The sequence below is a fragment of the Nothoprocta perdicaria genome, unplaced genomic scaffold (assembly GCF_003342845.1).
Source record: "Nothoprocta perdicaria isolate Ctin4 unplaced genomic scaffold, notPer1 scaffold_0, whole genome shotgun sequence".
NCBI classification, from domain to species: Eukaryota; Metazoa; Chordata; class Aves; order Tinamiformes; family Tinamidae; genus Nothoprocta; species Nothoprocta perdicaria.
Window position 1 is genome coordinate 3,042,612 of NW_020454092.1, and position 72,089 is coordinate 3,114,700.

Sequence of the window (72,089 nt, forward strand, 5' to 3'; positions counted from 1 at the left end):
GTAGTGGATTTGTGCCGTTACTGTTTTGTCCTTTCTGCCAATTGGGTCACGTTTGACCACTTTGCCCCTCGGGATGTCCCATTCTGTCCCGGTTTCAGGACTGGACAGGTCTGGACCATAGAGGCACCTTAGCGGGTACCGAGGTGCTGCTTGCTCGGCCGCTCTCGCGGCGGGCTCTGAAACGCTGCTTCGTAGCAGTCGGACACTTCTGAATTATAAACCACTTGCTCCTCGCCGGTGTAATCAGCGCCGCGCTTCCGAGGATGGGCTCCTGCTCTGCCCAAAGGGCTGCCGGGCTTTGGGAGGCGACAGAGCCGATAGCTTTAGCAGGTCTGAAAAATAACAAAAGGAAAAATGCTCTGGCAGCAAAAGAAAAGCCCCTAAGACAAGGTATGAAAATACACAATTCCTTTGCCCTTACACCTGCACTTTCAATATCCACTGCCAGCTCTCTGCTTGAAAGTGAAATAAGAAATCCCATGAATTCTTTTATAATTGTGTGTATGTCATATTCTGTTTGTATTACCCATTTAAATTGCCAATTAAAGGGGTTGTTCACATGAACAACAGTATGATGTGGCCTACTCTGCAAGGCTGGTCCACAGTTTGTGTTTGGGAAGGGGGGGAAAAATAGTAGTAACCTGTATTTTTCTTCTCATTCTTTTGACTTGAGATACGTTATCACAGCTACACGTGGGGCAGAATACGCCTTGGTGTCCTCAAGCATATTTAATATCTTTAATTTTTTAAATGAAAATGTAGCTGTCAATTTTAAACTAATTTGGATGGACAGCAATAAAATGCAAACCTCACTTCAAATTAGAATTTTCAGTGAGGATTTCTAATGGAAAGTAATTGCTGACAATAGGAAATGACAAATTACTAATTACTTAGTTCAATTAGACTTTTGTGCCTTTGGTCCTAAGTGGCAAGCATACAGCAAATCTTGCACTTTTATAACAATTAATGACACTAAAACTATTTAAACTGCCAACAGATGTGAGTAAGAAGACATGAATTGAAACTTACTTAATTTACATACTATCCCAATTTATATTAAGTAAATGGTGTTTAATTTTTATGTTACAATTAAATATCACTGGCATAGTGTAATTTCTGCAGAACTTTTCAGGATAGAATAGTTTTGCTGAAATGCTAGTGCTAATGCTTTCTTTTCCTCTTATCACAGCACTATTTATCTTAAAGTGATTCTGTAAAATATATAGGCGTGAGTGGAAGATTTTTTTTCTCTTTTTGAGCTTATGCTAACAGTTTCCCTCAAACAGAGGGCGAGAATTGCATCAACTGCAGTCCTGCAATGTAAGGTCCTGTAATGTTCAAATTCTCCACCAATTCATGCAGAATTGGTCCTCTACACTGCTTGCGGAAGCAGTCCCTGCTTTGATGTGTTTGCTTCTCAGTCTTTATCAAAGTACTTCCAGAATTCATGTGTTAGATATCGGGCAATAGCCCTATATTGCTTTAAGTCTTCTACGTCTTTTTTTTTTGTTTTTTTTTGAGACTGAATTCTTCATACTTCCTCACATTTCACAGTATATAGATCTTCTGAAGTCCTTTCAAGTATGTTTCTACTGGATATGAAAAGTGGCAGGTCTTCAATCGAGTATAGTGATTTCTGTGTGGTGGTTAATAAATTAATGCACAGGCATGTTTTCACTGTAAACTTTGCATATAAATTTTGCAGGTCAAAATTTCTAAAATCGAATACCTAAACTACCTAACCAAATTGTTCATAGCATAGTACTTACCGCCCTCTTTTCTGGACGCCTAAGGTAGTGGTTGGGATTTGTTTAGGTGTTTAAAAGTTGTGAAAAATGGCTACTTCCATTGGGATGCATTACCTTGCTTTGGGCATGTTTCCCGGCAATATAATTTTAGTCACAACAAAAAAAGGAAATGATACTAAATTGTGAGGCTATAATGCCAAAAAAACTGTTTTCCTTTGCAGATTGTTTAGCAAAGGCCCAATTCAGTCATCTTCTCAGCTAAATCACAAGTAAATGTAAAGGCAACCTGTGAAAGAATCCATTAATCCAGCAGTGTTTTATGGGTATTTAATTTTCCCGAGGAATCTCTGTAACTGTTTGTTTTGTAGCAAGATATAAGGCAATACAGGTATAATACAAATGGATCTTCTCCTTGAGAGGCTGTATAGACAGGAGATAATATTCTCAATATGGGAGTAGAAATAGGAATGACTTCATAAAATATACATGAGGCTGCAAGAAAATTAAAATGTAGGACCCAGATCTGGAAAGATTTATATAATTGCCAATGTCTAATTTCAAGAATTGTCTTGAAAAAGAGTATTTTGTTAGGAGTATCATTCAGATGTGTAGTTTTGGTTTACAGAGCAATAGAAGTATTGATAAAGCATGCTGAGGAAGATTTTTTTTATAGTATTAAAACACACCAAGTATCAGACTAAATATCCCAGCACTGTGTTTTCTCTTGGGTGCTCTTATGTCAAGGATTTGTGTACATGGCTGCCAGCTGATTGGCACCGTCCTCCCTTGCCTTGCACTTCCTTTGTGCCACAGACAAAGTAAGGTAATAAAATCCTCCTTGATGGTGAAATCCGAGGCGGCCCCAGCCGCTGAGCCGCGTGCGCGGGCCGGCTGCGGCGTGGCACGGGCGTCTCGCTCGGCGAGGGCTCCGGCCCTGGCGCGCGTGGCGGAGGCCGCGTGAGGCGGCCCCGCGCCGGAGCCTTCGCTCCACGGCTCTCCGGAATCAGGCAATTCCCCTCCAGCTTCACTATTGTTACAGCCCTCTAAAAAGCAGCCACAGAACGCAGGCAGTTTGTGAAATTTCCTGCAAAAGGATTTCTTTAAGTGATTTGCCCTCTTGTGCGCAGGATTTTTTTTTTTTTTTCCTCCTAACATTTCCTGTAATTAGGACAATTATACCCTTCCTTGAGAACAAAGCTGGTAAGGGAAATGAATTACCAGCAGTAGTTTTGGACAAACCTATGTTGTTTCACCACAGCTGTAGTTTTCTCTTCCCAAAAGCTTAGTGAACTTTAAGAGCAAGAAATAGAAGAGAGACCATGCCTCATAATAGAGGAGAAAGGAAAAGCTTAGGCAGGGGGTAGGAAGCCTGGGCAGGGACAGAGGAAAGAAAGACTCACAAATCAGAAAGGGGAAAAATGTGGCACTGGTATTGTGCTTAGAGAGAGATAATGTGGAGAAGAGGTGAGAGCAGGGACAGAAGTACACCTGGAGCAAGAGGGACAGAGAGAAAGAAGTGGCCTAATTAGAAGAAAAAAGAGAGAGACAGATGATGGGGGGGAAAGCAAAAGAGGGGTCAAAGATACGAGGCAAAAAAATAATGAAGCGAAGGAAATTAGCAGGACAGATATAAGGCTAAGAACATGGTGTCTTCATTCATGCCACAATGAATCATGAGAGGCGAATGTTTAGGCTGATTTAATCATGCCGGGAGGGGAGCGGCTCCTTGCGAGCCCCGTTGCAATTACTGAGGCCCGGGGAGGAGATGGGCAGTTCTGGGGTGCTCATATTGGACTGCGGGCACATACGAGCAGGACAAAAGGCCAAAATGTCTCCATATTTACCTTCCATTATTTTGGAATGAGATGTATGGATATAAGTGTGTGAGTATGTATAGCTTATACGAGCAGATTCCTGTATTTCTAGTGATACGTACATGTGGAAGATACTACCTAGGTTTATAATATTAGTGTAGCTTCACCCCAAAAGGAGTGAGAATAATAATTTACTGTCAGTATATGCTAGTAATAAAACACATGCTGAGTAAAGTTAGTATTTTCTAAAATATGCTAATGTCATTGACACTGTAAGCATGTTCTCTAGCAAAATATTAATTGCTTTTCCATAATAAAAAGGTATCTTTATATAATTTAGAAATAAAAATGCTAGCAGTACTTTAGGATCTAATACAAAAATAAAGACAGTTTAATATTGTCACATTTTCTAGGTTCCTACGTCCCAGAATATTTCAAAATGACATTTTTCATTATAGTAACTCTTAGTTGTCCGATGTGATGACAACGCTGACGTACTTTTTCAGATGATATGAACAATGATATAAATAAATTTGTACCATGTCCTTCTCAGATGATTAGCTATTATCATGGTAGTGAAAATCAACAATGCAAGATAATACAGTAAATATTTTCTAGCATATGGAAGTAACTGGACTGCTAATCTAATGGTATGTTATTCTTCATTATGGAAATTACACATTTTCATTTTATTTTTCTAAGGTACTGAGTGAGCTAAAGATGACTCAGAGATGAAATTTAACCAAAATACACTCTGGAAATCCCTTTAAAAGTTCATTTCATCCCCCTCCTTTCTTTTTTAAATACTGACAAAGACTGTGTCAGTGTTTCTGAGCAGGTAAATAGACTTTGCTCTTTTATTTTTTCACTTTGTAAAGAGACAAGAACTGAGGAGTGAAAAGCAAACCCGGGTATCACTTGGAAGTGAGGCCCTGATTGAGCAGAGAGCAGCCCGGGCCGTGTGCGGTGCCAGGGCCGCCGTGTCCCCAGCAACTGGTTATTGTAGCTGCATGCGCCATGGAAGACAGATGGCAGTTGTGCTAAATGAGGTCTTAAATATGCTTAAATAAAGTGCTTATTTAGACTTGTTCAGATGCATAATAGCATTAAATGGCACTTCATTATTAGCAACAGATTTTCTTGCAGATTGACAGTTGTCTATACCTATATGTGCTGTATCTGTCATGTGTTGGTTTGATGAGTTAAAACTTCTTTTAAATTTCATGCATTTGCTAAACAATTGCTATGCAAGATGAAACTTTTCAGAAGAAGGAGCAGATACACAACGAAATGTGAAGGTAAGCATGCTTGTAGTTTGTTCTAAAGATGTATTAAGTTTATAGTGCTATCGTAAGGAAAAGGCAGAAATCCATATGAAATTAAGATGAAAGCCACTGCTGCTTTTAAAGTGCTCCTTTAAAGGAGAGGAATAGAAGAAAAAGGAAGAACAGTGTATTGGAACAAATATGATGCCGTTAGAATCAATAGATAGGTTTTACAGAAAAAGAGCTCTTTTGCTTTTTTTATTTAGCTAAAGATAATGAAACCAGTAACCTCAGTTATCACTAATGTCTAACAGTAAGTATACACCTAGTAGAAGGTATACAAACAATCAAACAAAACCCACATTATGGATCTGGATTGTGTTGTTGCTTTGTAATGGATTTGCTGCTGATATATACAAAACGTTTAAGGCCAAATGCTTGCTTTTTTTTTTTTAAAGTATAAAGCATATAGAGCATACAAGTGCATGCTCAAGATTCTAAACACTTTCAGTTCCTTGTACAAGTATTCTGAGTGGCTGAATTACAGGCTAAAACAGGGATATTTAATTTTTGGATGAACTAAGATTTGGAGCAGAGGTAGCTACGTGCCAGCTATTTTGGCAGCCCTCTAGAGTGGTTGCGATTAAGGGAATGGAACATCTCTCGTATGAAGAGAGGCTGAGTGAGCTGGGCCTGTTTTCTCTGGAGAAGAGAAGGCTCAGAGGGGATATGATTAATATGTATAAGTTCAGGAAGGGAGAATGCAGGGAGGAAGGGGACAGGCTGTTTTCACTGGTGGCCAGCGATAGGACGAGGGGTAATGGCCACAAGCTGAAGCACAAGAAGTTCTGTCTCCAGGTGAGGAGCAACTTCTTTACTGTTAGGGTGACAGAGCAGTGGAACAGGCTGCCCAGGGAGGTTGTGGAGTCTCCTTCTCTGGAGGTCTTCAAAACCCACCTGGATGCCACCCTGTGCTGCATGCTGTAGGTGTGCCCGCTTGAGTGGGAAGGTTGGACTAGATGATCTCTAGAGATCCCTTCCAACCTTGAATATTCTGTGATTCTGTGACTAAAATGTTACCTCATTATTATACTACTGGAGAATAAACCAATGAATTTTGTAAAGCAGACTAGGGAAATACATTCTGAAGTCAGCTACCAGAAGAAATAAGGTCAAGCTCTTGCCTTGACAATACTTTTAATTAAAAAAAGAGAAAAAGGAAAAAAGAGGAAGGAAAAAAAGAAGCTAGTATGTACTTCTCTCTCCTAACGTTTGGCGAAGATACAGATACGAATAGGAATTGCTTTGTGTTGCTTACCCTGCCTATTGCTGTAGCTGGCAACATGTTATCAAATTATCATCAAACTTGAAGCAGTCAAAAATCAGTCTCCCCAAAATCATGAATTTGTGAAACTTCATGTGTTGTGAAACTTCAATGTTGTGATGACCGTTTCTGGGTGTGCGGTGTCTTTATTTAACTGGAGATATTTTGCTATTTTGCTAGACTTGTAGTCTTTTTTTAATTATTTTTTCTTCAGTAAAATGGAGGTGCTGGGTTTCTGAGCAGGGTTTTCAGGAGGCCTGTCTCTTTCCAAGGCTTAGCGCTAGCAGCCGTGGCCAAGTTGGGGGTCCTCGTCCCTTGATGTGGCAGGTGCTGCTGCTCTTTTGGAGGAAAGAGCCTCTGTGCAGGCCTCTCGGGTCACGGCTCGGCTTTTCCAAAGAGCGTTGCCTGCCACCATCCCGGAGAGCTGGAATCAGCTGCCTTGCAGCCTTGCGGCCGGACCAGGAAAATGGATTTGTGTGGCATTAAGTTGTTCTCGCCCCCATTAGGTTGCAGCCAACAACTGCTTTTAAACATCTTCTGTGTTTGATCCCCTGACTTAGGTCCTCTCGCTGCAGTAAATCGCTCCTTGCAGGGAAGAAGAGGGGCTGGCCATAGCTGTACTGTAGCTCCCAGTAAAAGGTATCTTTTATTTCTGCAGTGAATTAAAGAAAAAGTCTCATAGTGATTTTTTTCTTATTTTTTCCTTGTTCTTTTTTCTTGTTTTTGCTATGGAGAAATACCAATTAGCAGGTTTAGTAAAGGCTCATCACTTAAACTGCAGAGATGGGAGAGCTTCTCCTGCTTCTCATTTGTCAAAGCCCTCTCCCAGCCAGGTGGGTGATGGGTTTCCGTGCACTAGCTCATCTGCTGGCAGTGCCGTGGCTTGGAGCGAGGCTCCCCTCTTGGCCGCTGTGGGCAACGCGGGTGCACCCGCCGTGGGGCAGCGGCCACCCGCGTGCTCGGGGCCTGTGATTTCCGGGGAGAAATGGTGAAAATGGCAAACCAGCGCCATGGCTTTTCCGGCCTGCTAGCACCTCAGTTCTGTTGGAAGCGCTGTGTGTTTTATAAAATACCATGTTTTTAGCGGCTGTCTTATTTGCTGCCAAGTATTGGGTTGTGGTAAGAAAAAAAAAAAAAACACTATTGAATCCTCAGTTTCCCTATTTTTCTTGTTCCTTCTTCCTCCTTCATAAAAGCCCTCATTCTCTCAATATTGAATACACATAATTTAGAGGCTAGTTCTTCATGGTTGCCTATCAAATGCTACATTTCCTGGATGGTGCCAATAGTTCAGTCTTGCTGGTAAGAATTTGCTCGTGAAGAGCAGAGAAAATAAGGCCTTACTAGACCGTAAAGCAAAGGATCTTCTGAGCTCACGTTCTGGAAGTATTGGTTTGTCAAATATTGTTTTTCCTCCCTGGCTGGGTTTGGGACCCCAGCTCACCGAGGACATCTACTTTTGGTGCTGGAGATGTGTGAGCGGCTCCACGAGCAGCTGTGTACAGGTCAGCCTTGCGGGTTGCCCCCTGCTCAGGCCTGCTAGCTGAGTTCTCCGTGTTTGGTGCTAGGCCAGGCCTTTGGCAGTAGTCTGTTGGTTTTTGTGTTTTCTGTTTGCCTCTGAATTCGGCACGGCTTTCCATCTAGCCATGCTGCAAGGGGACAAAGAAAAATCCTGCCCTAGTATTCCAAACTAGGGCTCGGTGAGAGACCAAGGCCGCTTTTATCTGGACTTGTTGCCTGCTGCCACCGCTTCGGCAGGGGCGGTTGTGCTCAGAAACCCTTGGCTCGTGTCCGCGCGCTGAGCTAAACACAGCTGAGAGACAAGGACAGTCCCTGCTCCGGTGCCTTCCCGCCTTCCTGTTTGCCTCCTGTGGTCAGCGAGTCCCTTAACCTTTATTTATCAATTCACTCATTCCTGCGTTTTGTTAATTTGAATATTGAAAAGATGATTTTTCTTCCCAAACAGGCTGATTGGCTTTCAGAACTTGTTGTCCTCTTTCTGTTACTGAAACAAGCTCTTGGTTTCCAGGCTAGCTAGCTGAAAACCTGTTTGTTGGCTATAAAAGAGCCAAACCAGGGCTCAGTACATGGATCTGAGAAGGATTACTAAGGATTCTAGGGCATTTTGCTTCTGTCCAAAATTACTTTAAGGCATAGGTGTCAGATAGCTTGGCTGTGTCTGATGGATCAAGGGGACAGAGTGAGAGTGAGAAAGAGAGGTGAAAGGGATAAGGAACGGATTGAGGACAAAAGGAAGATCAGAAAGCAGGCTGGGTAGTGAAGGGAGAGACAGGAACAATATCTTACTTGTGAGCTGCTATTTCTAACTCTTTGAATACCAAAGGCAACTGAGAGTATCTCTCTCTTCAGGCATATTGACACAACTGGAGACAGGTGGCTGATTTTACAATTTGTGACCGAATGTAAATAATCTATTGTATAATAATACAATAAATTACTTGAATTTACTTAAATTACAAAATAATTACTTTATTTGACAGACTTAAAAACCAGGAGGTATCTATTAGGCTGTAAAAATGAATCAAGGTTTTGAGGAAAGTGTCTTGTGTGTCGGTTTTCTTTAAAACTCATTAATTTAGAGAATTCTGGCAGTAGATGCTCAAGAAACGTTCAAAGCTGCAATAAACGTTGTTGGAGGTCAAGACTGAGGAGCATTTGCTGAGTTGTGCACAAAAAGAAACTTTCTGTCTGTGCTGGATATGGCTCTGGGTGCTGAGCAGGAGGATTCCCATGCCCCTGGGTACCTAGCTCCTCTTCAGATGCTGTGACACAAAGAAAGGGCATAATGTGCCAGGCTCTCTGCAGAGCTAGTACTTGAGTACTATTTTATATATAAATATGTATGTGTGTGTTTGTATATGTGTAAAATAGGACTTGAGTAGTTTTGCAAAAGCACAAGCATAAGTTGTCAAACTGTGAAGTCTTCTCCCCCACCTGCTCGTGTTTTTGTTAAAATAGGGCATTTGTAATCCAATATAAGTGCTTAGGAACTGGCTTTTATCAGAATAATGTTTAAATTACAATTGATTTCCTTATCTTATGCCCATCTGTGACTATAGCCCAAAGTAAAGGTAAATTTTTATTTAGGTTCTTGTTATCTGGGTGCAAGCATGATCTGTGATGCATCTACAGATGTTCCTAAATAATCTCTTGGTTCAGCTGAGGCAGAGAATGATGGCTCTCATCGGGATGTCAGTGAAACAGCCCTGCCTCCAGCTAACTGTGTGCACTGCCTTGATGCTGAGGAGACAGAAGCACCCAAGAGCTGTAGATGGAGTGAGTTAACAAGAGCCAGGCTCCTTGATACGGGTGTATACAAAACACTGGCTCAAGGAATGTCAGCTTTGATACAGTTGGCCAGATTTTGTCCTCATTTCTTTTAAAAACAGTTTCTATGTTGACTCTTCTCCATGTATTTAGAAGCTTTTCCGAGCTTCTAAATTACAAAGCATGACAGAAGTTGTTGTGGTTGAAGCTTTACTGCATCCTGAACCTTCCAATGTTTTGCCAGTGCAATCCACACTTTGTACCTGTAGAGCAGAGTAGCAAAATGGAAGTTTGAAGTTGTAAGAGCAGCTTTCTTATTAGCAGAGAAAGTGATACTGGAAGACACGAGGACCCACAGAAAGCAGCCTACTGGAATAATAGCATCTGCATTTCTAAGAATGTACAGACTAATAAAGAAATCCTGGAAGGAAAATAATGAATATGCCAGTAAAGCACGCTCTGAGCTCTAAATGACCTTTTTCAGTAAGGGTCTGGATGGTCCAGATTTATGACCGCAGAAGCGCTCCTGCCTGGTGGCTGCGCTGGAAAGGCAGCGAAGGAGCAGGGAGCCGCTGCCCGCCCGTCCCACGGGTGGGAACTGCGGCTGCTGCCAGCACAGGGCCAACTCGGGCATTTGTGGGCTGAAATTCTTGCAGATATCTCATTCCTTGTCAGAATTTCCGTTCTGGCACTCTGTAAGGATAACATTAGCTATTTGCAGACTGATTTTATATGTTTCTTAGAAATAAGGACTTGGTCCTTTCACAATTTTTCCTTTTGCTAATTGCCGTCATAATCACTGCTTGCTCATAGCTACAGAAAACGCACAGTCACTCACATCAGAAATAGATTCTGGGAGAGGAGAAATAATAAGAGTATCTGGTCTCTGAAACCTGGTAAAACTCTTTATATGTATAGACAGTGAATAGAATATATATACAGCTATAATTATATGTTCTTGTGTTTAGTTGACTTAATAGCAAAGAATTGAGATAAATGTGGAAAAAAAAAGAAGAAAGCTTTACATGCGCGCGTGCGCACACACACATATATATATTTGGGTTTTTTTAATTCCTTATATTAAGCCAACCTGCAGTTTTGTTGCTGTATAGTATGATAAAAAGATTCATTGTAAGGGTTACCTAACAACACTGGTGGTGTTGATGAATAGTTGCAATTAATACATTCCCTTAATTAGTCTGATACCCAGAAGATGCACCTGGCAGGTCATTTTAATACTACAATTGATTTATTGCTGCTGGAAATGATTTTACCAGCTATCTTCAGAGATCACAATTAGAGAGGATTTCATTTTTTTATGCATTTTCACTGTGGAATAAACATAAAAGGTCTATGTAATTCAGAACAAAGAAGCCATAATGTACTAATGGTTTATGGATTTTATTAATATTCAGCAAACATTAGAGGCAATTTTAGAGAATAGCAACCTATTTTCTATATGAAGTATTCCATTTTTAATATCCAAATGCTTTATTTAAAAAACAAAATCAAACCATGTTATTGTAAACGAGTTGCTATTATCATGTATGGGAGATTTTTAAAATGCTGTAGCATTAAAAATATATTGGCAGATATGTACTTGTGTGTGCCTTGTGTGCTGTATGTGATTATGTGTGTTTATTGGATGAACTGAGATTGGGAAGAAGTATATAAATTATATACTATTTTTGACTCATGAAGAGGTCCCTCTAAACAAAGAGATCTTTTCTAGGGTTTCTGTACTAGCATAGCTATAAATTAATGTTAGCTTAGTCACTTATAAAAGTGACAAATGCTATTTTAATATTTTAACTGTACTTTTTAAATTGATCTTGAAATTGCCTTTTCCCCCTCACTTTTTGCTCCTTTCCTAGTGCTGCAGCAGGCAGCATGGCTGCCTTTTGTCAGCCGCTCCTCGCCAGCATTGCTGATGCTATCGTGGAAACATCCAGCAGGCTCCCGTCCTTTCCACATCTTAGAACAAAAGGTTGCTTCTTGGAGAGCAACTCATTTCCTAGGTGCTTAAAAACATTTTTTTTCTTTCTTTTAAAGAACAAGAGGGAAAGAAAAAAGTTGATGTATTTTCCAAGGGACAAAGTGTTTTCACTTTGACTGGGCAAAAGCTGCTTAGGGTTTGAGCAAGAAACCTAGCTGTATATTGGTGGCATATGCAAAGTTTTAAATAAGATCATGGAGGATTTGTTCATGTAACAAATGCTGTATGTTTTAGGCTGGTATGGGTTCCCATAAGCTTTGCCTGTGCTCAGACCGCCCCTGCCTCTTCCTGGGAAGAGGGCAAAATGTGCCATGTGGAGCGGTGCTCCATGATCCTCAGCACAGGCAGGCCGTGAGTAGGTGCAAGCAGCTCCCTCCAGACTTGGTGTCTGGAATTGAGCTGTCTGGATTTGGATTTGAAGCTCTGCTGTTCTCTCTCACTGCTCCAAACCTATTTTGTGTGAGGCAAAAAATGGGCTAATGCTGAAGCAGTCGAGTGCAGAGTGGCTGTAGGGGAGGACACGATTCATTGCACAGCCCCAGGTAGGTGCTGCCTCAAATCAAGGACCATGTCCAGGATCTTGGCTCAGACGAGAGTCTCCTAATGTGCTGAGCCTTCCCCTCCGCGGTCATTAACATGTTTTGTGCACATGTGTGTTTTTCATATAAGTTGAAGTGTGCTTGAAGGACAATATCCAAGTAGCTTTGCAAGCAAGTTCTTTGTGATCCCAGTCAGTACCGTGGGTGAAACTGGAGTAACGGGAGAGCTGTGGGCAGGGAAGCTGGTTTGAACAACTCATCAGCAAGTATAAAGCATCTTTGGGGATGACTGAAGAAACGTGTAGTAGCCAGAGTTCTCAGTGTGATATGAGCCATGTCAAGAATCTTAGGCATTGTGTCCTGTGGTGGGGGACGTCATGGAAACATTGGGCGTTGCGCCCGTGTCGCAGCCGCAGGAGCAGCGCCGCAGCGAGCGAGAACCAGGGGCCTCCCCGGCCCGCAGCTGATGGGGGCAGACAGGCCTGCACTGACCAGGGCCTTGCAACGGCTGCACGGTATCGCTGCTAAACAGAAATCATTTCCCTTTTGGTTAGATGGTGAGGATGCTGATGGATATTAGAAATTTTGTGGAATAGAAAAGGGCATGATATGGCCACTGCACATAAGAGGCATAGGTTAAAGTTGAGAAAGAATTAAATAGTGAGTTAGGTTATAAGGTAAAGCAGCAGGGGGAAGAAAAAAAAAAAAAAAAAAAAAAAAAAAAAAAAAAAAAAAAAAAAAAAAAAAAAAAAAAAAAAAAAAAGAAAAGAAAATTTGTTGGGCTTTTTTTTGGTGTTTTTTCTTCTTTTTCCTGCACAAATTCTCATTAGAACTGGTACCTAAGGTGTACTACAAAACCTGTGAATGCCACAAAGGCATTCATTCTGGAGGCTGTTGAAAACTGTCTTAACAAATATTTCTGATGTTAAAATACTGTCCAATCTGTTAACCTTTGTGGAGGACCCAGGGGCTTTCCTGTAATTAGGACTTAAACCAATTGATTAGATATGTTGTATAACAGAGTGTAAATATAATTTACCTTCAGTACTTTGCTGCCTAAAATTAATTAAAGAATGCAATGAGTATGAAAGAGTATAAAACGATAACTGATTCACATCAAAATTGTCCCAAGTATTCAATTTAAAGCTGAATGAACACAAATATTTCTAGTTGCAAAGTTAATGTCAACAAATACTTTTTTTCTTTCCAGGGATTTTAGTGCAGATTTACAATTATCATAGGACTCGGTGCAGTTTGTTTGCTCCCTACAAAAGCAGAGATGATTTTTATTGACCAATCTTTGATCCGAGAGATTAAAGAAAGTACTGCAAGAGCAGTGAAAAGGATAACACCGTGGGGGTCAATAGGCTTACTGCTACTTGGAAATGAAAGCGAAGCATTCCATTGGGAGTGGGGTAATTTAACATTCTTACTGGGAACAGGAGAGTTTTCCCCCCCTTTTTTTTTCCTCCTTAAAAAAAAATTATTCATCTTACTTACAGGTTTCTCCATGACTTAATACTATGGCCATAATATGAGGTCACTTAGAGGGCACCAGATTCGCCAACGTAATACTGCACAGGCTTTTTAGCCCAAATGGCCTGGCTGTCACATACTCACACTTGTGATTGAAATGGTTCTGGTAGACTTTTGGAATGCAGTCGGAGGGCTTAGCAACTCAATATTTTCAACATGAATACATTTCCTATCTCATAGAAAGTTTCCATGAACTACTGTGGAGTTAATGTGCCTTTCTGTTGTTTCTTGAAGCACTGTGAACTTCACACAAATCCAGGAAAATTGTGTGAGTGAAAAGGAAATGGTACAGCTTGATACTTTTTTTTTTATGGCACCATCATCATCTTGGTCCTTCTTTATGAGGATATCAAAATGCCTACTGAAAGGCAAACTTTTCTTTCTTGAAATAACCATTAATAACCCTTTTCCCTAGAGCATGTTGTATTTTCCTTTTCTATTTTTATTTTTTCCTTGACCAGGCAGCATGATTTTGTCTTCCTTTTCACAGCAGAGAATAAGTGCTGAAGAACAACAGCTGGTAGGACTTTGATTGGGGAGGCGCTGAAGTGCTTTTGTTTGCAGAATATTCACAGAGAGGCCTGGCAGAGTCCTCGTGTCACGCTTCTTCCCATCTTTGAAATATTGCCAAGGAAATCTGATTGAAATTGGCCACTGGCAGCTATTTCACTGTTTGTCAAGGTTTGGAGGCTTAAAGCATAAAAAAAAATTTGCTCAGTTTCCTGCAGGTAAATAATAACTTGGCTATTAATTAAGTTTTAGAGGGCTCTACAGGTATTCAGGATGCTTCCTGAGCCCTATGGAAAGGTGCAGGAGCTGCTTGCAGAGCACTGGGGACGTTTCACCCAGGAGCTCCATTTGTTTTAGCACAAGGAATATTCATGGTTGATTTAGCCTGGTCACAGCTCGTGAAACTGGCTCTTCTGCTAGTACTATGTGGGTAGATATTTCTCTGTACCCAAAATTAGAAAATGCCTGTTTGCTTCTGAGGCTGTCTCCAAATCATAGTAGAATAGTAATTCCATTAAGAACAGTGAAAAAAGCTCATGGATTTAATAGGGATTACATCAGTGTTTTACTTGAAGAATTCCCTTAAGACTGGTGACTCTGGATAGTTTGATTTTTCATATGAGAATTAAAGACTTCTATTGTGAAATTTCCTGAAGCATCTTTATAAATTTTCTCTTCTGTTTACAATCAAGTAATGTGTGTTTTGCAATTAATTTACATCTACCACTGACTGTTGGCAATATTCTTCAGGTTCTAGAAACTGTGTTGATTTTATATACTGGATCATGAGTTTTTCTTAAAAAAAAAAAAAAAAAAAAAAAAAAAAAAAACTATCCTATTTTTATCACTACTGGGTCATTGCCATCCTTGCTGCTGCTGTTTGGTTGGTTGTTTTTTCGGAGGGCTTATTTTGGTTTTGTCCCTGCCTTCCCAGGACAGAGTAATTCTCAGTCTTGCTGCAGCAAAGAGCCTCTTCCAGTTTGACCAAGTGTTTGTAAGACACGCTTGCTCCCTTCTCCTTTACCCCTTTCAGATTCAATGTTCTAAATTTACTCCCTTCTCCCAAGCCTTTTCCTTTAGGATAGTTTGTGTGTCTTCATCTTTTAGCTGAAGAAATGAACTGCTATACTTTTGTTCCTGGGAGATGTGTTTGACTTCCATCCTTTCTTCTGATCTTCTCTTTCACAGATCTCTCAATATTTGTTTTGGGGGGAGGATTTTTGTTCTTTCTAAAAGCCTCAGCTTCTATAAGCATGTGATTATATGCGAAGCATCAGCTTTTTTTCTTTCCTTTTTTTATTCTTAATGGGAGGAGAGTAAAACCTAAAAATGTAGACTCACTGAACTCTAAAGCATCAGAAACTAGAAGACAAATCGAATGAATCCCAAATGTACTATGGAAAAAACAAAGTCCTTTTGATATGGAAGGCCCTACCTTTTTAATGCTTCCCTCTTGGGGTGCTGTGCAGCAAATCTAGCCCCATTGCACGGTGGTACATTCAGGAGTAGGATATAAGAAAAGGCCCCCAGTGTAGCAACAAAGATTAAGGGTTTTACTGGTAATGACTTAAAAATGAAAGAGCTTCTGTACACAGTGCTGCTTTTGGGCATAGTGGACAAGAAGCATCATTAACTTCTGTGTGCCCTGAAATAACAATATTTTCTCTAGGAACTAAGCTTTTTAACATTTTCTTGATTAAAGACAAATGGAATATGGAAATTCATAAAGCACCTGTGTAAAATCTGTACTCTGTCCACAGTTAAGTGACATGTTTTTTTATGGATCATTTGATACTCACACTGGCTCTTGTCAACATTGTCCAGATTTCTGAGGCTTTAGTGGGATCTGTGAGCATAGTAATAAAATATTGCAGATTTTCCAAATAATGCTACTGGTGCTGAATTTTGCAGTTCATTTTTTTTCCCCATTACAGACATTTGTCTCTCTTTCACTTTAGAGTTGAGAGATATGGACAGCGCAGTGTAGGATTTGGGGGTGAGAGAAATGGAGAGGTATACTCAGGATTAGCAAATACTTTTATCTTTTTCCCAGTTCAAAACTGGATGCCTTATGTTAGCAGGACACAGAAGGGAGGGAGAGAAAAAAAAAANAAAAAAAAAAAAAAAAGTAAAGCTAATTGAGCCCTGCCATGCTTTGTGAAAAGAAGCAGAGATGTTTTAGAGCATCACTGGTAACAGGTCAAAAAAGATGGCAGAATTACACAAGAGATTCTCTTTTTCTGTGTTGTTATAAGTAAAACATTTGGGTATCAAGGGATTACTGGTTATAAGTATTGAGATCAGCTGACTGAAAGGCCGCCCTGGGAATTTGTAGTCTAGTCAGTTCTGTTCCGTGTCTTTAAATTTGTATCTTTCCACTCAGGGATTAAGAGCTTGGTAGCCATAATTTATTTCATTTTAGTTTTTTTATATTTAATTGTTAAGTTGTCACCAAAAGTAAATCCTAAAGGGAGCGAGGAATACTGTGAAAAGGTCAAACCAAAGTGTTTAGAGGTCACCTTAGAAATGGATGCTGATTTTCAGTTGATGTGAAATTTCATAGTCTTAACAGTTTCTCCCCAGTACCCAGTAAAAGAGGAGAGGAGGTCTGGGTCTTTTACATTGACAGGTATTTCTCAAAAAGTTCTCTTAATAGTAGGGTCTGCTTTGAAGTTTTCCTAAACTGATCTGCAACTGTGGAGATGGAGGTGTTTGGCATTTCAGTGTTGGATTTACTGCAGTATACAAAGTGCACTTGTGGATGGTGAAGAATGAAAGAAACATCCTTGAGTGACCCGTAAGCTTATGATCCATTAAATCCTGTCAAATTAAACATATATAATATATAAACCACGATTATAGCAAATGCATCTCGGAGCTCCCTTAGTGGCGTAGGCCTTGGTGGGAGCGGGGAGAGCGTCGCTGCACAGACCACAGTGAGTCCCTGAGGTGTCGACTTCAACCAAATTAAAAAATGTGTGCCAGCCCCACGTTGGCATGTTTGAGTTCCCTGCACTGCAGTCAATGAGGCACCTTCGGCAGTAAGCACAATAGAGACAAAGAGGCGCCTTGCAACTGCCAGAGAGAGAAAAGAGCCCTTTGAGATGAAATGTTAACGTAAGAAGTGAAAATGGTTTGTGGTAGTCTCAAGCTGGCTCTTTTGGGTTCACTCTCCTATAGTTACTGAACTATAGTGCTGTACCTTAACAGAGAAGTCTCAATAAAATTAGAAAGATACCCTAAAAAGGACAGAAGACGAGAGATAGTAAAAGAGAAAGAGGGAGAGAGAGGGAGAGGGAGAGCTCTTTTGATGAGAAGCTTAACAAAAGTGGAAAAAATGGTTTATGTGAATGCTAGTTTTCCTGGCAGTCTCAAGCTGACACTTGGGCTCCCTTTATTGCAGTCCGTAAGCTACTTTAGCAAACAAAGGGGAACGGAGAGAGGGATGCGGGAAGCACCAGAAACAGGAGCGAGGAAGGGATCTCTTTGACAGCAGCGAGCACAACATGAAACCTCCTTGTCTCTGTTTGCATTTTTGAAACATTTTCTTTTCTGTATGGCAGAGAAGCACCAATGTTCTAACCTTTGGGAAGATCATTTGGTAGAAAGTTAAAGAAGTGCCCAAGGTTTTTTACTAGCTTAAGCGTCATTGCATCTTGGTTGTGCCCAATTAAAAGATAGGGCACGGGCTCTGAAATAACTCTCCAAAACTATTTTTCAGCATTTTTTTTAATATGAAGAAATGGTTCCAAAGCAGGAAATGCTGTTGCAGTTTGGAACCTATTTTAAATGTTCATTTAGGGCAATGCATTAGAATAGAATTGTATATATTAGAATTTTATACATCTGTACATATATATTATTTTTTAAACATTTTTAAAGCTCTCTTACAGAAGCTGTAGTGTTGAAAGCTGAATGGATACAAGCTTGTACCCCCAGCACGTGACCGATGAACACACATGCCTTCCCAAACAGGTCCAAGACAAATTGCGAACTTAGCTTTTCAACCAGATCCTTTGAGCTTTAGATATTTAATTCAATCTGGTACTTCAAACTTTAAGTATTCAAGTTTTGCCTCTGATATCTAGTTTTTGGAGTACTTGAGGAATTAAATATGTTTGAATAGCTTCTACACATTGAAGCTTTGTAAGGTGAACATGAGACCAAGTGGGTTTCAAGGCTTTTGATAAGGTAAATATATGAGATAAACCAAACCATAGCTTTCAAAGCTGTAACTAAAACATCTGTGAAAAATGGTGGATTTTGATCATCCATTCACTGCAAAATGGGCCATTAGATTTCTGGCTGACAAATGTTTTCATTCTGAACCTAATGAGCACTGGTCATACGTCACCTGCACATGCTGTAGAGGCTCCCTTTGGAAAGGAAGGGAAGTCACGGCTGCAAATTATTCGTGCGCATTAGGCACATTGACAAGTTCATAAAATCAATAGAAAGTTTTTTATATTATGCAAATCGGTACCCTTCCATGAGCAGAAGCAACTGGACAACCATGCATGAAGTTTAATGAGAGCAGAACTTGCTTTTAATGGTATCTGATGTAATGAAGGTGAACTTCTAAAGAAACAACGTGAAAAAAACTTTTGACTTTTCCAGCATTTTATGTGGAATGTGCTGTATGCCAACTTTACTCTCCTTATGATAAAATTTGGCCATGGGGAAAAACTGTTTTACATAGAAAGCTGAATTTTAATTTATTAACCAAGTAATTAAGTTGCTAAAAGCATAATACTAGTATTCTAAAATGAGACAATAAATTAACAAACAATATTTGGGGTAGAATATGAGAAAAGGGATATATGTGAATCAATTTCCCTTGTGGTGTTTGCCAATTGTTTGCTTGGGCCTTGTGCTGTTGCATTGTCCATTCTTCTAATCTGGGGCAGGTTACTGTGAGGCTTTGAGAACAAGTAGGTACCAAGCAGTGTGCTCTGCATGTGCAGCCTGGCCAGCCCGAGTCAGGAGACCGTGGCGAGCAGATGGGCAAATGCAGGTGAGGAAGGCAGCATTCCTGGCAAGAGTGGAAAATGTGCTCAAGTTAGACTGATGGTGATCCCTTCAGATTTACAGGTGATGATGATGCTGACAAGGGGCTACGATGGCCTGTATGCACAGGGCTCTGGCAGCAGGAACCCTCATGACCAGTCGTCTTGTTTTTGTGTTTTTACCAAGCCCTGAAATTATGACAGCCCCCTTTGTATTACTCTTTCTATGCTGAAAAAATGTTACTGCTTAACTTGTGCTTAGTGGATAAACAGGTGTGGAGCTGCAGAGAGTGAACAGACCCCTTCAAAGGTAGGAAAGCAGGCACTCAACTTGGGGGAATTGGAGAGCAGGGGAATGAAAGAACAGGAGCAAAAAAGAGGGAGAACCAGGACCTAGCAAGAGTGAGGCAAAGAGGTATTTCCATTGTGCCTCAAAGCACCTGTCCTGCATTATGGAGTCCTGATTTTTTGCCTTGCATTTTATTGATATTCGTTTTGACTTGATGAATAGCTTGCTCCCAAAGTTTATATGGTTTGAGGCAGTAGTTCCAAAATAACCAGGTAATTAACTACCACTGATATAAAAACAATCGATTTTAATTGGTAAGGGTAAAAACAGGTGGCAAGAGTAAACACTAAATCAAAATACACTTTTTCTGTCTTACTAATGTGGGGGTGTGAGAGAGAGACAGACTGACATCCATCTGCTTGGACTACAGAGACTGGTGTGAGCAACCAGGCAGCATACTAAATGCTCGGCCCCCCCAGCCCCTCAAGAGCAGGCACTTCTCTCCAGCATATTGCCTGCTCTCCAGCCTGGTGAGCTGCAGAACTTCTGACCTACCCCCAGACAGTTCATGTAAATTATGTTAATAATTACTGTCCACTATCTGCCAAGAGCAGAACTGGTGCTGCTGCCCATGCTCCATGTGAGCAGTTCATCCCTTTTGCTGCTGCTTTATCATGAGCCTTGAGGCAACACTGCCTCACAAAGCTATATCCTCGCTCCCCTCTCTAAACTGGGTGATGACTTTTGCTGAAATCAAGGGAGGTTTAGGATATTTAAGCTAGGTATGCTGTTAATGTGTCCTTTTCGCAAGAAGACTGCCTGTGTCTAAGAAACAGTATAGGTATCTAGACAAAGTGAAGAAAGCTTAAGAGCGTTTACAGTATGTCCTGGTTTAGCTTTAATTTACTTTTTATAATCAACTGTCTGCCTCACCAGAAACTTTCATTGTTGTTGTATTGATGTGATGTCTAGAAAACAGCTTGTTTCCTACTTGTAAGGAAATAAAGGTAGAGAATTATGGATAACATTCAGGAGCATTAGGATCCAAGGACACATTTTTGTTCCATCTAATACTGGCAGAAGGAAGGGGAATGTCTTTCTGTTAACCCAGGTTTCCTGCATGATAGTTCATTTCAGAGTAGGACATAATCAAGCTGTCTCGTGTATGAGGTTGCCTGGCTGTGTATGGGGCTATGTCTCTGCTACTGTGTAATGTCCGACCTAAATTAATACAACTGGAGCAGATGCTAAATGACTGTATCCAAGTCACTTGTGTCCTCTTTTACACTTCACTTCATGATCTGTGTGAGACTGTGTGAGCGTTTGATATCTATCTTGTAGTCTCACCATATGCCCTCGCATTTATAGGATATAAATCCATAATCAGCTACTTGGTTGATACTGGTACAGTTTCTTGCAAAAGTATACATCCAAGAATGTATTTGGAAAAAACCTTTGCAACTAAATGTACTTACCTGAATTGACTATGGAAGAATCTGAAATATTTTTTCATGTAATGCCCTATCAGTGGGGGAAAAAAAGAAAGGAAGGGGCTGACTAAAGGTACTGCATGTCTATGCAAACTTATGAAGGAGTTCTTAGATCTAAAACAAAACCTACAAGAGTGCTTGCAAACTCAGTTATTCCTGCATAGTCTTCTCGAATGAAAATACTATTTAAGAAAACCCTTTAAATTTTGATGTTACTGAAATGTTACTTATTTTCCACCATCCTCTCTCTGTAGGACACGAGAGACTTTTTCCCCACACTTTTTCCTTCTTTCCTTGCAGTTCTGATTTTTTGAATCAATTATTCTTCCCTTGTTCTTTGGTTTTCAAAGCAAAAGATTTACTAAAAGTTTGCATTTTGTTCTAGTCATACCACTCCCTATTAAACGGGAAATGCCATTTCAGATGACTGGCAATTTGTCATAAACTGTTTTTCTTTTCTTTCCCTCTCCCTTATTAGTAGTCATTGCGGTGAAGTGGTGCAGCTTATACTTCTCTGAGCAGACATTTGTCCATAATACTTCCAGCAGCAGTCATGGATACCCTAATTTTCAGTGGGCTTGAAGCTATAGATTCTGTTTTTTTTTTTTTTTTTTTTACTAATGTAGTAGTCATTGCGGTGAAGTGGTGCAGCTTATACTTCTCTGAGCAGACATTTGTCCATAATACTTCCAGCAGCAGTCATGGATACCCTAATTTTCAGTGGGCTTGAAGCTATAGATTCTGTTTTTTTTTTTTTTTTTTTTATTCTAATGGCATGTGCTTGTATAGTGGTCAAAGCATAGCCTGAGTACGCAAAGTGAGTTTTGCATTGTAAGAGAACTGTAAGGCACAGTATAAAAATGAAGAAAATGCTTAGCCTTTTTGTTCCTCAGAATGTTCCAGAAAATGGGTTTTAGTGCTGCAGAGGCCTCTGAAGTACTGTCAAGAGTGCTGAAAAATGCTATTTATGTAAATACTGGGAATCATGTTATGCATTGGAGGGAAGGCCTTATATGATTAGTCTTCACTTATGTGGGCAGCTGTGCTGATTCGACTAGGTTATAGTATTGTTGCAGGAGAATACCTAGCGAGGTATAAATAGGTTATTCGCCCCTGATATTCATGGGGATGCTTTCTTCCTTTCTGCCCCTTTAAGGAATTGAATCTGCGTTGGCTTACGATGACTGTACCGGATTCATAAAATAGTCTTTCATTCCTCTCTGGGCATATGCTGTATCATGAATTGTCTCCTTAGAGACAGCAAGCCACCTCATTATGGTTACAATAGACAAATTCCTAAGCATGTTGTCTGCTTTTATGGCCTTAGCTTGTACATTTTTTACCTCAGAGACTTGCCACTCATATTGACACAGATTTGTTGTGTGTGATGAAGTGATAAAATCAATGAGGAGGACACACGTGCTCCTCTAGTTTTCAGTAAGACTTTATTATTTATTGCTTATTGTTGTAACTTAAATCCACTCAACAATTTTCTGCAAAGGTACATTTACTTTTTGGATTTGCTTTATTCAGCCTGCAGCTTAGAAGTTGCTCTTAGTGCATGCTGTACGTGTTAGCTTTCTAAAAGTTACACTGGAAAAAAAGAGTGAATATAAATCTATGGGCCTTGGCAACAACTATACCCAAGAGTGGGGAAAAAAGCATTAAGTAAACAATTTTAGAAAAACAAGCAACCTGAATGCCAAGTATTCCTGTATTATTCCTATTATCTTGCTGTCCAACAAAATGCATTGCTATTTAAAGGGCTAAAGAGAGCGAAAAAACATCTCTTATCCCTCTATTTTAAGACATACCAATAACCAGAGCTATAAAATGAATTTTTTATCATCATTTTTGGCAGTCTACTGGAAAAAATGTAAGGTCATCTATTTACAGTAAAAAGCAAATCCAGAAGATTGCAGAAACAGGAACTGAAGAGTGCCAGTGTAATTTGAGGGAGCTGAAATTCTTTAATTCATTTCTGAATTCTTTGATTATTTTTTGATAGAGGGCTCTTGTTTACAACACCCATGGTTCCAGGTACCTGGGAATAGCACATAGTAGTCAGGTTTGGGAGCCTAAACCTTCATGTGCCTCCAAAGTAGTAAAAAACCTTTAACTTGAAGGCTTCTGTTCTGCTTCTCTCTCTATTTGCTCCATCTTTTTTTAAAGATGACAGAGGCAGATAGGGAGGACCTGATGGGCATCTAGATAAGCAGAGAACATGTTCTTGAGCTAGGCAATGCAGAAAGTTGTTGAAACAGTACTGGAGTAGGTTGGTGACTGCAGTGTCACTGCTGAAGAGGGTTTGGCCATGGAGAATTTTGCTAATGAACCTTTAAAGGAAGCAAACTTTAGTAACATGTAAGAAAAGATTTAAAGGGTACTACTGTAGAAAGTAGTTTTTAATTTTACTTATGTATTTGTACCATAACAAATATTGAATAAAATGTTTTAGTCTATTAGTGTTTTGTGTTAAGTGTTGCCCAGGTCTTCTCCCCTAGGTACAGGCTCAGCCCTAGGAATCAAGGGGACAAGCTGAAGTTGGGATGCATTCATTATCAGCTTGGGTTTATGAGAATCCATTTGATGATGAAGTTGATATAAGAGTAAATATTCAACTGTGAGTGGTTATTTGCAAACATTTTGAAAGCTTTCTATGGAATTTAAATTGATGAACCGTTTTTAAATGTACCTCTTTATCTGGAAAAGTGACGTTAGACAGATCATCCATCTGGCTCCTTGGACAGGGAACAACTTAGACCATGAGACAGGCAAGTGCATTTAAATGTAATTTGTTTTAAACACCAAAGAAAAATGGAAGTATCCAATTAAAGAAATATTTGAGATTGGAAGAACGCAGTCTGGATTACTGGCTAGAGTACTATTTGGTTGCTTTTATTTGTTAAGCATATAACTGTTATAACCGAGTAAGTTGACTCAGGAAATTAGTATCTTGTCAAACCCTAGATTGTCTGGTGGAAATAAGTAAAAGCATGAAAAAGAACTGGATCAAACTTTATTTCAGGAAGACAAAAGAAATGAAAAAATTGAGAGAAAAGATGAAAGAAGTCGCACTTGCTGAAAGACTGACCTCTGCCTTGATTGAGGCCATCTGACCACTGGTTTTTAAGGTAGTGTGAAACTTCAGTGTCCTGCTCGACTTCTCTCTCTAATCCAGGGCACAAGTTACATCTTGTTTTTATTATCTTTGATTAACCAGAATTTTTATAGTTTTAGTGAGGACCACTATTTTCTCTGAGATACAAATACAGACCGCTGCAATGCATCATTTTGTCTCGGGCTGGATATGGCGGTCTCAGAAGCTAACGACTGCAGCACGCAGGAGCGTGACTGCTAAACATGAAGATTTGAGGCAACAGTGCATGTTTGTGCTCAGTGATCTATGCTGGTCATCTGTTTGAGGTTTTTTGATGTTTAATCTTACTCTAACAGCTTTTCTTTCCTGCCTACCTATCTGGTATTATCTATCAGGAATTCTACAGTGGAAAGGTCAAGAATAATGTATCTGTTCACAAGGATAGATTAGAAATAAGACCTAGGATCTAAAATGCGTGTAGCAGAAAGCAACCTACCAGCAGTGAACAAACCCATGTTCTTCTCTCTCCCTGGTGATTCTCTGCTATCAAAAGCTCCTCCTCCACTGCTACAAATCCCCTTCCAATATTTGTAAACTTAACTTTTTAAAAACATGTCTAAAGATTTGAATGAGGTATGATAAATAGAAAGATTATGTAGAGTTTTTGAATCCACTGTGTAAATTTTGGAGCAGATATGTATCTCTTGGTGAAGAAAGGGTAAAAAAGGGTTTAGGCCTAAATTAAGATTCTAATGAATGGATGAACACTCTTGGCTGTGTTTGTTTCTTCATTTGCATCTCCTTAGAGAACATGTAGTTCTTTACATGATCAAGCTTTAAAAACTTGCTTTTAACTTAGTGTAGGTGGCCTTATTGAATCCAGTGAGACTGTTTCCAACATGTAAAAATAAGCATGTGAATACACAATTTGCAAAGTCATGATAAATTTTTAAATTAGTGACCAGAATGCATAAGCAATGGTTCTCAATGGTGACCCCATGTACTATGCAACCGTAAAAGAAGCTGGGCTATGAATTTCTTATCCATTTGGAAAATGGAAACCCTCAGGTGTTCAAGCCCAGCTCTGCGTGCTTTTCAGGATTGCATTTCAATCATGCAAATTTTTTCTTAAACAAAACAGCCCTCTAACTATATGAAACATTTGAAAAAAATATATGCATGTTTTTCAATACGCTCTCAGTTCTTAAAAGGATATGTTTTTTTCAATTGATGTACTCAAGTACCTACAGAATTATAAAATATTATAATACAAACATCTTGTTTTATGTTTGTCAAATACAATGACCATATGAAAAAAAAAAAAAGCAAACCTCAGTACTAAAAATCACGCTAACCCTATTATCAACTTAGAGTGATCTGGCCCTTATGTTCCACAGTGTTATCCAATGCTTTTAGAATGATTTACTTATCAATGTATTTTGAAACAGGTTTTTTTTTCCATTGTCTCTAGCAACAGTTTTATTGCCTACTCGTGTTTACTTACTGAAGTGCATTTCCTGGGGAATGGAAATGTGGAAAGTACTTGAGATAAGGACATCATTTCAATAGTAGGGGGGGGGAGGGAAAACATACGCTCTTCAAATAAATGTAGACTGTTTATTTGTCAGCGTTGTCTGTATTTAACATGCTCACTGATTCACTATACATTTTGTCAGTGATTAGTTCTAGAGATTCCTTCAAACATTATTATTATTTTTTTCTTAGTTGTTCTCAAGTCTTTTTTTTTCCCCCGCTGTTTGTCGGTAAGCAGAATGATGAGCTCTAATATTTCAAGGGACCTAAGCTATGAACTGGTCTTGATTGGAACAGATGCAAAACTTTGGCTAAAAAAAATTTGAAAAAAAGAATTCCTGGCTAAATCACCAGTTGATCTTTCTCAAGTTATGAAGTCAATACACACTCTGTTTATGTTTTGATATTTTCATTGTATAAACTTGAGTCTTTTCCTGAATTTTTATGTTTTGCTTCAATAGTAAATTGGTACGGCATTTATAATCTACAAAGCATTAAAACTGCTTACAGATACTTACATCAGTGGCTTAAAGCCCCTTTGATTTGTGGATCCCTAAGTACTTTTCAGTGAAGGAAGGCATCTCTGTGCAGCAAAGGTTAACTTACTGCAGCAGACTTCCTTTCCACAGCAAGGCTGTGTGAACCCAAAGCATATCACACGTTGAAAAATATTGATCTCCATTATTTATATATGACTTCCTCATTGCTGAAGTGTTCCTGCTTTTGCGATGACTCAGTTAGCACCATGCTGCAGCTATCGGGGAGGAACTGGGACAAGAAAATGTAACCCTTAAAAGGGGATTTTGGAGTCGATAAAATATTTCCAGGATTCAGGAATTAGACCTTCTTCTAACATGGAATGATACAATCTCCAAAGATAATGATGGGACATGAGTTTTATATTTTCAATGTGATATAGCAAGTTCTCGGTAATTTGTGAGTGTTACAGTTGGACAAACGTGTTCAGTGCTTCTTCTTCAGGGCGTGTGATTTGGTTTGCTTGGTGACTGCCAGACACAAGATTCCTTGTGTCTTAAATGGTTTTAAAGATATTTAGATTATATATTCCTGTTGACTAAAAAGGTCATCACACACACAGAGATCACCCACGTTTCTCCCTTGGGCCTTCACTGAATTCTAATGCAATAAATTATGGGCTTGATCTGGAGCCACACAAAGCTGCCTCTAACCTCTCAGCCTGCAGGTCTATGAGTACAAATTTCTGGAGAATGAGACCCATTCCTTCATGTTAGCCAAACCAAACCAAACATGCTGAAATTCGGCGACAGCAGGATATACTGGAATTCAGCGACAGCCGGACTGTTGGTTGTCCAGGTCAGCTTTTGAAAGGTTTCTTAGTTTCTGTAGTCTTTTACTAGGAACCCCCCTGGCCCTCTGTTTTGGAGCATGAGCGCTGTGCTAGAAGGGGTGATATCTAAGGTGAAAGAGGTGCCGCAGGGCGGGGGCAGAGCTCGCACCGGGCACGTGTTGAGGAGACGCAGCTGGGAAGGCCCCGCAGCGGCCTGCGCGCTCTGCCAGGGCAACCGCCTTAACCAGGGCCACAAGAGCCAGGGCCGGGGGCTGTTTCTGTAGGAGTCAAATAAGAAAATCGTATTTTAAAAGACATCAACATGGATTCTGAGTACTCAGATGTAAGATGAGCACGTTTTTTTCCCCAATACTCATGACTAAACAGCTAATTCACCAGGTATATTTCTACCATCACATGCATTAAGGTCAGAGATGCTGAGTTTCTCACAGTTATGAAGCTGTTGTTTTTGATATTCTCAAGAGTGTATTGTGCTTTTGAGATATTTTTATGCTGTGTACTTTCTGGGCTTCCTCATATGCCATGTTGTGACATGAAGTTCTTTTAAATGTGAAGAAAACCTACTTTTTGTTTTCGTTCATTCTTTGATCACTTGTCATCCAAAGCTGATATCTACTTGTTTCCGAAAAAGATAGAAATGACAAGCTAGAGTCTTTCTGGAGGAACTAGGGATAAGTGAAATGCATAGTCCTTTCATTATATTTTTTTATCTACTTAATATAACATGAAATAATTAAGCTTAGAAATGACCATATGATTTGCTTACAGCTGTAACGTTTTTGGCAGATTGCTTTTTAAAATGGAAAGCTTCAGGTTTTGTTAATATATTACACAAGCTTTTCTGTGGATTCCGGTGCCTTAGATGCCTAGCTGTAGGCCACCCGGCCTCACAGAAGTGCCTATATAAGCAGTCACTCTGAAGTGCTGATCCCGTTATTTGATTTGGGATTAAGCAGTCTGTTGCAAGCCATCTGTTTCCCTATGCATGTGTCCTTGAGAGGTTAGATTTCCACAGATATTGCCCCATAATTTTGGCCAGTGCTTGAAAGATCAGAATTAGCTGAGACATATGCCACTGAAATTATCTGTCTTATCCTAGAGGACTGCCTGGATTTTGACATCAGTGCCCACGCTGGAGAAAAGTTTACTTTCTCTCGTTGTCTCTGATGGAGAACCCTGCTGCTCTTGGCCAAACGCCACGACACTCAGGAGTGTCTGTTTCGAAGGGGTTTTAACAGTTGGTACTTGTTGAGTGAGAAGCTCTATGGGTTTTTCAAGCGGTTGTCCTCCTCCAGGAGGGGTTCTGTGAACAGCACCTCTCGCCTGGGAGTTGCTCTGCTCCTGTCTGGGTGATGGTCCTTCCAGCCACCACGCTGCTGAGGATCAAGGGACGAAGCATTTCAGCTTTCAAGGACACTTGGTTGGTGCAGCCTTGTCCAGTTGTTGCACTGGTGCCCAGACGGGTCTAGCACAGATGGCGCTATTGACTAAGACCTATTTAGAAACATTTTCACTTTCTCATTGATGTATAGAAATACTGATGGTTCTGTATATTTGGGTGAAAATTGGCTCGTTCAGCCCTAGTGCCCAATGGAAATCTGCATTTGTGCACACAAACCAAAAAGACTGGTCAAGTTAGCATTTAAAAATTTTCCATTTATTCATGTAAATGGAATTTTTACTTGTGGAAAACTGATGTGCCTGCAACTTTTGTGGGTTGTATTAAGGGAAGCTTGCTGTAAATGTATCCCCTAAAATTTAGTTTTTGATTAAAAATACTTACCAGGCAATCCTCTTGATAGAGTTTCCCAATTTACATTTCCAGGTGAAAAGGAAGCTTTAAAACCTTTAAAAGCAGCCATGGAAACAGAGACTGCACAGAGCTAGGCAGTGACAGAGGGCATCACATCTAAGAGGCACATTTAAGGGGGAGCTTGTCAAGAGCAGAAAATGATGCTTGCTCTCGCTTGCTGTAGAAATAGTACTAGACTGCTGATGTGATCCATTACTAGCAATATTAGGATTGAAGAAAAATGAGAAATTTTCATGTACCAAAAATCCTCTACCACTTCTGGCTCTTCTTCCTCCCAGGTAGTGATTTTTAGGAAGAAGAGAGCAACAGCATTTTATAAGCAATATTTCATTTACAAATAAGAGTGTAGTAGTGTTGGAAATGCTGTTGAAAATGATGTTTCTACTGAATTTCAGTAATGTGTAACACATACAATAAACATAAATAGTATACAGTCAGGCAGATATATTCTCTGGCATTAACAATTCCTGCATATGGAAGGTCTCTGTGCTTGGATGTGCATGTGTATCTACAGATATTTGAACATTATTCAGTAATAATGATCAAACATTTTGAATTAATTGACTTTCAGAGGTTGTTTGCTTTTGTTTGTGTTTAATAATCAATATGAAAATCTAGAGTTTCTACAATACTCTAGATTTAATACTATCCTGACTTAATAAAAGTCTGGATTTGGTATTAAATATATTGCTTAACCTCAGTAGTGTCCTCTATTTGCTGCAACGTGAGGAATAGAGAGGAGCGTGAACTCCTCTTTTTGGAGGCATGCAGTATTTTTCCCCACCTGCCCATGTCCAGTGCAAGCCGCGCTGCTGCACTGCAGACACCTTGCTTTCCTGCTGCTTTGTGTTACATGATGTCTTTCTGTTAGTGATTCTACTTTTCCCTAAGGTTCTTTAGGATCTTAAAATGGGGTAGGTTGCTGTTCCACTGCTATAACTGGTGGTTATTTACGTAATAAATAATCCTAACAATACTTCACATGATTCAGCCAAATTATATAGCATAAATTTGTAAAGAAATAACTGAAAATGAATTTTAGTAAGCAAGTAAGTTTTTTTTCTTGAATTCAGATTTAGGCTGAGGAAGAGGCCAATAGAGAGGCCATTCAAAGAATTAGGAAAAGACTTGGCACAGGCAGGAGATCTTGTGGCTCATCGAGCAGCATGTGTATTGGGAAGATGGATGGAATGAAGTAGCTTTTGAGAAGAGCTGGATGTGAGAGTGAGGCGAGGGAGAGGGAACCCCAGGTGTTGCTGACAATGAATATCAAAAGTATTTTTCTGCCAAAATATAATAGTGCATTGAAGACTTAAGAGAAACTTGTTTACTCTAGAGGCGAGAATACATTTGCAAGCAAAACCAGCATCTCTAGGAAGAAAATAAAAAAAAAAAAAAAAAAAAAAAAAAAAAAAAGAAAAAAAAAATCATTGCATCTCTTCTGTAGCTGTACTCCAACAGAAAAAAAAATATTCTACTCATCTTGTCTAGCCTCATGATTCTTTTCCTGTCAGCTAGGATTTAGTGGAATAAACTGTTTCACCTCTCGTGCCTTAGAGCTCATTCTAATTTAGTTGAACTTGATTTCTAAGATTTCAGCACATTCGGGCAGGAATTTTCTTTTAGAGATATATTTTTACCTCTCCATCTTTTTCTAGAAGCAATTTCTTCTAATTTGTAGGAGTAAGAAAAATGAAAAAGAGATGATGTTCAGATAAAGGCTAGATAGATATAGATTCTATAGGTGTAATTTATATCTCTGCAACAAGCCAGTATGAAATCCCTTCTATATTTATGCATGACTTAGTGGACTCACATGGGAGATAAAGCTTGTACTGGACCTTTGTTTAGGGATTAATATCCCACTTAAAGAATATGCTGGCCACTGGAGAATGTTCTCTTTTTGAATGTACTTGTGTGTTAAAGAGTTTTAAAATGATAACATACCAAATTGCTAATCAGATTTAAATGAGAGAATAGACTCAGTTCCGTGTCAGTCTTCATTGAACTTTGAGAAGACAGACTATAATAGAAATTAGAATAATTAATTTTCATATAGATCCTTTCTGTTCTTTTTAGTGTTCCTCTTTTAACTCCTTTGTTCCAGAGCTCCAGCACTGTTTACACATTGCCAGGATACTATAGATAAAATTACTCCTATCCAACCTTGCTGCTGGTGTCCATTTACAATAATGTAGAGCATTTACTTCCTCTCCATTTTCTACAGATATTTTCATCAATAACTCTTTCAAGTTTAAACTTAATATCTTTGTGTGTTTTCATCTCTGCATTTGATTTATTGAGTGAATGGAAAGAAACATGACTCACCATTCTATCCCTTTGCACCTCTCTTGTTTCAGTCCGTAGGGAATTGGGAGAGTAGAAATAATGTTTCTAAATTCCCTCTTTTATTCTTAAAGAGGTCATTGAATTATTCCACTCATTATATGCTCCAAAGAATATTAAGTGACTATCTTCGAACTGAAGCACATTGGCATATGCCGAACAAATTCTTCTGTGGCTCAAACAAGCACCCAAAGGTTTTCCCTGAAAAGAATCTCTCTTGAATTTAACTCACAACCAATTTGAAATAAAAAAGAAAAATATTCCTAAGAAATTTGCACAAGGAGCAACTTTTGGGAGAGGGATGCTTGTCTAACATCAACAAGTGGTTGCTGCTACTGTTTCTACTTCAGATGAACTGTTGTTGTAGGATTAAAAAAAAAAAAAAAGTCTTAGCTTTATCAGGCTTTATGGCTTTGTGCCTCTTGGCAGGTAGCACAGGTAGTGCTGGATGACCCAGTGTTTTAACTGTCGCCAGGAGCTACTCTGTGAAACAGATTTACCAGATCATGAACTGAAAGCAGCCCTATCATGGGCTGCCTGCAGCTGGTGTCCGTTCTGGCCGTGCTTAAGGCCTGACATGGGTGATACCAGAGGGTTTTTTTGGATTTTGCTTGCGTAGGGTTAGTCCTGTATGACTGCTTGTAATATTTCATCCAATACAATGGGTTAGACCTGAGCTCTAATCAGAGCTCTGGTCAGACGCCTGCAATATATTGTGCATTAAAAGGTCCAATGCATTTTTTGAATTTCGGATTAAGAGATTTGCGGGCATTTCTATTGCTCTGCTGTGGCAAATTTTGGATGAAAAAAAGATACTTGTTATGAATTGTTAACTTTATTCTTTAAAATATCTCTTCTACTTACTGGTTGCTGTCTCAGTCAGCATTTTTATTCTGTTTGTGCTTTGCAGTTTGCTGAAGGTAGATGTATATTCTGAAAATAAACTTGAATCTATTAAAGTGGCTAACATACAGTGATGTCTCTGTTTTGTAAATTGAGTTCAGGCATAGGCTATCTATCTGTTTGGCAGCAGTGGAGGTGCCTTTTTGCTTGAATTTTACTGTTTAAGCTTTTAGAGTTGCTTTCGAAGGTGGAAGAGGGGTCAGGGTAGCATCAGATTCACACATTACTGTCTTTACTGAATTTATATGAATGACCTCCCCTGAAGATTGAAGAATGTGGCACGAGCATGCAGAGAGCCTCGCCGGTTTGAGGAGGGTGATCTTTTGTCTTCTGTGCATGATCTCCTCGTTGGCTATTGATGTGTATTGCTATTCAGGGATGAAGTATTTAGATACATTTGATTAAAGAAGGACTTACAATTCAATAACCTCCGTTGAGTCTGAGTGCAGCTCTGCTGAGGACGCCAACGTTGCCGTGAGGTGGCCGTGGTGGCTCCGTGCTGCTGTTTTGGTCGTGTCACCCAGCCCTGGCAGGGGGCCAGGCTCTGCCGATGCCTCTTGCGCCTTTCTCACCTGTCCAGCTTGCATCCCTTGGCATGCGGATGCCTGTTCAGAAAAGCTTAGCCAGCAGCCCTAATTAATGTAAATCTTCTGCTTTTCTCCCAAACTTGTAATACATAGGGACAAGCAGCTTCCTGGTGAAAGGGCAGGCACGAGGGGGACCCTAATGCAGAAGCAATTGCTGCCCGTTATCCCTTCCTCTTTCCCCAGCTGACAGCCAAAGCAGGGAGATGGTAAATGCTGCACTTGGGGCGCAGTGCGAGCACAGGTGGGGCTCCTGACCCTTGGTTAGTATGTTCAGGGCAATGAGATTAAAAGTTGCCATCGTTCTCCATTTCCTGCTTGCTGGAAATCCATGGCTGATGTGTGAGTGGAAATAAAAACAGGGCTGGAAGGGCAATTGCATTTTTTTCTTGACCTAATTATCTTCTTGCCTTTATTTCTAATGATTTTTTTCCCCAATGCACCTAGAGCAAAGCACCTAACATACGGCCTTTCTGCAGCTGGAGCAGTGGTAGCGTTCTTCCAGATGTGTAGCTGGCATGTGTGGCATATAGCAGTAGTTTTATTTATTATAATATCAAGCTAGCTCTGTTTTTTTATTACTTTTTTTTTTTTTATTTGGAAGATGGCTCACAAATTGCTCTTTCTATCACAAGCATTTGCCCATACTAGTAATATCCTCGACAAGGGGCTTGGTATTTTCTTTTGAGTTTCTGTTTAATGGATGCAAATTTGAATAAACAATTCACATATGAAAATGTTACTAAAAATGTATAGGCTATACATAAAAACTACTTTCTCATCCTGTGGCATGACAATTTATAATAATGGAACGCTTGTGGTATTTTATTTTTCTATCAAAAATAAAATATGTTACTTGCCAGGCAAGTGAAATTTTGCAAAGTGCAAGTGATTATTGAATTCTCTTCTCAAAGAGCAATCAGGATGGAAATGGAGAGCTCCTGTAGACGTAAATATGTGATGAACCAAAAGTTTCCATTTAGTTGGGAGACAAAACCTCTGAATGTGTAAATCTCGTTAACAGAAGGAAGCAAGCGTGGTGTAATGTTAAAGCCAGGCAAATAGCTGCTTTTGTGCTTTCTTCCTCGTGCTGTTGTCACTGAAAGTTTTCTTGTGTGTGAGAGTGCACGCGGTGATGGCGGTGGGGAGAAATATGAAAGGGCCAAGCTTAAAGAGAATTGACAAAAGGCATTTCTCTGGGGGTTGTTTTATGTCTCTCCTTTCCTCCTTTTCTGGAGCATTTCGCACTGGGGTTGGCAGGCTTGTCCCTTCAGCTGGGAGCTTTCTCGGCTGGAATTGCTGCCGAGGCTGCAGTGCCGACCTGGAGCGAGCGGCTCCAGCCCAGAGCACTTCTGCTTATGGCGCTGCGGTAAAACCTTTGTATTGGGCCTGTGAATCTGGAGTTTTCAAATATGTCTTCTGCAATGGAGGGATGGATAATTCTGCCTGCTTTTCTTTTACAAAAAAAAAAAAAAAAAAAAAAAAAAANAAAAAAAAAAAAAAATCCCAAAGTAGAAATAGAATGTGTAGCAAAGAGGTCAAAATCAGAAAATATTTCATTCGTTACTTCGTTACTTTGTGAATTTCTAGGCTCTTAAGAAATACTAGTTCAATATTTTAGCCTATATGAAGCAAACATGAACATCATGAGACGACAGCTCTGATGCACAGCAGGCAGCTGGCAAAACATATACAATATGGGCAGCAAGATAAGGTGCAGGCTCATTAACTTAAGAAACTAATATTAGACGTCTGGAATTTGAGTAGAACACAGCAATCATTTGAATCTATGAAATGTACATAAATTGCATATCATATATACATATTCTTATATGTATATATATCTATATGCATATATATGAACAAGAAAATGTATTAAGCATTGCAATTTTTGTAAACTCTTTCTATGCTTATATTGAGGATCAGTATTTGATGTATTTCCTACTTTTTTTCTTTTCTTTTTTTTTTTTTTTTTAATGTTACAATTAATTCTTTTTGTCTTCAGGGCTGAAGATAGGGCTCTTCCTTGGTGTGGTTCCAATAGAGGATAACTTGATGCTTGTAACAGCTTGTCAGCCTGAGAACTGTTAAAATAAGGCTGAAAGAAAGAAAAGCTCCATTTACTGTGGAAACCCCTAGTGGGATGAAAACTCTAGTTCGTTTCTTTGGATAACAAAAGACACTTCCATGTCCTCCTCACTAGCAACTTTTTTTTTTTGTGCCACAAAAGGCAGAATGAGGGGGCAAGAGATACCCTTAATTATAACCTCCTTTTCCTCAGGATTTCATGCTTCTTCGCTTGCTCTGCCTTAGCAGGACATCCTGCTCTATTTCCCTGGGATAATAAGCAATATGATGAGGGAGCCTGGGCAAAGGGTTAATTCCCCCCGGGGAACGGTGTGCGCGCGTACCCGCCGGAGCGGCGCAGGATGCGCGAGGCCGCCGCGTTGCCGGCGCCTCCCTCGGCTCCCATCTCGGCTGCTCCTTCCCGGCCACCTCTGCTGCAGCAAGGAGGGCTCAGCAGTGACGGTGCCAACACCCAATACAGCCAATAGCCTCCCGGGCCGGGGAAACGTAGGGGCGATTCCAGGCCTTGAGGTTCCGTAAACGTGGCGCTGTGGTGAAGGCCGGGCAAGGATGTGACGCTCCCCGGCTCTCACGAGTCTGTGTGTGGTGAAGGAGTCAAGTTAACACGGAGTTTGCTCTTTCAGGAGTAATCCTGTTTTATGAAAGTATAAGTACATGTTTATATATTTGTATAGTTATATAAATACACAGACACACACACACACATATATTTAAGTTCACTGCAATTGTTGAAGCCATTGAGTATTTTGGCATTTGTCATTTTTTTCCTTAAAAAAAAGAAGTTAACATCTTGAGCCTGCTGAAATAATTCTCATTTTTTTCTGAGGAAAAAAGTGGTCTGTTTTGTCTGTTTTAACAGTCTTTATACCATTGTTAAACTCTTCAACGTGCTTGCTGCTCCTGCTCCTTTTTTGTTCTCTTTTAATGTTGGTGTCATTGTCATGAAGGGGTAGGATAAAACATACGGTAAGATCAAGGTTGGGGGGTGGACAGTTTTGTTCTGCCACCTCTGTTCTGAGGACGGAGCAGTGATCAGGAAGGCCTTTTCTTAATCTTTAAGAAAGAGCTTTATGTGTCAGGAGATGGGCAAGTGGGAAGCCCAACATGCAGCTGCGGGAACGGAGGCAATCCTACAGCTTTAATAAATTGAGTTTACACAGCTATAGCTTTGCTTCAGATACATATGCCCAAGTTATGTTATCTCTAATGGCAGAATCTGCAAACACAGTATTGCTGGAAGTTAATCTTTGTGGGGATGGAATAAGCAGAAAATAGTGATGGATAAGGGAAATTTAAAAGGGAGAAGGTAGGTTTCTCCCGAGTGATACTTTCCACTTCTTAAATGTGTCTAAAACTCACGTCTAGCCTATTCAAGGAGGGCTCTTATCTTGAGCCACCTATCAATGAACATGACTATCTCAAACTGGAGATATGAGATAAACCCCAAATTCTGTCGTCACTGACTAGGGCAGATACAAACCGCGTGGACCTCAAGCAAAGGAGGCATGAAACACATTAATGTGCCAGAATGCACCAGTAGCTTTGGAGTAACATTTACGTGTTAAAGTCTTTTCTCATGTAGTATTACTCTCTCTTTTCTTTACAAGGTTTTGAAAGGTGATTAATATAATTAATAACATTATGAGGCTTTTTTCCCCCCAGTAGTTCCTACTGGGCTGGTCTGTTTGACAGTCTATTGGAAAACCATATTTGGTTGAAGCAAAGCTAAAGGTAGCAGCAACGCAGCTTGGGTTGATTTCTGCTCATGTTTTCTGCTCTCAAACCAAGTTATTCTGTGCTCATATAAAGAGATCACAGGGACCTACCTGAAATCCCCAGTATATTTTGTGTAGAAGCATACATGGTTCTGCATGCCTGGTACACTCCTGCAGTTTGTCATCTTTGTGGATCTTATGAAAATTTTCTTCAGAAAATTTTTGGGGATAATTTCACCTCGATGGTTTAGAAGGGATTATGTGTTCTAATGAAGACAAGGCATATAACATTTCATTGCTTTCTAGCTACTGTCTTTTGAATAATTTGTGTGTCTACCATTGTTCTTGGAGAATGTTCCCCCTCTGTGCCTAAAAATCTGTACTGGCATCAAGCTAGTTAGAGCATTGGGTAAGGAGTCCATAGATAAAGGTGTAGAGAGTTAACTTAGAGGCAAAGAACTGGAAAAAATAAACAGGTCAGCCAGTACATCTCTTAGTTGGCATAAAATTCTGTAGTAGTTTGACTGGTTTGGGTTTAATTGTATGAAAACTGGATGCAACCCTGTGCAATGTGCTCTAGGTGTCCCTGCTGGAGCAGGGGGTTGGACTGGATGATCTCTAGAGGTCCCTTCCAACCTCAACCATTGTGAGAGTCTGTGTGATTCTGTAAAAGAGAAATCTTCTGTAGTTCCTTGGAAGATATATCTCACAACTTCTCATTATTTTGGGAAACAACATATTGATGACATGTAGTTTCATAAGAATCTCTCTCACAGCAAGTTCGTAATGACATATTGTGTGTGACAGTGTTCTGTCTTTCAGTTTATTTGGAGCACTTGCTAGTAATGTGCACTAAAATGGAATTTACAATAACAGTGCCAGTTTGACTTGGAATTAAAAGTTTTTATTAAAAACAGTAAAAAAAATCTCATGAGAAAATGTAATTTTACTTGTAAAATGACAAAAGGAGAATATTGTGTCCTTATTTAAGAAATTTTGAGTTAAGATTTTAAGATGACACAGAAAACACTTGTGAACACGAGGATGGGGAGAGCTCCAGCTACAGCAAACAGAAAGAATGTTTTCTATTTACATTTCCTCTTTTTTGTATGTAATTTTCCCCACCCAACAAAAATCAACAGTGAAAATGTGAAACCAGCATCTCGGGGACCTGGAAGAAGAGCATCGTAGGTAAACGCTGCCTGTGGGTTAGTAGGTGCTGGCAAAAATCAATGAGATACCTCCAACAGTAAACCCTGGGAAACAGAAAATACTGCCTATTAATAGTATCTTATAGTTGACCTGAGGCACATTACCTATCCCGGACACCTTTCTGTGTGACTTGATGGAGAAGTAACAGTAGGCATTAAAAATTAAGCTCAGTCATTCATTCCCTTGTTGTCCTTTGTCTTGATGCTACTGATAGCAGCACATACCCTTAATATGGGCAAACTTCTGTCTGGTTAGAGCTCCTCTTTAATGTTTTCCTAGAAATTACAAGAAATCCCAGAAATCAAGCACTATTTGCAAAGCACTCTCTGCTAGTTCCAAAGTCTAAAAAAACCTGCAGCTTTGGAGATGGACTTAGAGCATAGGCATTCTCTCTGGTAATTCATAATATGTCGATTTATTATCTTTAATCTGCTTTGATAAAAGGAGGAATAATTCCTGTCAAATCAAAGGTATTAGGGAATTGTGGTTAAGGCTGTTTATTCCTAGTAGATCTTTTAAATAAACTTCTCTCGTCCTGACAGTGTGCTTTGCGCTTTACTAAAGAGAAAGACTGATGATGTGATTATATGTATATGAAGACCCTAAGTAAAAAGTGTTAAGTGTTAAGACCTTAAGCAAAAACTGTTGGGCACAGTCGAAGTTCAGTGCAGAAAAATGGGCATTTATTTTTAGTTGAGAAAGTAGGAGTAAAACTAATAAGCTAATAGATTTATAAGTGTGTGTGCTCTTGTGTTTCATTGTGAAATTAGCTGATGTGATGTTCAAGAAAAGTGAAAGAAATCTGACTATATATGTAATTTTCTAGTGAAGGTGCTTACCTGAAGTGCTCTGTTGTGTGTCGTGCAGCCAGCACAGGTGGTTAGTGGTGGGTTTCCAAAAGAGAAAGCTAAGACGGTAGGTAGCTCTGGTGACCTCATATATGGTGGCATGAATATTACAATGTTCCACGCTCTGTTATTGAGGCTGTGCAGACTCCGTCAACATTTGTGGGAGTCTGGGAGTCTGTCTGGAGTCACTGGTGGATGCTGTTAAGTGCAGACTCGCAGGCAACTTTCTCTTGAGGGGTGGTGAACTGTCCTGGGTGCAGGTGAAGTTAGCCTATGTTTGTACGTGGTGTGCCAGATGCTTGCAGAGTGTCCACAGTTGCTTTATTTGAGAGAGAGATTGACTTGTACCCAGATGAAAATCCGTATTTGAAATATTTAACCTCGATGTTGTTGTTTTCTTTTCTTTTTTTTTTCAATTTTACTGCTGTTTGATTTGTTGTGTTCTTGCACTCGTAAAAGTTAAAATTAAGCTATGCAGGTTCTCCTAATATCTCTAGAATTTGGAGTTCAACATTTGAGCTTTGAAGACACTGGAATTTGTTTGCATATTATCAGACAATTGATAAGCTATGTTGGTGATGTTGTTGTAAGGCAGTGCTATTAGTGCACCAGCAAAGCTAGGGTTATGTGTGGTGAGCTCCTAATAGCAGAAAAATGCATTTTTGGAAATGAATGTGTCAATTGCAGTATATTTTTGTAGGTTTTGTACAATTGCAGATAGAAATGTTTACGGTGCCATTTCTCTAGTTAGTTTCAAATCGCCAGTGTGTGCTTTGTAGCTGCGTTTTGGTTCTGTCCTGTTACTGATGGCTGTGTAAACTGTGAAAACTTTTAGCTGATAATTACTGAAGTTCACAACTGCAATACTTCTACTTTCAGTGAGAAAGAGGAGGGAAAAACGAAGGATTTTTCATGTCTCTCAGATATATTGGCCTATTCTCCAAATGACAGGTTCCTGGCTGATCAACTATACCACCTGCTACTAAAGCTCAGTAATATTAGTCTGCGGAATGGTTTCATTCTCATCTCACACCTCAGAGATCTTGAGCTCAACCCCAGGCATCCCCTGTGTGTTTAAATCAGCTTAACGGCTCATACAGTGTGCTGATTTCCTTGTAGGCCTCTGTTTTCTCAAAAAGTGATCACCTTTTGCCGATGCCCTCAGGATTAAACAGGGCAGGCCGGTTTTCCTTTTCTGCATTGGCTATACCTTTGTAGTCAATAAAAGACTAACTAGAAAAGAATCAGCTGATGAGAGAATCAATCTTCTGGAAGCCTCCCCACAGTTTTCTCATCATTTTTGTGCCGTCTGTCATCTCAGATTGTAAAATGGAAACCAAAACTCAGTATGTGGGAAGACTTTTAGTGCTCCTTGTTAACAAAAACAGTAAGACCAGGGGTTTTGATCTTATGAGTGTATAGGTAAACAGTAAGCTGTAAGTGTGCACTCTTGAAGTAGCTTTTCTGTGTTTCTAATGGAGGTCTGCAAAAAATTATCAAAGAAGTATCACAAAGGTCTCATAACATGCTGTAGTGTGGATATCCATTCTGAGTAGGTCAGGTTAAATCTGAAGTTCTTCTATGTAACAATACAGGGGTATCTTACAGAACAGCTGTACCATTTACCATGGTATAAAAGCCATATAAATAGAAAAGGACTGTAAAGTGTGTGTGAACGTTTTTCCCTTAGCAGCTTGCCAAGTTATAACAGCGGTCTGTCTTGATAACTAGTATTACACAACAAATTTGAAGGTTTTTTTGAATAATATCCTACTTCAGGATGGGTTATAATGACAGATGGACCAACTTAAAAAAGAATTGAAGGTTCACCATAATCATCATTCTTTACAGTTCTACATTTTTCATTCAAATGTATCACAGCCATTTACAAATATTAATTCAGTGTTATAATCACCCACCCACGAAGCAGGTCAGCATCCCAGCTTTACAGAAGTTCAAAGCAGGCTATCAAAAGGTTAAGAGCTGTGAGGAATTAAGAGGTCTGTCAGTTTGCAGCAGAAGGCTGGTGGTAGGGGACTCTATTTTTTCCACATCAGACTTTGAACTTCATCTTAAATCTGATTTCCTTCTCCCTCAAAAGCCAGGGCTGGGTAGCAGAGAGCGCACAGTGGAGTTATGTTAATGACTGCTTTGCTGTCACGTAGAAGTACTGAGAGATGAAGTGTTTAATTGATACCACGTAACGTAGTGCAGGCGACATGGTCACCATCTTCAGCAGTGAATGTCCTGCTCCACAGGCTGCAGGGGCTCTGGGCATTAAAATAATGCTGTACAAGGCAGGTCTCAAGTTTCTTGTGTTCTGAAATAACTTCCGATGAAGATCGACAGATCTCAGCTACTGCTCTCACAATTTGCTTGGTGGTTGGACAGAGTATCTGATGTTCTTGCAAAGGTTTAAGCTGCTGTTCCTTGTTTTTCTGGTTGTGCCGTGCAAAGAAATAGAATACTAATCTGTGTCCAGTAAGGACATGATTAATTGCAAGAGTTGTAAGAACGAAGAAACACTCCTCCTGCAGCTCTAAGTTAACTAAATCACAGCTAGTAATTAGCAAAGTACTAAGCAGAGTTCATCAAAGGCACCTTATCGCCAGCTCCTTCTGCTCTACGTGCTTTGGGTGCATCTGGAGAGCTGTGGCAGGGCTGCCACGGAGCTTCCCCAGTCTCAACACCTCAACGTTCCCCTGAGGAAATGCCATGCTGCTGGGCTCTGTTGGATGGACATTGGCATCTCATTTATCAAAAGCATTAGGAATAAATATCTCTTCTCTGACTCTCTCAGGAAGGTATATTGGAATGTCTTGGTTTGGCATTGTAAGATTATGTTGATTTTTAATATATTTGTTGCTTTGTTTTTATACCCAATACATAAGAGCGAAGAAATGAGCTTTTTCTTTGGGAGGAAAGGATACATGGTTTGCAATAGGTTATAGTTTCATGGGGAGTCATTTCATAGTCTTGAACCAACACAGAGAAATTCAGAGACATGATAGAGGTACTGAGTTCTGTTCTTCCTCTAACAGAGGTTTGGCCTGTAAAACATTTAGGGTGTATTGCATCACGTACAAATCCAGCAAACTTCATTCCAAAGCATATGTGCTTCCTCATTTCAAAAAGCCTGAGACTGTTCAAACTACTGTTCATTTATTTCAAAGCTGCATGGTAGAGGTTTTGGTGGATTAGATCTCATGGGCGACTATAAGTCGGCTCTTCATAGCACTCATGGATTTCTACATTTTTTGAAATCTTCAGATGGTCACTAATCATACAGAGTTGCTTTTATTTCTGTTCTGGAGAACTTTCATGGAGGATGTCTTCTACAGAAAGTATCTAGTGATACTTTTTTTTTTTTTTTTTTGGTAATTGCTTCAGTTTTTTGTTTTTCCCCCTGTGTGTTTCATAATCAGTTCTCTTGCAATAAGGCTTATTTCCAAAGATAGAAGAAACAAAACACGGAGCAATTGCATTGATTGCAGGGGCAAGCTGGGCAAGTCTGGGCAGCTGCAAACGTTGCCTCAGTTTCTGCCCCAGCTGTCAGGCAGGCCCAGACGTCGAACGTTGCTGGCCAGCGCACCCCATGGCAACTGGCCTGGGACACAATTTGGGTTACAGTTGCAAAGATCCATTATCTGGGAGTTCTAGAAAAGTATCCCATCATCCAGCCTTTTTCAAATCCACTCTGTGGCACTTCTTAGGCCACAGGATCAAAGTTCCTCAAGGGATTGTTGCACATGTAATGACCAGTCATGGATTCTTTTTAGGATGCTTCAGGTTGCCAATAACTGAAGTACTTTGAGAATTCAGACTTTTTCTGAGATGTTGCTTGATCATTTCATTGCAAAGACAATCTGTTTATGTAGGGTCAACACAATTTTTGTATGTGCTGCGGTGGAAAATTTTGCTGCATTAGTCTTGAGGTTGTATCTATGTGCTGGTTCTGCAACTCTCCGAATCCCTACTATAGAAGAAAATATGATCATACCTGTTAAATGATTCCCCCCCTGCCTAGAGTTACTGAGATTGTTGCATTATCTTGTTCTAGACATAGCAAAATATTCTGAGCGTTGCTTCAAAACGCATCAGAGAGGCAAAACAGCTTATTCCATTTGCTAACCTGTTAGTTGATATAGTGCTCTCAACATCACATCCTGATGAGAATGCGGGTAGCACGTTGTGGCTTCCAGGAGCAACATCGGAGCACGTAAGGGAGTGCTAGAGCGTAGCTCGCCAACCTTTGCTGCCAGAAATATTTTCATTCAGAAACATATATTGTTATTTTTCATATGGTTTAGTCAGCAAATGAGTTTTATCTTTGCTATTTTAACAACTAGATTATCAGTGTATGGATTTGCATCCTATTACTTCAAATACTAGCTGGCAATCTGCTATTCATTTCCCTTTGCAATATCTCCTAACCTTATAGCTGTTGCATGTCAAATGTAAGTCTGATGAAATAAAGAGACTCTTTTATTTTGAGCAGCTGAGAACACATCAAGATGCAATGTGAATGTTGTCTTTTGACTATTAGTCTGTATGGTTTTGTAGGCTACATAACTGTTATAAAGTATAGTGAAAACATAGATATTTGATTTATTTAAGGAACGGAAAATTTGGCTTTTCTATATGGTAGAATAAAAAGGGCAGGTTTTCATTAGCTTTGCAGTTATGATAATTAGGCTAGCAGACTGCAAGAAGTGCTGCGGCTTTGAAATATTGTCTGATAGTTTTGTTTCCAGTGCATTAGATCTTGTTACTTTCCTCCTTTGCTGTTAAAAAGAAATAAATAGAAGGGCCCCCCGCTCCAAAGCCAAGTCCTGGGCAGCGCAGGCTGCCGAGACCCGTGCCCTGCTGTCAGTGCCCTCGCCCTCTGGAGAGGAGCGCCAGCCTCGAGAAACGGGGAGGGGACTGGGAGAGTTACTGGCACGCCAGTGCCTGCCTTCTGCCTTTTAAATAGTAGGCTTAGGTAGTTCTCTAACTTCTGTGTAAAAGTCCTGGAAACGCTAAGTATGGAAAATTCTTGTCACAGCTTTTACTGAGTCTTCCTCTTAATAAATTGGTTAGTCTTAACAACTTGTTAAACTTAGCTTTCTCTCTGTTTTGCTACAAGAAAGGGACTTGTTCAGGGAAAAACTTAAGACAAAGATATTCTCAAATCAAGCCCTCTTCTAGATTTGCTTTTGGTTGTCCCACGGTAATTTTCCTGCTGAAAATGCGTTTCTTGGATAGCTTACTCAGAAAATGCTGTCGCGTTATAGCTAATCCAACATTATGTGCCCTGGCATCAAAGTGCCCCACAACTCACTCCTTGCAAGGCTTGCAAGCAAACATCCAATTAAAGGCAGCAAAAACCTTCCATCTCCTGAGCACACACCTCGTGCAGCGCCTAATTTAGCACAGGCTCGAGTACAGGTTTATAGCGTGCCGCGTTCTTCCTGCATGCAGAGCAGGCTTGGCAAAATGAGACACCTCCATAAGCATGCAAAAACCTCCCGGTATTGCTCAGTTAATTGAAGCTAGGAGAATTATTGCTGGGCTGCCCTGGAGCCACGTCCCGCGGCTTTGGCGCGCGGGCGCTCGCGGCGCCGGCTCCCGCTCCTGCTCCCGCTGCCGCCGTGGCCAGGTGTGTTCGCGCTGCTGGTGCCCGCCGGCGCCGCAGCACGCGCTGCCGAGCGCAGCAAACAAGTCCTCCCTGCACTGGAGGGAAAGAAATTGCATAATGTGGAAAAACAACTGAATGGGGAAGGATTAGCATTTACTGTGTGTAACAGTCAGTCCAGATTGTAGAAATAATGGTGTAGCTGTCAATCACCGGCTTAGCTAAAACGTTGCATGCATCAACATCTGCCAGCATTGTCATGTGGAACCTTTCAGAACATTATGTAAAGAATAGAAATCAGTGCTTAAAGGCTCTTTATTTTTCCCTTGTTTGAGTGTTTCGCACATATAGTAAATAGGAAAGGATAAACTGGAAGAACGGAAGGCAGTAAGGATGGGGGAACAGAATATAAAAGATAGGCTAGAGAATACAGAGTCTCCACAGCACAAAATGAATGATGGATTATGAATTTGTTAAAACTATGTCATGTAGAGTTGAAATATGCCGAGCTGCTGCTCGGTGCGAGGGAGACATGGCCATTAAGGCAACGGCAGGATTGCATCACGGCCGCCTTTGGGAGCAAAGGGGTCTTTTTGGGGAATATAAGGGAGGGAGGTGTTTTCCGGGCGCCCAGGTGTAGCAGGTGATCTGCAAACGCCGTCCCTCAGAAGGCAGGGAACCTGCCCCTTAGCAGGACGAGCAGGCGGATCTTTGTGCCGGGACTCCCTTCCTCGGAGGTCCCTGGGAAGGGCTGTGCGGGCCCTTCCCGGCTCCCTTGCCTGCCATGTGGAGGAGCAGCCCGAGAGAGTGTGGTCTTGACAAGAGTGTTTTGTTTAGGTTTTAATGGAATGTTTCCACCAGGAGCTGATGTTTGGCTGGGAACAAAGAAAAACATAACGACAAAGAACTGATTTTAAATAAATTTCTCTTGTATACTTTTGAAGAGAGAAATATGTCATCCTTTGTAAAGAAAAGGTACAGTTTTGGTTAAAAATGATATACTGTTTAGAATTGCAGACGAGTTACAGCAAGAGGGCAAAAGTACAAGCTAGATATTTCACATTAATAAAGCAATCAACTTCGAATTCAAACCACTAAATCTGATTTATTACTGTTTGTGAAAGAAAAACTTTTCTATATTATTCAGATTTGGGAATTGGAAACAGTGAGATGGAAAAAAATCTGCAAATTTTTATCAGGATATGAAAACACCTTTCTCCCAACCAGCTTCTTTTTATTGTAGCATGTTGTGCTTTGGGGATGACTCACATTCTGGTTTGAGGTTACCTTTTCCACAGGTATGTGGAGAGACAAACTGTTGCTTTCCCTTTTCTTTCAAGTGTAGCACCAAGTATTAAGTAAAATGTGGTTAACCTTTACAACAAATTCACGTGTCAAGTCTCAGTGCTAGGAAAAGCTGCTGGATTCCAACACAAACTTCTTTTTCCAGTTGTTTCCGTCAAGTATTGCTGTCAAGAGAAGATGTGATAATTGGACGGATTTTTCCAGCTATTGTCAGTGAATATTCCCAGCAATGTTTGTCCACATTAAACAGCAAGGTTCTTTCAGCCTCATTTGCAGCCTCTTCTTTCCAGGCCACCCGTGCCCCAGCCGTGGCCGTGCCGTGACCAGCAGCAAAGTGTCTGTGAGCACTGAGGGCCCCTTTCCCAGCTCCCTTCCACACCTCTTTCCAGCTTCCTTATTGTGCTCCTTCAGTTCTTCTTCAGTGCCACTGACTGAAACTGGAAACTATAACTGGGAGCTAAAGATGGGAAAATAGTATTTGCATTTCTTAGCAGTTTTATTCAAGTCTTTATTAGTTTTAGTAGCCTTGCTTTCTGTTCCTGGCTGCTCAGGTGCTTGCTAATGCTTCTATGTTTCTTCTGTTTTTTTACTCATGATATTTTCTGTTTCTTGTTGTGTTTCTCATTTCTGTAATTCTTGCAGGTCTTTTATTGGCATCTCCTTTTCTTTCAACTGCTGTTCCTTGTCCTCAGACATAAATGTGAGTCAGAGGATGCTTGTGAGGATTCTCCCTTCCAGGAGAATTTCAGGTAGAAAGAGGAAAGTAATTGCTGTGGAGCACATCTCATGCACAAATTTGTCCCCTCCTTCATTCACTGCTATTTAGCACTAGCTAAATATTCACTAGTTTTTTTTGATTTTGTTTTCCTGGCACTGCACTTGCTGTCTGTAAGTAGAGTTCCCTGCTGCAAGGTCGCTTGAATGGTGTATTGATCTCATAATTATTCAGAGGCTGTAGTTACTTCTTAGTGGTTTATTATTATTATTATTTGCTTTGTATCAATTTAAAATGTTATGAAGTACATGATGGAAATATTGGAGAGGGTGATAAAACACTGAAATAACAGAAAAGGCTGCAGTTTTATAGAGGTGCTTTTAAATTTGTTTTCTTCAGCCCTGACTTGTGAGTCTTTCTTCCAAACTAGATGCAGAACATTTTTAGACACTCAAGAGATGCACGTGGTCTTCACTGAGAGTCAGCGGGAGCTGGGTACCTCTGAAATGGTCCTTATTTGATTTGTGATAGAAATTAAAGTTTGTTTATGCAGTGGATTGCATGCTACTTACGGCAGTAGGTGCTAAAATATACTTGGTCACAAAACATTTCAGGGCTCAAACAGAAATATTATAAAGATTATAGGGAATACAGCATATATAATAATTCACAGTATTATTAGTTTATATCCTCATATTGCAGTTCTGCTTCAGAGACTCTAAGAAGCCGCTGAAATCTCCCTGTGCTGGGCTCTGCGCACGCGCTCGGGGCCAGGCCCGCTCTGGCAGGGAGAGTTTGTCGCCCAGATGGGTGAGGTGAGCAAGGGAAGGAAGGGGCACCCGTAAAGCTGAGCTGCTTTTTCTGAAATCAGTCAGCAAGTCAGTGATAGAGGCAAACACATAATGCGTGTCTGTCTAAACCCATCTCATTTCCATCTACTGGATCAAACCTCGTGTTCCTATCCAATAACTTTGTGAGTATTTCTAACTGACATGGTTTTTATTGCTTGTTTTTCCTTCTCTGAATTATGATCTTTGTGCATGATACGTAATATTCTTCCTTTTCATCCTGCAAAAACATTTATCATATCCCTAGGTGCTTTTTTAATTATTTTGAGCCAAGAGCTACTCTAGCTGTGGTTCCTCCTAGTCTCTGTGTCTGCAGATGGTGCTTTGCAGCTCTGCCACTGCCACCAGCGGCACCAACAGCCCTTTCACAGGTGATGCCTGAGGAAGAACCTTCTTATCCTGAAACTGAATGTTAAAACTGTGACCCTTCAAATCACTGTGATGAGCTTTATCCACTGGTGGTGCAGAGAAGGGATAGGAGACACAGCTTATCATAGTAATGTAGAAGTTTGTTTCATTAATTTATGTTTTTGTGCCTGATAACAGAAAAATAACTGGAGTAGTCTTAGGAGAAATGCCAAGTAGTATGTGCAGGAAATTGGAAAAACGTAGAGTTACTCTCTTAAGAAAACAAAAGGAACTCACACAAAATAGAAAGCACTTCACGTGGGCTCCTAAGCAGGGGAAAAAAATTGGGCAGTAGCTTTCAAATGATAAGCTTTTAAATAGCTATATATGAGTTCCTCACTGTTAAGAATTTATTTGTAAGGAGCAACTGGAAACAAAAACATATTGCTCAGTGTGGGTGCAAGTACTAGTCGGGTTGTACTGGTTGGCAAAAGCCTTCATGCTGCATATACATAACGTGTTTGAGTGTGTAATGTGAAGTTTCGGGCTTGCTGCTGCCCTGTGTTCCCTCGTGGACAAGATGTCAGGTCTATTTATGTATTTCATTAGGTATTGCCCTCTTAGCCTAGTAGCTAGGGTGGAAAGAGGATATAACCCTCTGCTGCTGATAGCGAAGGAAGGTTTCTACCGTGTAAGCAGAAAGATGCCCTGTGCTTTTTGGAAATGAAGGCTGTGAGCCCTGTGCTCCAAGGCGCGTGCATATTGTTGGCTGCTGGCCATATATGTATGTATGTATTCAGCCACTGACTTGTGTATACTAGGAAGCTTTTTCTCCTAAAGAAATTCATTGTTCTGTTTTTATTTCTATAAAATTACTAATGTTCCCAGAAACTCATAAGCATACACAAACCTGAACCACTTCACCTACTCTCAGAGATATGACAAGCTTATTTTCAAGTGTGCAGTTCTCCTACAGCTGCTGTACAAAAGATCATATTTATAAAGCCGATCTCTTATCTGAAGGAGTAGCTTCATTATTCTACTTCATTGCCTGATAGCCCCGGCTCGGCGAGCTGTGTGAATGGTAACCACAAAGCTCTTCCATTATTTAACTCTAAGCTGCTCTCCATGACTCTCTCTGGGTGGATTTCATCATTTTCCTCCATGTAGGATTTTTTAGTTTGCTCATATTTGAAGAGAAAAATAAAGAGGCCTAGAGAATAAAAAACTTGGCAAGGCCAGTTTCACCAGTCCTGGAGCCCCTGCCAAGCCATTCATTTGGCGCCCTTGATTCTGGTAAAGGTGAACGTGGCCCTTTCATTGCTTCGCCCTTGAAGGTGCTTTGTTTTGAGAGGAGCAACGGCAAAAGTCAGCAGTGGCTTTCAGCTCTGAGATGTATGGGCTGAAATTTTGAGCAGTTAATTCTATGAGAAAATATTTGAAGTTCTTGTTTTTCGTGGTGGAGCTGACTCAAATGTTTACAGGATTTTACAAGCAATAACGGTTCTCTCCCTCAAACACGTTACAAACAGGTGTTTCTTGATGCCTTGAAGGGAAAAGGCAGCTTCAGTCTAGCTAATGATTCCCCAGTTGAAAATAGTTCATGAATCTCAGTTAAAATTAAATTGATATTCTGTGGAAAATAGGATTTTGAACAGATCTATATTTCACTGCATAAAGTGCCTACTGTGTTTGTAGCTGGTCTATGCGCATTCTGCTATTTTCCAGTTTTTACAAATGAAGACAGTTGCAAATTTGGATGTGTGAGTGTGAATTCAGCATTTACCTTTGGCGTTCCCAAGTTAAGTTGCTGAATAGCATTCAGGAATGTTATGATCCGATTTACAGGACGTGCCGTTGATGGGCAGCACGCCTGGTTGTGGATGCCCTTGGCTGAGGAAGCTTTGGGTCTCCTTCCTGGTGATGCCCGGTAGGGAGAACCTCAGCAGGTGCTAAGGTGAATTATCGCATCTCCTTTCTTGAGGGGTGGCTCATCTCCATGCTAGGGTATTTTCTAGTCATTATTACATGTTTAATGGTTGACTTATAATTCAGACTTTTTTTCTATCACATGAATGGAGAGGCCTAAGAGCTTGGCTCTGCCTCCTCGGCCCAAGGCTCCCTGGTTTCTTAGCCCTGGCAGCCGGGCTTGCGGAGGACAGAAGTCAGCCTGTTTTCACTGTACCCAGGAACACTCAGCTACCCCGCTGCTCGTAGCCTGGCGGGAGGCAGTGAGCGCCGGTCCGCACCCTGTCCGGCCAAGCTGCCTTGTCTGCCGGCTCCCGGGAGCTGCCCGGGGCTGGCGGGAAGCGGGCAGGACGGGGCCCACGGGGCCAGGCTGGCTGTCACAGCGCGACTCTCCCTGCCAGGGCTCCGCTCGCTCCTGGGAGGCAGGCAGAGGAACAGGGAGCTGGGCGGCCAACGGCATGGAGATTATCCAGGCTGGGCTATCAGAGGCTGGCCCTATCGTATTAATTCCTCAACATTTGTTGGACCGTGAGGTTATTGAAATAATAGTATGTAAGAAGAGTATTGATTGTGGACTGTTTTTTTCCATATACTTCATGCTGAAAACATCTGCCTTTGTTTCTCCCCTTCATCTGTGAGGTTTAAATTAGTCTCGTCAGTGAATAATTATTTTGTGTGCTGTGAACCTCTTGGGATATAAACAGATTTCCTTTGCATAGGTGCTAAGTGAGCTGAGTTGAGGTGAAAACTGCCCCTCTAAAAAATGTTTTACAGTCTTTGGAAAATGCTACTGAATCTAGGACGAGAGTTACAGGCTTCCAAAGACTTGGGTTTTGACCTAGCAAAGATTCACACACCATCTATAAGCATACAGTATTAGTCCTGTTTTTTCACCACTCCATATAGCAAAATGCTTAAAATTAAGTAAGTGCTTAGGTCTTTCTAGGAATGGTAGGGGTGAGATGACAGGAGGGACATTTTAATCCATCTGAACTGAATACAAAACCAGCTGAGAAGCCATGCTATCTAGAGGAGACAATTTAAAAGTATACCTTCTCTATTGGAAAGTCATTTAATTTATAACTCAAAAGATTTTTCCCAAACCCGCAGACATATATAAAAGATTCTTTCAACTCTCTAGCCTTCACCATCTGTAACTCAATTTCCAGTTTAAAAAAAAAAAAAAAAAAAAAAAAAAAAAAAAAAGAGAGAGAGAGAGAAGAAACTGAAACTGCTGACATCAGTTTAAATGCCGGCACATCCAGGGCTGGCTGCAGCTGGAGTAGGGAATTGAATGGCTGGGAATTGCTCCCGTTATTAGTCAATCCCACCATTGAAAGGCTGTCAGCTGCGTGCAGCCAAGCTCCAGGATCACGTGCAAAGGGCTCAGAACCCGTGTCTTTCCCCAGATTAAAGCGGCTTCTGGTGTAAAAGCCTGTACAATATTGCTTTTAAGCTTCAAATTGGCTTTAGGGCATATATTAAGGAAGTTGATAATAACTTGAGGGTGTTTTTTGAAGGAATTCATTTCTTTGAGTTAGCGGCGTCCTCCTAACCTAGCGTAGGTTGTGAGAGCAGGTGATGCAGAGAGGAGCCCGGTGGGCGCAGGCCGCCCAGAGGGGTTCAGTGCTCCCCGGGAGCCCCCTTGGTGGCAAGCTCTGTTTGGCTTTTTGGATTATAGCAAAAGTTTAATAAAATACATTTAATGCTCCATTTAAAACACTTCTGGTCTGGGGATTAACATTTGGCATGTGCGTAATAATTGTTGCAAAGGACGTGGTGCAACACATGGTTAAGTCAAGGGGGTGGTTTTATTGACTTCAATAGGTGTTGGATGAAGCCCAGATTTATGAGTTAACATTGATTTGGACTTTAGTAAAGAAAAGTTAAAACATTGTAGCTACTTTAAACAGCAACTTAAAATCTTGGAAGGGCTTTTATATTTTGGGGATGAACTTGGAATTGGAGTCATTTCTCTTTATGATATTAATGTTAAAATGCTATTGGAATAAGTCTGTGCAAAGCTTGATGTTGGCTTAGAAAATGAATTTCACTGTAACTAAGCAAAGACATATTACGAAAAAATTGTTTAAAAGATTAGAAGAGGTTGAAATTCTCACAGGATGCATGTTAAACTTTCATTAGGAAACTCATTAACATTATTTATCTGTAAATTAAAGTGTATGCATTTAGACAGAAAGTCCATAGAATAAAAGTGGTAAAATTGCTTTTCAGTGACCACACCAATATTGTATTATCTGAGTTTGAAAAATGGACATTCTTGCCTTCCTTCCACTGTGATACCCCAGGGAGTTCCAATCGTGGCCTTTACACGGGTTGCTCTGGAGCTTGAGCCCTTCCAAAACCCACCCAATAGAGGTTCATTTGCCTGGAGCCCTTTACCTTACGCTAAGTGATTTTAAGAACTAGAAAGAAACGTTCATATAGCTAAGCATTTTTCATGTGCATTTTGAACTTTCACAAATGAAAAGAAAAATTATCCCCTATTGATTACTTCTAGAAAGCCTCTTGATCGTCTTGTTAAACTGCTTTCTTCAGCTAGAGAACATAAATAGAGCTGGAAAATGGTTTTTGCTCCAGGAATACATCTCTTTTCTTTGACAGGTGTCTTTCAGTACAATATCCTAGCATGCCATTGCTCCTTCTGAAGTGTTTCCATTTGTTTTCCTGCAAGAAGAGAGGCAGCGAGAGGAGGATGCTTGAACAGATCTCCATTTCCAAATATTTCTGTTAAAGAAAAAAATAGCGGGGGGGGGGGGGGGGGTGGGGATCACAGGAATCTCCAATGCGAAGAGCACTGTACTACTTCATTAGAGTTTGTCACTTGAAAGGAGGCTCTTTCATTTTCTGATTACTACTTATGTGTTCGAGTGAGTGATCTGAATTGTACTTTAAATTTTTATTTGATGCTAATGAATTATTTATTTATTTTAACATGTAGTCATCTGCAATCAAATTCTTTTTCCCCTTCAGTTTCTATATTTGGAATCTGCTGATAGTTACTGGAAGCTGTTTGGGATTGGAATACTCAGCACTATTGTATTGTGATCAATAATTAAATTTAGTGCTGACATGCATCTAGTTTATGCAGCAGCTTCTGACAATCCCATCTTGCAAAATTAATCCTTTCCAATTTATTTAATAGGAGACTTGAACAATAAAATAATTCAGATGAGTACCAATGCCAGCTTATTTTTGGTCAATATTACTTTATTATAAATTGGGTCCACATACTCATTAGTAAATTAACTGTCAAACCTGAAAACAGCTTTTTTTTTTTTTTTTTTTTTTAAAGGTAATTATTGGTACTGAAGACAAGAAGGCACTTAACCTTGCTGTGCAGTTGTCCTTACCACACTGTTTTTATTCCAGGCTATAACTACCCATCAAAGCTGCAGAGGGAAAATAATTAGAGATATTAAATGGATAGAATATTAACCATTAGAAAGCCATGCTCATTGAAAGCTGTTGTTACCATCTTAGGGGTTCCCTGTCCATTCGGGGTTTCATGCTTTGGAATTTGTCTTTTTTTGGTCAAATATTAAACATACATCTACAGAAAAAAATGCACTAAAAACTCTGCCGAGAATAAAATACAGCAAGTGTTTATTCTCATTTCATTGTGAAGTCACTTGACTATTTTTTTTATCCTTTCAGTCTAAGGATTTGTGCTAGTTTAGAATTGATGAATGGTGGTCATTTGTATTTTTAAAATTCTTGCCTTACACCCAGTTTTAAATGAAGTGGGTTCCAGAGCTAAACAGCACAGGGCGGATGGCCTTTTAAAGGAAGGGCATTGGAGCTTACAGTGCATTTGCGTGAGCACTAGAGCCAAGGGGCCGTGGCCGTGAATCCAGGTGCTGGAGCCTGTGGAGCATGTGGATATCTCGGCTCATCCTCTTGCTCTGTTTCTACCCATGCTCTAGGGCAATGCCTCTCCTCTACCTGCCCATTTGTTTCAGCAAATCAGCAGGAAACTGTATTTCTTTAAGTGCTCTATCTCTAAAATAAATTTAATAATAGTCAGCCTGCAGGTTCTCTAGTTGCTGGTGTGGCAGGCAGACAGATGGGCTATTTTTTCAACAAATGTATATTTAAAGCACCATTTTGATATCTGGTGTGTATCTCATATACCCTGGTGTGTGGCCACTATACAAAGAGCACCATTAAAGAAAAGTTTGTTTTAATTAGAACATATGATTTTGGCAGGAAAATATTGAGATTTGCTGTATTTCTTTTTATATTGGAAGACACCCATCAAAGTTTGGATATTTGACATGAAAAAAACTCAAATTTATATGCTGTGTTAGAAATGTGCTAAAATATCTGAGAAGTCACATTGATCAGATATATTTTATAGTATGTTTAATATATTATTCAGTAACTTTTTACTAGATTTAGAGGATACTTAGACGCAAAAGAAATTTAGTTAAATTACCCACAGTTGATTGAGAATGAATCTACCTGATATTAAATGGGTGCTCCAATTTATCCACAATAAGGTGCTAGAAAATACTATATGGTATGTATTTTTCATTCTTAAATTTCTGGCTTCTACAGAAGAGGCATTCAGTCCTCAACTGGGAATGAGGAGCAAACCACCGTAATCGTTTTCTGAAAAAACAAACAAACAAACAAAAACCCTGCTTAGTTTCTCCTCGGAGTGAGCTGTTCTCTGTGTATTTTGCCCTGAGCTCTGTGCTGCCTGCAGCTGCAGCTGAGCGAGGGCCTGGCGCGTGGCTGGGCAGGCAGGCGGCTGCACAGGCCCCGAGCGGCGCAGCGCCCACCGATGGGCAGACGGGGACCGTGCGGGGAAATGGCGGCCCCAGAGCGGCGCAGCGCCTGGCCAGGGGCACGCGGGGAAATGGCAGCCCCAGAGCAGCACAGCGCCCGGCCAGGGGCACACGGGGACTGTGTGGGGAAATGGCGGCCCAGAGCGGCGCAGCGCCCAGCCAGGGGCACGCGGGGAAATGGCAGCCCCAGAGCAGCACAGCACCTGGCCAGGGGCACACGGGGACTGTGTGGGGAAATGGCGGCCCAGAGCGGCACAGCGCCCGGCCAGGGGCATGTGGGGAAATGGCAGCCCCAGAGCAGCACAGCGCCCGGCCAGGGGCACACGGGGACCGTGTGGGGAAATGGCGGCCCAGAGCGGTGCAGGGCCGGGCCAGGGGCATGTGGAGAAATGGTGGCCCCAGAGCAGTGCAGCGCCTGGCGAGGGACACGTGGGGACTGCTTGGGGAAATGGCGGGCCCTTCACTTAGGGGGAAATCAAACACGCGGTACATGAGATGAAAGCTGGAGGAGCGGGCATGAAAGTGGGTCACTGTGCTATTCTTACTCCTTCCATTCTTGCATACGCAGAAAGCGGCAGGATGGTATATATGCAGATGACTGTGGAAGGCGAGTGCACGAGGTTAATGTATAGAGCTCTGCCCTGGATTTCACAGCGGGTGACAGGCACCCAGCCCATGACTAAAATGCCTTTTTTTTATTTCTTTTTTTTTTTTTTCCTGCTGATCAGACCTCATGACAAATAACAATCTTTGTGTCGTTGGTGGCCCAAATAGTTGTGGTAGATGAAGTGCATCATGATTTGGGGTATGCTTAAAATTTATCGCCTCTACCTTAAAGGGCAAATAAGGAATTTCTCATATATTGTAGAGAGCGTAAAATGCTGCCTGCTCAGCTTCTCATGCAGTGATTTTGAGGGGTTCTTGCTGTCACAGAATTCTAGTCAGTGCTGTTCTGATAAGGTAACGTATGAAGAGACCTTCTGGTACTAAAGAAGTAGTCCACTTTGGAGGTTACATGTTGTTGGAGTCTGGATTGTGCAGGAGGGGGATTAGTGTTTCTAAAGAGCCTGTGGGCGCCCGCTCGTGCCGTGTCCCTGCTTTGCTAACGGGCATGAACTCTCAGCAGCGCGTGGACACTGAGCTATCGGCTACAGCTATTTCTGTACTTGTTGCCACAGCACGGCCTGAAAATAAACCATGTCTACAGAAGGCATCTTTTCCATCTTTTGTATAATAAGTTGTAAAAAGAAAATAAAAACTGCTATTAAAGCCATAAAGATGCCACCCTGTGACTGTTAGATGTCCCTTAGGAGGTCATTCCAAAGGGTCAGAATGATGCACGTGGGTTCTCAGAAATTATTTTTGCTCCCAGTGAAATCAATCAGCGCAGGAGAGGGCCCTGAGTGATGAATGGAAGTTTCCTTTGATTGAGCTAAATAATTTCCTAATAAGAGTTGAATAAATGCCATTGTTAACCACAAGAAATATGTGGATTGTGTTAAAGGATTAAGCACAAGAATAAGAATATAATGAAACAAGAAACTGGTTGTTTGGAATTAGGCTTTTAATAATATAATGTAAATAGCAAATGCTATACGTTGCCATGTTTCAACAGAATGACCTTTTTAATTAAAAATATGTCAGTTAATATGAACTTATTGAATATCTATTCTATACTTTCTCTTACCTTCAGGTTCGGTTGCAAGCAACAAAGTGAAGATATATCTTGACTTGTTAGCTAATCAGCTATTTACTATTTACAGGGTGTTGCTGTGCAGACTATTATGAGGGAGAACCATTTATTATTTACAAGTTGATATGGCAGGCTATGTTGAAAGATGATAAAAGGTCTTTTCAAAAAAATTTCAAAAGTTAAAGGTGAGCATGTGAAATGTATCTTAGTATATCTTAAACTGGACTCTATGTAGAATTCCAGTGCCTAACTGGAATACTGTCTTTTGCAGGTATATTTTAAAAACTGCCCTTCATAATTATTAAATAAAGAATATTTTGCCTTTCAACCAATGTATTTGAGACTAAATTTTCCTCACCTTAGCTGTGAAGCTAATTTAAAAATATTATTAGTGGAGAATGTGATTTTAGTCAGGAAATCAAGATGTGAATTTTTGAACATGTTTCTCCAAAGGTGCACTTCTCAAATTATTACTGGGAAAGTAATTTATTTCAGCCAAACACCCTTCCTCACATATTGTTAACAGGAGTCTGCACTCCAACTCATTTAACAGCTTTTTAATTCACTAGTTATTCCATTTTAATGGAGCCATTTCTTCATCATTCTGCATTTAGTGATAAATGGTGCCAGAACGTATGATAAATTAAACCACAAAGAATTATGTTGAAGTAATCTAAAGGATTTAACTTGAAAGGAAGTAGCACCTAGTTTGCTCAGCCTAACCATCTAAGAGTTTATATGGAGAAAACCACTTCCAATTAAAGGTAAATTGTGAAATAAATTTGTAAGTAAAATTTTGAAATGCAGCTACTTTTTTAAGTTTCTCCTGGCAGTAGCAGCCAAACTGAATGCCAAATTCTCTGCCACATTGTTTCTAAAAATAATTGCATAATACTGACTGAAAATCTAACCTTAATAAATCTCAGAGCCTCCCCCCAACACCCAGTTTGTGTGTTGGAAGATAGGCCTTGAAGAGACAGCAAAACCTACCCCCAAATGTGACATAAGGTGCTAGGATGAGTAATTTTTGTTAAATACCAGAACTTCAAATACAAGTTTGCTTTTGTGTTTTTGTGCAAATAGACTGTAACTCTTGCACATACAAATGTTTTAGAACTACAGTAGTATGATACGGCTAGTGATCTTGCAAAAGCGATTTTTTTTTCTCCTGAATTTGCAGTTAGATCTGTTGAGCTGAGCCTGCTTCCATGTGACACGTCCCACAGGGCGCTCTCTTCTGCGCTCTCTGTGTTACAGAAACACCAGCCATCGGTCTGCAACTTCCCTGCAAACACCCTCCATGCCTTTGGCCTTCTCCTACCTTAATTTAGGACTCCAAACTTTCTGTGAAAAATAACCAGGGGAAAGGAGTAGGAAATAACATATAAATATATGCATGTTTTAAAGTAGGTCATTCATTACAATATGCATAGCATATGTCAGCTTTCTGCTCTTGGCATTTTTGTAACTAAACCTTCTTAATTCTGAGCCCTGGTTGGTATAGGGAAGGTGAATTCGATGGTAATGGACAGCTTAGATAAATGATAATGAGGTCTGAAGCCCTTGCGAATGGGTCTGAATCTGCCTATAGTGAACTAAAGGAGCCGTTAAGAAGATCCATGCTGTGGCCTATGCAAAATGAGTCTGAGATCTTACTCCCTTTTGTAAGGAATGTATCTTTTTTCAAAGGCTTTTGGACTTAAGCAGGTTCTTGTTAATAATATGAAATTGAGTGTGCAAAGGTTCGTTAAGCAGCAGATATCTTCCCAGGGAAGGGAGTTAAGAACTCAAAGTTAGGGAAGGAGTGGTGGTCTTTGCTCATTACATTTAAAATAGAAAGTCCCTGAGAGCGCTCCCTCACCGTTGTTACAGGCAGTTTTGTTTCCAGAGGCAAGGCAAACGTGTCCAGCTGCTGAAATGGCGGCTTCTTGTGCTAGGTTGGAGCGTACAGACTGTTAAGGCCCAGGGACCCGGGCGAGCTGCTGCTGCTCCACGGTTTTGAGCAGGAGTGATTTTCACCTGTGACTGAACCATTTTGCTGGAGCAGGCAGCAAAACTCACGTTTGTATTTGAGTGGCTCCATACCTTAATGTGGGCACTGCGGCCCTTTCCGGCTGCCTTCCTTTGGGAAGGGGGCTCCGGAGGTGGTGGATAATCCCACTTTCCATGGGCTGCGGCCAAGCTGCTCCCTTGCCTGCGAGCCTGCCCTGTGCTCCAAAACGCCAGTACCCCCCGGTCCTTATTTCCAGAGCGCTCGGCGCGAGCAGAGCAAGCTCTCCGCTTTCAACCCCCTCTCCTGATAAGCTCAGGCTCTGTATAATGTTGTGGGAATGCTGACAAAGTGCTGTGTTGAAAAGGTGTCTGTTTAATAATTGTTTTGTTTTGGAAGTGCTGTAATGAAACACGAGTCGTTCCTGAGCCTAGGCAAGGGGATAAGACTGCCTTGGGGCTGTGTCCTTGCTGGGTGGGTGAACCTCGCTGGCCTCCACAAGTTGCTGGCCGCAAGGGGCGAGAGGAGGCTGCTGGAGTAGACACGGAAATGCCACAAACATTCCCAGGAACGAACTGAGATTTCTGAGTTCCAGTGGGACTGGGATGTCCCAAGCAATATGAACAGAGGAGATTTTTGTTTTTTCCCCATCATCCTTTGAGCTGTACATCTTCTAACCATGAGAAAGATCCCAGTCTCTAGCAGTCTCCATTTGCATACCTACCACGAGCAATTAAATTAGCATTAAATCTATTTTATGCTATAGCTTGCATTGCATGGAGCAGTGTTGGTATCTACCTTCGAAGTTTGTGAAGCGAGTGCGAGGAGTTGAAGCATCTGGGCAGCTTCTAAAATACGTGTCTCTGTGTGTGAGTGAATGTTGGGGGCAGTGTCCTGAGGGGAATTAAATGCCTTAAAACTTTTAGAAAGTTGGGAAAGTTTCCAATAGATTGAGGGCAAAAAGCCTTTAGATAGCTGCCGCAGTGCTTTAAATGGACAGTTACCCCACAATATACTTTATTTCCTATTTGTTCAACATTTCCTTTTGTATACTGCTTATTACAGTGCCTGGCCTTGGTAGGTTTTTCCACGAAGGGCAGCAGTGCAAGAAAACTCTACCTAAATTCTTCTAGTGTCCAATTCTCCCCCCAGCTTAAGTTCATAACCCCTTGTACTTCTATTTAACACCAGCTCAGATAGCCTGCAGCATCTCTCCTTTCTGTTCCCTTCAGGATTGTGTGTACCTTAATAGTGTTCCCGCTTAATCGCCTTCACTTTCCGACAGCCACAAAATTTCCGTTACCGCTATAAATAAGCAAGGTTTCTGCATCCCAGGGTTACCTTGGAAAGTTGTCTGCCCCTGGAGTACGTTTAGCAGCTCCCAGCTATTCTCGCTGTCCTGAGGCGCCGGCGCGTCTGCATCTCACCCTCTTCCAAATCTGTTTTGCCTTTTCCCCATGGAATCACCACCATGTGAGTTGCAAGGCCTCTGTGCTATAACCTCTAGTGCATCTGGTTTGGTAATTGTTTTGCATACTGTGCAGAGGAGATTAATTTTGTTCTGATGTTTTCTCCTTTTGCCTCATTACTTTATGATGGCTTTTGGAGCTAACTTTTATCCATTCAGACTTCTAGTTTGTCGTAGGACTTTCTGACCTGTGTTGCTCTTCACTTTTGTATTGACTGATTCCCCCACTCCATTTTTATGTCAGCAAAAACTGTCTCACCTTTCTGCCAGGTCATCAATACAAAAAGGAACAAAAAAAAAACACCAAAAAAAAACCCCACACAGAACAAATTTTGATGCTCACGGCATCGTTCACTTATCAGCTCCCTGCATCCCCACTAGTAACCTTTGTATCAGATATCCAAGTCCGTTCTCTAGCCACCTTTAGTGCTATATTTTCTTGACCTTTGTAGAGCAGCCTTTTCTGCAATTCTGTGTCAGAAGCACTCCTTAATTCCAGTGTGTTTTGCCTGAAAGTTCTCCAGTCAACACTTTTTTTAACAAATGGTGCTGTATAATTTCCCATTCTTGGCATTCATTTCTAGAAACATGTTGGATCTTCATGCTCATTTCTCTGTATCTTGTTAGGGATTTGCCCTAATAGCTTGATAAGATAACGAATTCCATTTGATTTGGTTTATACCTGTGTGAATTGCTGCTAATCTTTGCCAATCTGTGTCACTGCATTACTACAAAACTCTTCTATCTGAGCTAATGGTACACTTTGTGGGGGTTAAAAGCAATTTGTTGGAATTTTAGTGCTTAACAACACATCTAGATACATCTTTATTACATACTTGTTCCCCAGAGTGCCTTAACTTTTTAATTATAATTATTATCCAACCTTACATTTATGTCTTTCTGTAGCTTTTTGTCTTCGCTTTCAGCAGGAAGTTACTCACAGTGGGTGTATTGAGACAGAGCAGTGGCTGGAGAAGAGTGCGAAGTTTTAACAGAATCCTACTGGTTACGTCCTACAGCATTTTAATAGACAGGTGTTTCGGGTACCAGTGCCTGTGATTTGTGGCAAGGTTGTCTAAAAGCAATTATTGTAACGTATCTGGCCATAAATAGATGGAGCCTGCTATGCTTTTTTAACAGTGTTATTGCAATAAAAATAGTATATTGTCATTGGGTATCTGCGTTTGAGCACTACATCTTGGGGCATGAAACAAATGGTGTGTGGGACCAAAACTGTATGTGAGGAGCTTCTGTGCATTTGTCTGTATGGGACTTCTGGTGTGTTTTGAAAGTGCTCCTTGACAAAGGTGGATAAATGGTGTTTTCTACTATTTAAACAAAACTCATTGTGTGCTTTCTCTATGAAATCACTGTTTGCATTTTTATCCTTTCAGTAAATAATTAAAGATTTGACTTGCTCTTCTCTCTGAAAGCAAATTTAGTTTCATCAAATCTTTCTATAGATGGCTTGTGATTTCTTCCAGACATAGCAAATATTTTTTCTTTTTTCTCCATTTTGTATAATTTTGATGCCCTCTTATGCTGTTCAGAGGTCATTTAAATAACCCCATTAATTGATGCAAGGTTATTTATACAATAGATCACTGACACAGCACAAAAAAGTTATGTTGGGCAAGTTTTCAAAAGAAAAGAAAAGGCAAATTCTCTACTTTATAAGTTATTTTTGACTGTAGAGGTCCATTGCTAAAATGACATGCAATAGACGTCGTCTTTTAACAGCTTTCTTTCCTCATCAATTTTTCATAAGTAGGGTCCGGAGCATTAAAATTTGGACACAGAAAGCCCACTAAAAAGGGCTGCGTTCAGATTCTCTTAGAGGAGGTTTTCCTCTAAAATAATACATTGATATTCAGAGTATTCTTTGTTCATTTGACTAATGAGCCTTTTGTTAGTTGCGGGTGCTAAAGACAGTGGCTCTTCAACTGCTTATTAAAAAGGTCTCAGTGACTGACTTACACATTAACGACAGAGAGGAAAGCCTCCTTTAAAGAGCTGTGCCTGTGAAGAAGAGACTAGACATCAAATCCTGGTGTTAAAGCAGTTAAAATACTGTGTGAGGTTCTCTGGTGTGGTGATGGCTACGGGCCTTTGAAAAAAAATAGTCTAAGATCTGTAAGACTGATTTTTTTTTTTTTCTTTCACATTTTCTCTAAAGATTTTCCAAAAGAAGACACAGGAGAGGGTTTGGTGGAAAATGCATCAATAGGCTCAAAGTAGTAAAGTGTGCTATCAGGAACGCTACTGCACTTGAAGCACTGATAAATGAGGATATATAGGGAAACCCAACAGCCCCTAAATAGTGCGCTGAGAAACAACGTCAGAAATACTGCCAAGCATCTTTATTTCTCTCTTTACTTAAATGACTAATTCTCCAATGTTATTCAAAGCCCCTTTAAGCTATTCATAGGCAAAATGTGCTGCTTAAAATATTTCAAGCTACTGAAAGTGTTTATTCCTGTCTAGAAAATATATCTCTCTGAGGGCTTTTGTGAGTTTGCTCAAAAGATGAGCGATTTGGGGTTTTGTTTTGCTAATGAAAATCTGACTTAATTCAGCCTTAAAATGTTAAGGCTAATTCCATAACAATATATAGTATTTTGGAGATTTTTTTGTTATATAACAGGTTGTAGGTTATTTTGTCATTTTTATTTCTTTAAGCTAATTTCATGCTTTATGAAGTTAATTCTGGCAATAATCTGTATTCTACAAAGCAGATTACTGGTAATGGAGAAATCATACTGTTTTTTATATATACATATATATATATCGTTGGTTGCTTTGGAAAGGCATTCTGAATATTTATCTAGAATTTTCACCTGCATGAAGGATGCTGTCAAGCTCCTTTGTCTCCAAACTTGTTCTCTGGACAAGGGAGTTACTTTGGGTACCCAACTCCTTCCTTAAGGAGGGTGGCTCTATCACAGGGCATGGGGAGGTCAGGTTGGTGGCTCTGGAAGTTCCGTCTTCTGTGTAGATGTTTCCTTTGCTTTACAAAACAAATTCTAATTGTAAAATGAGTAATGTTTAACCTTGTACGATAGGTACTGCTTCCACTTTGGAAGCCATCTGCAAAGTTATTAATGGATTTTAAAACATTTGCTGAAACCGCCAAAATACTCTAATCAGCATATAAAAAAATGGGAGAAAAGATGGACAAGGGGAGTATAAGCACAAAGGAGGTGATAAAGGAAGGCAATCTGCGGAGTACATGGCACTGGATTCAGGAGTATTTTTCAGCAATTACTATAGCCTGCAAAATTATGATGAACTGACTTTATCGTCTTTTTTTTTTTCTGGGATTTGATTTGAAATTACAGGCCTGTGGATTCACTGCTAATGATACTCTTACAATCTCTGAAATGAGGTGCTAAGGGTAATCAGGCTTATAATTTGATGGGAACCCTTTGCACGGACATCTGTACAGTTTAACAAAAATAAAAATTCAATTTGTGATAAATAAGCAGCGTGTTCTGGAATACACTCTGGAAATCCCTACAAGTCAGGTGAGACTACAGGGTGCCCAGCAGCTGTTCAAATAGCAAAGCAATAGCAAACTTGGAGCAGCCCTGCAGGAGCTCCTCTGTGGTAACCCAGCCTGTTCTGAGATGGACAGCATCTTGCAGTATCTTCTATAGGGGCAAACGTTGTAAAACGGGTTGATGCTGTCAACCTGTTGAAGCACCTCTGGAGCTGCGTACTAAGACGTGGTCAGTGCTGGATGTTCTTAACGTGAGACCTGATCTTCCATGGTACAAAGGTGATCCCACGCCTTTGTGAGAGTTATGGATGCCCTGCAGATGGTTGGCAGCATTTCTAATTCCAGCCTCACTGAGCATCGTTTGTGTGAGGGGGTCTTTATGGTCTTATTGCCACATTACATTTACTAGCATATAATCTCCAGCATCAAGGCAAGCGTTCACCTTCTCTTAATTTCTTGTTTTTGCTAGTCCTGTAGGGAGCTCTGCGGCTGAGATTTAAACTATGCTAAGTCCCCCAGCCGTGGGCCCCTTAGGCTGGAGCCTAGCGTGACCTTTACCTGTTGGGAAGCGATAAAGGCTGAAGCAAAGATCCAACTGTTAACGGCTGCGAGGCCAGGGCCTGGCAGAGGCGCCAGCGCCTCAAAGGACGCGTCACGTCCTCGTCCTGCCCAGGCTTTCGGAGGAGGAGATTTTGTGCATGTCTGTGTAATTCAGACTTGAGCGAGGCAGCGGGCGCAGAGCAGCTTGCTTCAGACGGGTTCTTTCAGGAACCCAAAAGAGCAAGGATTGTTATGTCTGTTTTATCTTTAAACATCAGAAAGACTTTAATTAAGACATCCCTGGGTTTGTGCGAGTTTGGTAGCACTCACTCACTGGGTGGGTTTTCTAAGCTCTTGAAACTCATTTTTAAATATACTGCTTCCAGAGAAATGTCTGAAGAGAATCACTGAAAAATGTAATATATTGTATTATCATATCATATCATGTACTGTTAGTGTTATAACTCATCATAACTGATTTACATTAAAAATAAATATAGGAAGTCTAGTAGTGTGTCCAGAGGAATTGGAGACAAGAACATCTCAGTTTTAATTAAGACTTTGGTTCCTCTGCAACCTTGTTAAATTTACTCAAATCTCTTTGTGCCAGATTTTTTAATCTTCTTACCTATGATGAGTAGAATAACTTTGTTTTAAAAGCAATCCCATTACTTTTAATGCTGCCATTGTTATCACATGTGAATTGGGGAATGAGAACCTTTGTGCCTTGGCCGCCCGTCTGTAAAAGGAGGATGATAGTTCTTGCCTCACAGGATGCTCAGAAGTAGAATTTTTAAATGTTTGAGAGGTGCTAGATATTAAGGTAATGAGTGCAACGGGAGCTCATTAAGTTGTTAATAATTAATTAGCTAATAATTGTGAAGGTAGGGATAAAAAGTGGAACACACTGTACAATGAATTGCTCAGTGTTACCAAGAATGCATGAAAGGACTTAGAATGCAAGAATTATTTTGTATAAATGCAAAGCTGATTAAAAAAAAATACAAACAAAAAGCTAAGGGGGAAAAAAAAAAAAAGAACCCCAAACCCCACTCTGAGCTAGAAATGGAGATCTCCTCTCAGGCCAGAAAATAATGCACTGTATTATCATAGTTTAAAAAGACACAGCACAGAACATGTTAGAATCCCCACTGTATGGACTTTTCCCCATAAAGGGACATCTACTCTTTTCAATTAGATTCCTGTAAGGTATTTATCATGGTATGAAGTACGTAGGAAACAGCAATTTTAGAAAATACACTGGGTACTTTGAAGAGTTGAATGACTTGTAAAATTATATTTAAATCAAGTTCTTTGAAATGACTCTCATATAGGTAAATAGATATATTCGTGTATTTATTTTTTAATAAACCCCTGTTAAGGTTTCTTGGAATACTAGATTACTGTGTCAATGATTTACTTACATGGATATTGTTAATGTTTTCTTCTTAACACAATCATATTAAATTTTAATGACATGGATTGTAATATCTAACTGGTATCTGGAAGCTTGTGGATAGCCCAAAGGTTTTATACAAATTTATATGTATAAAGCTCTCACTGATATACTTTGCCAGTAGATATTGTACCTTGAGTAGTCAGCTCTGCAAATCCCTTCTCACAAAAGATTAAAAACATCCTCCTATTACATCTAGAGACTTCTTTTTGTTATTCAAAGACATGAATATATTTAGAAAAATGTATATGATTTTAATGCCTTAAACCAGAAAGATACCTTGATTTCTATTAAAAATTGGAATATTTAATGTTTTTGCTTCTTCTGTGGCACTTTTTTGATATTGTCAAGAAGAACAAAAAAGATTTCTGAGAACATATAAAACAAAAAACTGTGTTTGAAGTATTATAATAAAACAACCTTCTTCTTTTAATGCTAAGTCCCTTTTAATGAAGATCCTCTGGCAGCTCTTGAATGTATAACTAGTTTATATCATGGGATGAAGCTGTCTGTTCTGATGATTGACATGAGCCCACATTACAATGTGATTCTGAAAATTAGTCCATAGAGGTCCTTTTCAGGTACTACTCAGTCTGAGAGCTGCCCTCCAACTACAGTAGAGCCTTTTTAACCCCTCTCATTGGTATTCTAATCTGGAAGTGCTGTCCTGCTTTTTAAATAACTCAGGCATTCAGGCTAGTACCCCCCTTGACACATTACTTAGCCAAAGGATTCAAATGAGATTCAAGAAACATGCAGTACAGCACAAAGGGATTGGAATATGCACAATTAATAATCACACAGTTAATTCATTTTTAATGCAAGGAGGTTTTCTGAAATTTCACATTCAAATTTGTAACACAAAGTAGTTGCTGTCTATTCCCATTATGCTGCCAAAATAGTATAATGATAAAAATTTCCTTATTTTTCTGTGTGTCTGTGTATGTGCACACATGTGTGCTAAAAAGTAAACCTGAATAATACTAAGGTTAGGATGCAAACTGATGCAAGCTAGGGGATTCAAAGTTGGTGACTTAAGTCAACTCTGTGCAAAGAAAGCGTGAGAGCCCTGGCATAAGTCAAAGTAGGAAAGTCATTTAGTGTACGGGGGCCAAGAGCCAGGCTGTGGCTGGGTTGTATCCAGAGTAAGATATGGCTTGATCCGTTGTTTGTGGGTTTTGCTGCTTTCCGTGTGATCCTGCTGGTATTTTGTGCAGCTGATTGGAGCTGCTTCTACCACTGCTACGTTTTGGTCACCGGGGAAAGCTCCTTCCCCACAATGGAGGAAGGAGGATTTTAAGTGCTACCAAGCATGTAACTTAAAAATGAAGAAACACAATTTGTCGAGAACTTTTGTTGGATCTTACGCATACTTGAGAGGCACCTAGCTTCCCTTCCTCGGTGGGTTGCCATGGGCAAACGAGCGCTTTGCAGAGGCTTTGTGTGGGTCCAGCGATGGAGAAGGCCGCTGCGGCCCGAGCCGCGTGCCGAGCTCTCCGTGGGGCAGCACGCGCCGCCGCTGCTGCCCCCAAACGCGGCCAGGGCCGCCTCGTGTGCAGGCTGCCCACCTTCCCCAGCCGCTCCGGGCCGAGGCCCCATTCCCCACGCCTGCCCTCCATGTGGCCCCACAGCCCTCTGCTCGAGTTATTTGGGCCTCTGAGGGTAAACTTTACCTCATAAAGAGTGTCTGAAAAAAATATGGTTAACTCCCTCTTAAACCCTGTTTTAGAGACTGAAGTGGTGCCTAAGCTTTACATTCTCACTACACACAGAGGGATCAACTTCATTCTCTATGATTACATTTTGCCAGGGTCTGCCTGAAGGGACTTGTTTAAGTGTTGCATGTACCTATTTTTAAAAAGGAGATCTTGAATTATTTCCTTTCAGCAAGTAAATCACACTAATAATGAATGAGATACAAACCACTTAAAATACAAAAATACCTAGTGTTCAATGAAATTATAGTAAGGAAGCATACTTGAAAGCTGCTTGTATCAAATAGCACAGAAACAAAGCCATAGGATCTTAAATAAATGGAATGCAACATTGAAAGCTGCTTTTCTAAGTATTTTATTTATAAAACTGTAGCTTTAAATGAGAAAGAGTTGGCATTTTTGTATTCAAGCTACCTCAGATGTGTACAGACAAGGTGTTCTGTGTCTTGTGCAGCAATTACTAGAAGAGGAGCTCGATATGGAAACCAAAGGGGAGCTGGAGGTTCCAGCTGTGGGCTAGGCGGGAGTGACCCCAAGCAGTCAGGACTCCTCTTGGAGTAATTTTTCAGAGGTGGGAAACTGGCGTGTAGCTGCAATGTCTGGGTTGCTGGGAAAGCCTGTAAGTACTTCCCTAAGTCGAAAGCAGGTGCCTGTCCTGCACACTGCTCAGGGGATGGAAGTGTCAATCCCTGCTGAAAGGAAAATGCTGGACCCTGTGCCAGTCATGTGCTGTTCTACGTGCATTTAGGTTGTCTCACGTCTGCAGTTTTTCTTCTTCCAGTTCTCGTGTAGAGGAGATGGAAACAGCACTGACTGTCTTGTAAATTCATGTTTGCGTTTCAGTCGTTAACAGGCAGTGAGTTGTTCAACCACAGTTATTTACCTGTAGAATAATTGCTCTGGACTGAACCAGTAAAGCTTCCATGGCTTACACTTTTAAACAAGATTTGCTTCATCTAGCTAAAATAATTTTGAAATATGGACAAGAAGAAATATTTGTAGTATTTTTGTTCCCTTTTAGGTTGTGCAAATCAGTATCTCTTTCCTTTTTTTCTATAATGACACTGATAACGTTCGTAATGGGATTCAGTTGAGTGGGTTTGGACATCCTAATAGCGAGAGTTAACACATATTTGCAGAAGCAGCACTATCATTAGTCTCATGTTTAGCGATACTGTCTAAGGCTCATACAGGAATGTGATTTTTCTGAACTAAAACCCCTGTGAACATAAAGTAGATTCTGCCTTACAGTTTACATTATTCACTAGCATTTCCCTGTTAATATGCTTCCATGGGGTGGGATGGGGAGAACTTAATTAGAAAGAGATTTGCTAAATAGAAGAGCAGGAAAATAGGTGATCTGAAAGCAAAAGGGGGGAGGCAAAAGGCATGATGACAGGAATATGGCGAAGGTAGAGAAAGGAAATGGCATTACAGGCTCATGCAGGATAGAGAAGTCAAGAATCCTAGAAAAGCAATAAAACAAAAAATATCCCATGGTGTTTTGACTATCACAAAGTTCCTTATCATCCTACTCCCCTCATCGTTTTTTTTTTTTTTTTTTCTGTGCATTTTCTATGTGCTTTGCAAGGGACTTGGTAGTACCACAAAGTTGGTATACTTGCAGTGTACTATCATTACTTGCAAAAATCTCGTAAAGGGTTATTTGTTGGTGCTACCTCTAAGTAGTAGCAAAATTTCATTAAAAGTAGGATTTATGGTTTTGATACCATATGTACGCTAGATATTTGCTGTGACACTGAAGCAACAGTTGCACTTTGTTCATTTAATAAAATCAACCTTATGGGCTGCAAATCCCAGAGTGCTGGCAAAGGCGCGCTTTGCTAAGCCCCTGTTTTATTGTGCTCTTCCCATTCAGGTTCAAGTTCTTGGGTGTTTTAGTGAGAGAAAGAGCTACATCACTACCGAGGCACATCCTTCCGCTGCCTTTGGAAAGTGCACGGGCAGTCACGCACAGAGAAGTCACCCGCTACAAAGCGGGATAAAGTAACGCTACCCTTGGGAGGCAGGGCCCTGACGGGAGGGAAGGAGAGCGGCGCCTCAGAGGGCTGTGCAGAGCCTCAAGAGCTGCTGCGAGCCCCAGGCCGGGCAAGAGGCTCCCGGGGCCTCTGTGCTCGCCAGCCCCACTGCACAGGCTGTCGCCGCAGGCGGCTGTGTTGGTGCTTCGGGCGAGGGCCTGGCTGCTCGGCCCCGTGCCGCCCTGCGCCATGTGCCAGGCCGCGGCAGCGCCGGGGTAAGCGCTGGAGCGCCCTGGACACCTGAGGGGCCTCTCAGCTCAGCTGTGAGAGACACCCCTTCTCCACCTTTTACCTGAAAACCTTTCAGCTGGTTCCACCTGGGCTTTTTAGGGTGTGGGTACAAGCATCACGTCATATATAAATGCAGGGGGAAGACTTCTTAAAAAAAAAAAAAAAAAAAAAGTGTTTCTTTTCCTCTTTTTTTTTTTTTTTTTTTTCCCCTCATTGAATAACCTGAAAACCCATAAGCCTTGGCACTGCAAAGTAACACACAGGCAGCCTTATCTGATTATGCTGTCAACTGACTTTGTGGATTTAAATTATAATTGTATTATAAATGTAACAACTTTTCTGGTGTAAGAAATCAAGAAGGCAGATCACGAGGCCATATGGTATATAATGGAAATGAAATAGTTTTTACTTTGCTGATACGGAAGGCAGAAGTAAAGGAATTGTTTTGTTTAAAATAGACAGTATAACAGAAGGATGGAGTGGAAAGGCCAAGGACGTCTACCTGTTTAGTACAGTGTTAATTCAGTCGCACCATCCACGTGAAGCGGAGATTTCCTCCCTATTCAGAGGCTGGGCTAGTAGGATATTTCAGACCTTGGCATCCCACAAGCTCCTCTTTTTTTCCTTTAAACTGCTGAAGAGTGATACAGCTCTTCCTAAAAGATTGCCCCTCCGTGAGACCCATAAGTTCAACCTGAAAGAAATACAACACCTGTATTAGTACCTGCGTGCCAGTTTTTTCCTGGCCTTTTCCCAGGTTTTGGCTATTGAACTTGTCAGCCCGCTGCTCCTGCTCAAAATCGTCCTCCTGATGTCATTTTGCACTGGCTGCAAGGGGCTCGCTTGCTGTCGCTTATTTGGCAATGAGGTCTTGAGCACATTTTGCCTGACAAGCATATGTATGATCAAAAAGGTCCCCTTCCTCCATGCTCATTTATGTTCACACTATAAATCTGCTTTCTGGCCTTAGAGCTGATCTCATCAGGAGTAAATCCAGACCATCACTTTTAGACAGTTATATTGAGAGTGTAACCCCGCGTGTGTATTAGCCTCTTTCTTTTGTGAAGCAAGGTTTAAACGCTACATCAACAGATTTAAATGGACAGTTATTGAAATCAGCAAGATAGTCTTATGTGAGGCACCCATAAATTTCCTGCAGAATATGTTTCAAGTGTGCAGCAGTTTCCTGGGGCCCAGGTTCTATAAAGGGAAATATTTTTTAGTGAGGAGAGCTACTGCTTGTTCATTTCTGCTTTTTGTCCCCCACACTTGTTTTTGCTTTTAATATTGAAATAGCCAAAAGCTGGGGTGGGGTGGATTCATTTGGAGCAGGTACCAAAAATTAAGAAGAGATTCTCACTTTGTCCTGCTGGCTGGTTAACAACTTTATCTCCCTTTCACCCTTTTAAACGTTTCCTTGTTATTAATCAGTACATTTTTGTAGTGTGCAGTTTCTTCTTTCACTAATACAGACTTATAGTGGTTTCATATGTATTTCTCTTGTTCATGATCAGAAAGTTGTTAGGGCTTTAATCCCCGCATATTCATATCCCTCTTGCACTTCTGTGCCTTTGGTTAAGTAGAGACAGTAACTATGAGTCCCTCAGTGACTAAAATGCCAAACCACACGCGACACCCTCTTTGCACTCCCTATTAAAATTTTACAGGTCAAAAATCCAAAACCCACTTAATAAAAATTGTTCTTCATCGTAAGTGACAAGAGAGAACAGGTCAATCTATGGAATAATGGTGCAGTAATTAGAACCTTTGTAGTTGATAAAGTGTGACTGTTAATCAATGTTTGGCTAATTAATCAATATTTTAATCATTAGACCTTTTAAATTTGTTTTAATGAGCATTTCCTCTAATTCCCTTGATCCTGTTGCTTCCAACACTTCTATTATCTCTATTAAATAGCAAAGTAAGCATTCATACATTTAGAATATGCTGTGGCTTTACAGACTTTATAGTTTTTTTGCTAAGATATATGGATATAACTGAACATGAACAAATTCAGATTCCCAAATAAGAAAGTTTTAAACCTTTTAAAAGGTTTGGTTTAAAACTTTCCTATCCCTGTCTGCTGAGGAAAGGTATGAAGTGCTTGAGAGAAGAGGCCTAGACAATGGTGCATTCCCTTAAAAAATTCTGCTCTCTTCCTCTTCCCCTCTTAAGAAAAATTGGAGCTGAGACATCTTCTATCAAATGACAGTTACTCATGCACTGGAAAATCCTCCTTTTTCTGTACATTGTGCAGGACTCTCAAGGGATTTAGAGACTGTGCGGACAGTGGCTACTGCTTCATTGTTCAAAAATTATTCTTTCCAGGAATTTGTGCATCATCTTCTTCCGTTACTTGATGACTGCAATTCCCTGTTTTCTTTCTTTTTTTCATATAGAATATTTGATATACAGAATGTATCGAGATGACCATCTGAATGTAGTATCTGTCATTTTAACTTCAGATCTTTTAATCAAGGGGAATCAAGTTAACATCCCCCTCACAGAGCCTGCCTGCAGGGCTGGCCCGGGCGCTGCTGCAGCCCCTCGTGCCCCTGGCGGCCGCCGCTGCCTCCGTCCTGCTGCCGCAGGACGCCTGGGCTCATCTCCCGCACGCAGGTCAGCTACCTGCCTGCTCCCTTCCCAAAGTGCTGCGGGTTTTCCCGGCCTCCCCGCTGGACCCCTTCCCTTTAGATCTGATGAAAGTTTTCATTAGCTTTAAAATGGGTAAAGCTACCGCTCTCCATATATCTCCTAGCAGTGATAGGGGTTTTGCTGAACTTGGTGCTGCCCAGCTTGTTCTGGCCACTTAGATTTGTTCCTGCTTTCTTAAACTCAGCTTTTATTCCTCTTTCTGCTGTTTGTTGATCTTTCCCTCATCTTTGACTAGGTGTCAGTGAGGGACTGGGAAATAACATATTCCAGCCATTTAGAAATCCATGGTTACAGAATTCAGGCTGATCCTCTGCTTTAGCTTAATCCACAAATTCTGTAAATCAGAAAAAAAGGAAACAAACAAAAAAAAAACCCCAAACCAAAACAAAAAAACCTTTGAAGCCTTGCAGGGAAAAAAGGAGTTTGCTCTATAAAAATGTGCGTCTCCAACTAATTCTGAATGCTCTGATGCTTTAGTGGCATCTCCTTAGATTATAATGAACGAGGAAACCTCTTGGATTTTAATCAGGGCTGTTACAGATTGATAATCCATCCGCTGCCAGATTCTTAAGTGAAGCCTCGAGGTTCTGCTGAAGTTGGTGCAAAGCCCTCATTGACTTCGCTCGGGCGCAGTCTCATCGTTCAGGTCGGCACGGCCGCCTTGCCGTTCAGCACAAGGTGTTTGGGCACCTTGTTCTAAGGTGGGATTTAAGAACAACCTCACAAGCAAGCAAACAGCCAACCATTTGAAGAAAGTCATCTCACCTAAGGCTGGTATTACAGCACCTAAAGATGCCTGTGCATTTTCTCTCATGGCAAAGTTTTCACGTTAATGGGGCCTCATTAATGAGGGAGACTTGAGTGAAAGGGCCACGTGTGGATTCCTTGCAGCCGCCGTGTGGGTTTTGTGGGGA